This window comes from Panicum virgatum, chromosome 6N (genome assembly GCF_016808335.1).
Source record: "Panicum virgatum strain AP13 chromosome 6N, P.virgatum_v5, whole genome shotgun sequence".
Classification (NCBI taxonomy): domain Eukaryota; kingdom Viridiplantae; phylum Streptophyta; class Magnoliopsida; order Poales; family Poaceae; genus Panicum; species Panicum virgatum.
Genome location: NC_053150.1, coordinates 21291919 through 21363500, shown reverse-complemented (window position 1 = coordinate 21363500; position 71582 = coordinate 21291919). Strand labels below are relative to the sequence as shown.

General features: G+C 43.6%; 3 protein-coding genes and 3 long non-coding RNA genes across 7 annotated transcripts; 3 read left to right on the top strand and 3 right to left on the bottom strand.

Annotated features, from left to right (window-relative positions):
- Nucleotides 1-42093: 42093 nt before the first annotated feature.
- On the top strand, nucleotides 42094-44838 carry LOC120679016 (aspartyl protease family protein At5g10770-like). Its single transcript, XM_039960504.1, has 2 exons — nucleotides 42094-42401; nucleotides 43266-44838. The coding sequence occupies exons 1-2, from the start codon at nucleotides 42242-42244 to the stop codon at nucleotides 44591-44593; spliced, it is 1488 nt and encodes a 495-aa protein (XP_039816438.1). The 5' UTR covers nucleotides 42094-42241; the 3' UTR covers nucleotides 44594-44838.
- Nucleotides 44839-44970: 132 nt separating this feature from the next.
- On the bottom strand, nucleotides 44971-50631 carry LOC120679015 (sister chromatid cohesion 1 protein 3-like). The gene is made up of 11 exons (XM_039960503.1): nucleotides 50355-50631; nucleotides 48675-48936; nucleotides 48542-48588; nucleotides 48374-48405; nucleotides 48228-48295; nucleotides 47780-48153; nucleotides 47487-47631; nucleotides 46550-46692; nucleotides 45828-46458; nucleotides 45589-45721; nucleotides 44971-45473 (listed from the first exon to the last, which is right to left on the bottom strand). The coding sequence occupies exons 1-11, from the start codon at nucleotides 50476-50478 to the stop codon at nucleotides 45375-45377; spliced, it is 2058 nt and encodes a 685-aa protein (XP_039816437.1). The 5' UTR covers nucleotides 50479-50631; the 3' UTR covers nucleotides 44971-45374.
- A 6512-nt stretch (nucleotides 50632-57143) lies between these two features.
- On the bottom strand, nucleotides 57144-59128 carry LOC120679417. Its single transcript, XR_005677175.1, has 2 exons — nucleotides 58474-59128; nucleotides 57144-57442 (listed from the first exon to the last, which is right to left on the bottom strand). It is a non-coding gene; the product is annotated as an uncharacterized LOC120679417 (long non-coding RNA).
- Nucleotides 59129-59703: 575 nt separating this feature from the next.
- Nucleotides 59704-60272, bottom strand: LOC120680139. The gene is made up of 3 exons (XR_005677486.1): nucleotides 60216-60272; nucleotides 60041-60133; nucleotides 59704-59955 (listed from the first exon to the last, which is right to left on the bottom strand). It is a non-coding gene; the product is annotated as an uncharacterized LOC120680139 (long non-coding RNA).
- Nucleotides 60273-60343: 71 nt separating this feature from the next.
- LOC120680162 lies at nucleotides 60344-60915 on the top strand. Its single transcript, XR_005677494.1, has 3 exons — nucleotides 60344-60400; nucleotides 60483-60575; nucleotides 60661-60915. It is a non-coding gene; the product is annotated as an uncharacterized LOC120680162 (long non-coding RNA).
- Nucleotides 60916-61421: 506 nt separating this feature from the next.
- LOC120679005 (CMP-sialic acid transporter 2-like) lies at nucleotides 61422-68479 on the top strand. Of its 2 annotated transcripts, none has more exons than XM_039960489.1 (15): nucleotides 61422-61664; nucleotides 62800-62869; nucleotides 62948-63002; nucleotides 63087-63198; nucleotides 63350-63429; nucleotides 63618-63693; nucleotides 63782-63882; nucleotides 64226-64297; nucleotides 64418-64466; nucleotides 64557-64598; nucleotides 64715-64836; nucleotides 64923-64982; nucleotides 65067-65115; nucleotides 67783-67877; nucleotides 67966-68479. In XM_039960489.1, the coding sequence occupies exons 1-15, from the start codon at nucleotides 61638-61640 to the stop codon at nucleotides 68021-68023; spliced, it is 1068 nt and encodes a 355-aa protein (XP_039816423.1). In that variant the 5' UTR covers nucleotides 61422-61637; the 3' UTR covers nucleotides 68024-68479. The 2 variants fall into 2 exon arrangements, with proteins under 2 accessions (XP_039816423.1, XP_039816422.1); XM_039960488.1 differs by having other exon boundaries at nucleotides 61423-61664; nucleotides 62942-63002.
- Nucleotides 68480-71582: the final 3103 nt, after the last annotated feature.

Genomic DNA, 71582 nt, shown 5'->3' with positions numbered 1-71582 from the left:
CGCGTTCATGGTTTCGGAGCAGTTCCAGTAGATTAGTCTTGATGAAAGCACCGGTTTAAGGAAGAAATTCTTTAAGAAAGGAAAATATTAGTGAATTCTTTTCTTGACACGCAATGAGTATATAAGTAGGTTGTGCGTAATTCAAACGAAAAGAAGGCCTCTGACAAAAAGAAATGCAAATGAATTTTATCAAGAAGAAAAGGAAAATGCCATGCAGTAAGTTCACAACACAATTAATCAAAACCAACATATGTAATATATGTAATAAGCAGCATAACAATCATCAGCAAACCAGGTAGGTGTTTTTACCACACCAGACAAGATTACACAAAGGTACCATCATCATAGTGCGACTGTTGGCCCGGGTCATCAGGCAGCTACGACCAACATGCCATATATGTTATCAGGGACAGAAAGGGAGCAGTTCCGACACGTACGCCATGTCCATCTCGATCTCCCCCATTTGTTCCTCCTCGCACGGCAGGCCCTCCATGTTCGCAGCTGAGGGCAACATGCTGTTGCCGCTGCCATCTCCAGCACGGCTGCCGCTCCCGCCGCTGCTTCCAGCATCAGGAGCAACACCAAGCACCTGGGTTATTGCTGCTTCAGCTGAAACATTTGGGGGAGCAGGAATAATGGTAGCAGCAGTAGGCTTGGCGTAGCTGGCCTGGGAGCTCCCGGCTGTGGCTGGGACTGGTTCCTGTTGGAGAAGGTTGGAGAGGGAGTTGACTGTTGACATGACCATGGCTTCTTCAGCTGCGCCTGAGGGCACTATGTCAACGTCATCGAGGAGATCATGGGATATCTTCTCAAGCACCGTTGCTGAGTTGATCTGCTCGAAGGTCTGCTCAGTACTGTTGTTGAAAGCACATTGGTTTGACTCCAGCTCCCTCGGGATTCGGTTCCATGAACCGACAGAGTAGCTTTGGTGGACCAATGAACTGTACGGGCGCTTGGTTGACCCAATGTCCTTGACAAGCATCCTTGCAGCACTTGCTGGCTGGACCACGGTGTACGGCGAGGCGCCCATGTTGGTAGGAAGGCTCTGCCGCTTCCTTTGATTGATCATGTTGTTCATAGTGTCGTCCATGATCCTGTTACCACTGGGGATGTTAAGTTGTGTCTGGCTAGTTGGTATTTGCAAGGAAGGGTCGCTTCTGTTGTACATGTTCCCAAGCCTAGGCTGCTGAAGTCCAGCAGAACTTCCTGTGGTCATAGAAGCACGGCCTGAAAAGGGGAAACCAAGAGTCAGCTAGCTCATCCGGTTGTTTTGCGGTACAAATTGATACATTGGTGTATATCATGACATGGATTTCAGCCATTGAAAAAATTATTGCAAAAGGTAATAACTATGGTGTCTTTCAGGATTATACCATTGTAGTAATAATATGGCTGTGCCTGACCAAGCATTTTCGCCGATATGTCGTTCGAATAATTGAACATGTTCCTTTGCTGCTGAGGACCACCTAAATGAGCACCTGTGACCATAGAGAAACAACCAAGCGGTGGAAATGTCGATTGAAGAGTCATCCGGTTGCTTTGCATTATAATTATTTTATTTCTTACTATTTCGTCATGGATTGAATGATAGCAATAATTATCAATTGTGGAAAGAAACAAAGAAAAGTCAAATTTATAAAGAAGTGCAGCTTTGAACTGGGTTCAATATGGGTGAGAGCATTTCTAGTTATGTATAATTTGTTCCTTCGATCACAGAGTGAAACGAACATGGCACCATTTATGCCATTTCGAGTGATTTTGGTGATCGAATGACAACACAACACTTGGACTAATATGATTGTTAAGATAATCATTCTCAGGCGTTTAGGTTCAAGTGATGACAAAGACAAGAGAAGATAGGCGTAGCAAGGCCTGAAAGCTCTTCGGATCAGGAGCACCGGAAGAACCGATGCCTAAGCAGCGGTGCATCCGACGCTTGTCGGAAGAACCGATGCTATGATATTTGGTGCAGAAGGGAATCGAAGCCAAGTCAGCCTATAGGCACCGGTTGAACCGACGGTCCAAGAAAGGGCATCGGTGCATTGGGCGTACTGTGTACCAGAGACGATGTCAAGTGCCCAGGAGAAGTTTCTTCAGCACCGGTTCAACCGACGGTGCATCGGAGTATTGCGTCGGTGTAATGACGTCAGCGCCCAGGAGAAGATTCTTAATCACCGGATGAACCGGTGATGCATCGGTTCAACCGGTGGTCACTGTAGCAGTAGGCAGAAGTTCAACGGCTACTTCGTGTCTTAGAGTGACCGGATGAACCGACGCTACCCCTGCCAAAGGCATCGGTTCTTCCGGTGATACGCAGATTTTCTGCTGACCGTTGGAGCAACGGCTACAAGACTTGGTGGCCTATATATACGCCTCACCCCGGCCATTTGAAGATTGCTGGAGTTGCTGGACATCCCACACACACCCAAGAACATCTCCAAGCCATACAAAAGCATCAAGATCATATCCTTAGCCCTTAGCACACTTTGAGAGTGTTGTGTAAAGGATTAGCTCTTAGTGAGTAATATTGCAAGGCTTCGAGCCTTTGTGCTGTGGTTCATTAGCGAACCAAAACAAGAGCTTGGTGCGCCGGCACCTTGGAGCGTGAAGCTCGCCGACAACGTCATCGACCCTCCGACTTGGTGTGGAGCGGCGACGACATTTTTGTGCGAGGGACGTGGAGACCCCCATCCTTTGTGGAGAAGCTCCTTAGTGGAACCCGGGGCCAAGGTGACCGTGATTGTGTTCACGGAAGAGACTTGGTGGCCGAGTAGCAATACTCTTAGTGAGTACTACAACAACGTGGATGTAGGTGTGCCTTTGTGGCTAACCGAACCACGGGATAAACACCCGCGTCAAGAGTTTGCTATCTCCTATCTCGCTCATTAAGCTTCCGCATTTCATACTAGCAATTTGTGTGCCTTTACTTTCATAGAATAGTTTCTTTATAGGAAAGGCTATAGGTTGCTAAACTCTTTTGGAATAGGGGTTTCACACTAGAACAACCTAGTTGCACATCTAGATAGCATGTTTTAGTTTAAGTTTTGTGCAAACTAGTTGGAGCCATAGGTCAAAGTTTTTATTAGTTCCTAATTCACCCCCTCCCCCTCTTAGGCTAGACCACCCGATAACTTTCACAGAGGCATGGCTAGGGACATAACATGAGAAACCAGGAGTCCCTCACTGGCTCATCAAGTTGGTTTCTGTTATAAATCGATAACTTGGTGTATTTTTCATATACTTTACTTTTTGGAAGATAATTTCAAACGTGATCCTAGCGTTGTTCTTGGTCTTACCGCTGGAGAAGTTGAGATGTGCCTGGGGAGGCGTTTGCAAGGATGTGTTTCTCCAGCTGAACATGTTCCTGTGCTGTTGGAGACCACCTGAAGGAGTACATGTAACTGCAGACGTTCCGCCACGATCTAGAAATGGAAAAAGAATGGTCATTGGTTATTGATATAGGTTTGAAAGACAAAATCAGTGCCATCCATAGTCCTACCACTGGAAATGTTTAGTTGAGGACCCATTTGCAAGGCTGAGTTGCTCCAGTTGAACATGTCCCTGTTCTGTTGGAGGCCACCTGAAGGAGCACCTGTGAACATATAGGAACGGCCAAGATATGGAAATAGAAATTAAAGAGTCATCAAGTTGCTTGGCAGTATAAATAAAAGTTATGCTGTATTCGTCATGGATTCCAAATATTAGAAGCTTTATCAATAGTAGAAATAAACTACAAAGGGAGAAATTTTAGTAAAGTCAAGCAATGAGTGTGGCAATTTGACTTGGCCAGCAAGTCCTCAAACAAATAAAATCTGTAGTTTGCAAGAGCATTTATCATCTACAGAATTGCAATGGACTGTAAAGAGTCGGAAACTATGTTCTGGGTTGGATCTCAGGACTAAACTTTAGACCTGAACTTTAGTTCATTAGGTGTTCCAAATAGGAAACTAAATGCTGGACAAAACTTTAGTCATAAATCAACTAATTATTAATCCACAGTCGTCCAAACCCACCTAATTTTGATTAAAAGTAGCTAAAAGGAGTCAACCATCCATGAAAGTATGAAACAACCAGAGTATCCCTCCACCCTATCAATTCACTTATATGCAAAGATGAAAGACAAAATAGACTTTCTTTGTCACCTATCTATCTTTTAGTCACCTAATGTTTAGTTCTGACCAAACATTAATCCTATATCATCGAAATAGGGCATAAGATGGATCTAATAACAGTAGACGTACAAATATAATTATCATCTATACCAATTAAGATTTGACTAAGTTCATTTTAGCACGTGGGTAGGGTTTCAGTACTCTAACTTGCACCCATGATGTGTCCAAAGATAGAAAATACTCGTTTATTGTATTCAATCAATGGCTTCTTACTAACATGTTCGACATTTATAGTATTCACATGTATGGAAAACCTCAAAATAGATGGTGAACTGATCGAAGTAAAGATAGTACATGACATTTGGAACAATAAAATTCATGCTCCAAGAAACATTAAAAAATGCACATTGGCAAGATCACAACCTGGGGATCTGAAGTTTAACATTTTTGTCGATAAGTAATATATAAGTTCTGAAGTTTACCTAAGCTTGGGGTTAACATAAGCATGTCATCCCGGGATCCATCAAGATTTCTCCCAACAACATTTGTTCCAATTGACATGGGAACCAGCTCACTGAATTGCTGTCCAAACTGTTGACAATCATAACGGTCATGTAAATCTTGGATGTTGGAACTCTCTGGAATTTCATACTCTGGATACCAGCGCTCAAAATAAGGATTCTGTTGAACAGTTGCGTTTTCCTGGCTCAGTGGATACAGGCGATGGTTACTGGAGAGGGGTGTCTCAATGCGCTTGTTCAATATCTCCAGTGCATACTCCAGAACATTCCTTCTGAAAAAAATAACCTTCACTTTTTTTAAAAAATAAATGTATAGAAATAAAATGTCTAATAAAAAACAGTATATATGCAAGTACACTATTTTCCCTCTCTTGTGTAGCTAATGTAAAGAAAAGTCAAATCACAACAAAATCAAGAAATTGTAATCCTTGCTGATTTCATGCTGAATTTTTTTATGCCCTAAAAGTAAAAGGGAAAAAATTCAATTTCGACCATGCAACTAGCATGATACTCTGATTTTCAACTATGACCTACAAAACTAAACAGGAATGATCGTCCAACTGCGGAGACTGGATAAATTTGCTCTAGAAAATTATTAAGACTCTGGCTTGGCCTAAAAAATTCAAAACTATTTCATTTTGCATCAGAAAAATATGAAACTGTACCAATTTTTTTAAAAAAAAATATAACTTATGTGTTGGTGCACTACTTGAAGTTATAAAATGAATTATTTATAAATAACAAACCAACCCAAAGGCCAAATTGGCCCTATTTTAATAGGTGGATGGCTCGCGGTGTCCGGTTCTGTCCCATTGTAAAGGGAGACAGTTTCCAGCCATAAGCAAAACCAACATGTAAACAGCAATACCACTTTGAGCAGCAGAAAAGAGGAAAGAAAACTCTTTGTCAAGTACTACATACTGCTTCTTCTATAATGATAAATGATAAAGATCATCCAGTGTGCAATTCCTCCTCGATTTTTGTTGAAAAAGGAAACAAAGGAGTAAAGGAAAACACCAAATAGAGTTGATTTTAGGGATAAAAACAAGATCTTGCCTGCAGCGATGGCGATCCGGACCGGAGCATATTTGACGACAACGATGACACCTTAAACACCTCCTTGCCGCCATCATTCTTCCCCACATGGTTCCATGCCCTTGGGGGTTTCTTTCTCCATCCGCATGCATTCTTGGGTCAAGCACCAGGACGGAATTCAACCTAGCCTTTCCTGGCTAGTCTATTGCTTTTTGTAAGGTTTTGATGGGGAGTCAAAGGGTGGTATAACATGAAGAGGGTATGGGTGTAAAAGTCTGGCATCCGGGCGTCTTATAGGGTTCATGGCTGTAGCATAGCTGGACTGATTTTTCCACTTCTTGTGGTCGTCTCTGGATTTCCGGTACCTACTATATATTGTGAATGAAGATATTTATAGATATGTAATGCAGTTGGGTAGTAATTAATTAATAATCAAATGACTACAATGTGAAATTGGTAGTGGTTGAATAAATACTCAAGCGAAGAATGAAACGCCAGAACAGAAAGCAAATTGGTCAAACTAGCGGTTTAGAGTCCAACTATTGGTTCACTGGCTGAACTAGTGTTTTTTTTATTTATCAATATAATATCTACAAACATACCATCCAAAATTACAGATGAATATATCATGAAAACCGTCTAATTTACAAGTAATGAGTAAAAGTGCATCCCGGACCCACTTCTCATTAACATGGTTGATCGAGGAGAAAAGTAAGGGCTTTCGCCCACTATTCGAAACCTAGGGCTCCCTAGTGTTATTAGAAACCCTAGACAATCAACCCACCACCCAGTCCAACCCAACCAGCTTCTGGGCACTCGCGTTGTGCACAGGCTAGACGCCCAACACGTGTGCCCCCTCTGCGTCTGTACGGCCTAGCGTGCGCTTTCCACCTTGCATGAATTTCATACTTCGTAGAAAGCTTTTGTTATCATCATAGAAACATGCTAGTATATAGTTTCATCAAAATGATTGCTCCATGTTCTTAAAGTCATTGTGTAAAGTCATGAACAAACAATCATAGATATGCAATAAATTGTGTATTATTTCGTTGTTTACAGTTTAGGGTTTCAGGTTTCTGAGCTTTTGCAAAGTTTAAGGTTTTGGGGTTTCCCATGGTGAGGATTTAGGTTTTAGGGGTTAGAGTTTGAGGGTTTTTAGGCTTTTGCTAGTTTTAGGGTTTAGGGTTTACGAGGGTTTTCATGGTTACGTATTGCAGGGTTTAAGGTTTTGGCGTGTTGGGTTCGTATTACTTTTCATATCAGTAGTATAGAAACTATAGTCAATCAACACAGGAACAAAAAGATGTTTGGATTTATTGATGAGTTGTTTCTATGATATTGTACTTAGAAATCTATACATATGTCCTAATGGGTGTCGCTGAAAAATATTGTTACCCGTACATTGTTGACGATCGTTAGGTACCATTTCTGACCGTCAACTAGACTCATTAATAACGAAAAACTATACACCTTACTCGCATATTTATATCACTAATCTAGTTCCACAGTTTTTTTGGAGTTTATATGATTTCAGAGGAGCAAGAGCAAAATAAGAAGAAAACACGACGAAGACACCACGCAACTCCGCAGAAGATCGCAACCGGTGTCACACCCTTACAAGGAGGGCCCACATGTCAGAGCAAATGGGGGCGCCAAGGAAGATGCACTAGTGGATAAGGACGAGGATCCACATGTCAGCATACAAAGGATAGGATCAAACGGCTGACAGGTGGGGCCGGCCGACCCCTAGGGTCGGTCGCACCTAGCCGTCATCCCGTCCAGGTGCACTTCGGGGAGGAGTAGCTGCCACGTCTCCTGATTGCTTTCCATGTATGCATATGGCGGGAACCGACCTCCAAGACTATAAATAGCCCTCCCCAACCCCCCTCACAACATACACACACACACACACCATTTCACACCCTCTCTCTCTCTAGGCTCTCTCTTGATCTTAGTGTAGGGTAGTGGAGCTAGGCTAGTTTTCCTTTAGCGAATCAAGTCGTCCTCGGAGTCGTTGAGCGATCCTCGACTCTCAGTATGGCTTTGTATTCTTTCTGTCAGTACTCTATTCATAATATAGAGCTTGATCATGGTTGTTATGCTATCTTGATAGTTTATCAATCCATGCTCCTGTTTATCATAAGTTGTGTGATGAATATGGTTAGCCCAGATGATTCAGGTTTGGGTAACGGTTCGTTGTGCTTTCGGGCTTTCTCTAATGTTTTGCTTTGTGGCAGAACCACCTGAATTATCCCGGCTCAAGTGCGCTGGCCATCACCATAAAGGCAACACCGACACAAACGCACTTCAAACGGAACAATTCTTGGTCTGTCGGGTAACGTCCCGATACAACCACCGGTTCTCGGATCGAACAAGCATACGCCACACGAAGGCGAGTCCAGAGATATTGCAACCACATATTTTACAACACAAGCATAGTAGTTATTACAAACCAGTTCAAAGCAATATTACAGGTCCAAACTTAGTAAAACAGTTATACAAGCCATAAGTTTCATGTTCAGAGTTTAAAGCAGCGGAAAGAAAACACGACGGCTACCACACGTCGCAAAAGTATACCAACCTAGCCCAAGCAAGGTATCACTCGTTAGGGTCATTGCCGGCTGAAGACGGATCCCATTCTATAGACCAGCCAGGAGGCAAAGAGCAGGGCCAAGATAGACTAGCGATCTGGTCCTCAAAACTCATACCTGAAAAAGGTTTCAACAGCAAGGCTGAGTATTCTAATACTCAGCAAGACTTAATCGTCAACGGGTATACATAGCCCACCTAACTAGACTATGCAGGGTCCTGTGAGGCTCTGGTTTTCCTTTTGCTGAAAAGCAATAAAGAGTAGGTCCTTACTTTCAAATTTTAGCTTCCAAGATTCTAGTTGATTAACCATTCTATGTAAGCAACTACTATTTAACCTGGTAGAACTTTAAGCAAACATCAAAATTGATCATAATAATGTTGCTCTTATTACTCTGTGTGGCAAAGAGATCAAGCAATCCCAAACCGTGAGAAGTGGACGATTCGAATCGAAATTTGTTAACCTGGCCAGGCAGACCTAACACACACGTTTGGAACACCGTCGGGTCGTTCCCAAACAACCGTTTACCTTTCTTTCCGGCTTGTGGATAGGGTCACTCTCCCCGACTACAGGGCACCAACCTCGTCCCTACAGCCGCGGTGTTGCGCAATATAAAAAATAAAACCTATCTCTAAGAGAGAGTAAAAGGTATATCCACTCCCCGGTCCAATCGGCTACTAGGCTTACCGCGTACCATATTTACGGCATGCGGCTAGTACGTTCAAAAACTTAACCAACACTACCACACACCATGACCTTAGCAAGTTCATCAACATAGACGGGGTCTCACATAAGGTCATGATATCGAACACGACCTCGTCCGTCATCCTTATATTGATAGCAGAAAGTAAACAAGCAATTCCTATAAAGCTCGCGAGTGACAGGCAATCACTCGACTTTTATCGGTCCTATAAGCTTAGCAATTATTCGAACTCAGGTCTAGTGTTCAGTACATAGGTTCCTAGGATCATGCATCTAGGGTTTCAATTCAAATCCTAAGAACTGTAAATGCACAAGTAAGTAATAACGATAAATGGTAATAATTTGAAATATAGGTTATGTCCGGGGCTTGCCGTCTCGGTAGTCGCTAGCTAAGACAGCCTTGGGCTCCGTACTTTGGTCTGGGCCTTCAGTCAGTACGGCGGCGTGCACTTGGGCTTCCTGATCACCTCCTTCAGACTCCGAGATCAGCTCGTACATCCCGTCAGCTAACACCGTAGTATCTATATGTGATGCAAGAACAGTATTATAAACATACACACGATGTGGTGAAGCTGCAGTTAACATTAAGCAAACAAAATCAACACACACATGGGCTCATTTATGGAGTAGATACTAACATTTCTAACTACACAAGGCATCATGATCAACAGCACAAAAGAATCTCACTACTTCATAAAACAAGTTGTAGTGGTTCCTATAGCATGCAAGTCATGGCTTGCTAATAATTAAACAACTCAGCACACATTCATTAGTAAAATCAAAAAAAATTACATCAAATAGAACATAAACAGAGTAATCTATCCTGCATATTTCGTACCAAATCATGCATCCATTTATTCATAATAAAACATTTATTCAGACAACACCTAGATCATGATTGAATTCTTCAGAACAAACTTCAATACTTATGAAGCTAAAAAATTTTCAGAACATACTTAATATTCTTATGAACACCTCATAAATATTTCAGAATTTATATAGGCATAAAACTGAAGTAATAAATTAGACAAAAATAAACCACATAGGGTAAAACTAATTAATACAGAAAGTTATATAAAGATTCTAGATCCTAAATTTTACACACATTAATACACGATCAACAGAGTGTTCTACAAAAATTATCAGAATTTTCTAAGCAGGGAAACTATTTATCATGATTAAACATCACTTAACAAGCATTAAATCATAGCTATAGCTACACATGATAACTGACCACGAAATTTTTATAGTAACCCTGGAATCAAATGATTACTCTACCATAAAAATTTTACAGCATAACATTGCTTCAAACATCAGTTATGGAAAAGATAATAACAACTAGTATTTAAGCACTAGTAACACAAATCTATTTTTACAGCAAAAACTCTCAACTAACACCCAACATATTATGATTCTAATACATAGAGATACTCTCAAGCATTCCAAAACATCTAGGTTTGCATTTTTCTGATTTTTCTATGAATTTCTATGGAATTTCAAAGTTTGCAACTAAAATAACAAAAAGGTCCCTAGTGTCACTATTCACTTGAGTCTAGGTCTAAGCAGATAACCCCCTGGGTTTCTTAAAATTCTAACAACTAAGTCCTTGGTCGCAGGGGAGAACAGAGGAAGGATGGCCGGCCTTTACCGGTGGCTAGGCTCGCCGGCGGCGAAGGAGAGGTTGGGGGAAATGGAGAGGAGACCGAGCCGCACCCTCTGGTGCTCGTGGTGCGACAGGAGATGGTCGGAGGAGGGCGGTCCACGGCAGACAGGGTTGCGGCGGCGGAGGGAATCGACGGCGGGGGTGCTCAGTCGACGAGAAGTTGCCCGTGAGCTGCGCGGGAGTGAGGCGGAGCGAGTGGTCAGGTCGGCGCGGGCGGAGCGGCCTTGGAGGAGTGGGTCGACGGTGAGCTTGAGGCTCGCCGGCGTTCGGGTGAGCGGCGGAGGTGTTCCGGGGTCTGGGGTCGGTGAAATGGTGAAAGGGTGAGGGGAACGGGTCGAGGGGGTTCTTGTAGTGCCGATGCACACAAGAGATAGGGCTCTGGGGCTCTGTAGCGAGCTCGCCACCGCGACGGCGAGGTGGCGGCCGCGGAGCTCGACCAGGACGGCGTGGCAAGGGGAGGGAGCTCCAGCGCGCGGGGAGGTGGGTCCAGGGGTTCGTGGGGGCGCCACGTGAGGCGGCAGCGAAGCAGGAGGTGGCCGGGACAGGTCCCGAGCGGCGGGCGGCGCGACGCTGACTGCCGGCGGTCAGAAGAAGCAGGGGAGTAGGCTGGAGGAAGGAGAAAGTGGACTTGTTTGTGAAATCAAAAAATTCTAGGGACCCCACTGTAAAACAACAATAACTTTTAAACTAGGGCTCAAATGAAAAAGTGTCCAACATGAAAGTTGTTCAAATTTTCAAGATCTACAACTTTGATGTTGTGCAAAAATTGATTTGACCAAAGGTTAGAGAGTTATTTTGAAAACATAGGAAAGATTTTGAATTTAATGGACTTTTGTCTTTTCCAATGCAAATTCAGTTTAATTTCAAACTAAAAAGCAAAATTTTCTGCCAAGCAATGATTACACTGAATTTTACAAATAAACCCTCCACAAAAGCAATATTTACTCTCCCTATTCAAATTAAGTTATAGAAAAGACCTTACATTAAATCATAATTACACATTTGACCTTATAATTTTGCAATAAGGTTCTTGATCAAGTAAAATGAGCACATGATGCATAAAATAAATGCAATTATATTGTGCAGACACCTAGGGTGTCACATGCTTGTCCATCCGAAGGGTGAGAGTCCTGGGGGCACTGGAGTATTGACCTCGTACATGGGCGTGGTGCTCGGGTATGCGGGATCCCTCGGATATGACCGTGCTCCACGGTGTGAAAGGGGTACACGGCATGAGGTGACAGCCATGTCCATCCGGCATAACAATAGTTGTTGTGTTTAGCAAAGTCTCGGACATTCGGGTTCGGTGTAAGAGTTCATGCAAAGAGGTAACGGGACTGGACGTTCTCCAGTGCAGGACCTTCTCCCCGCTATCCCATTTTCCTAGCATATGCAGTCTTAACCATGTTCTAACATAACCTTTGCTTTGAATAGATACACTAGGACACCTAACCTAGCCTAAGCTCCATCTAACTTAACATAGGATATTTTAGTTCGTTCTTTTGTTCTTTCTTTCTTTCTTCCTTGGGTGCTGGATGTGTGATTGTGTCGCATTACCCTGATTTATCTTTTATATCATGGCTTACCCCTGCTAGAGTTTTGCCTATTGCTTGAGGAATAATGTCATGATTAATGTTAAGTACAGTACCTTTGCCACTACCATCCTTTGCGAAAATATAAATAACAATACCAGCCCTTACTGTTGTAAGGATCACTGGGGTGTCCGACCCTAGAGGGGGAGGGGGTGAATAGGGTCGCTAATCGTTTTTCTATCCTAGGGCTCAATCTAATTGCATAAGATAAACCTAACACGTCCTACACATGCTAGTTATGACTAAGGTTTATCTATGCTACCCTCTACTTACCCCAAAAGACTTGCCACCTATAGCCAATCCTAATTAAACTAACTAGGAAAGTAAAGGTAAGCAAGAAAGAGTAAATGCGGAAACGTAATGCGGTAAGTAAAGCGGTAAGGGAGAGGATATGCAAACTCCCGTGAAGACACCAAGACACACGATTTAACGTGGTTCGGTTAGGACACCAAAGTCCCTCCCTACGTCCACGGCCACTTGCTCACAAAGAACAAGTGTGATGCCGAGTCTCTTCGCTTGATCACCGTCTTGCCACGCCTCCAAGGCTCCCGACAAGCAAAGGCTAAGTGACGCCAAGTCACAAAGATGAGGTCACCGCCACCGTCTATCTCGAAGCGTCACCACGGCACCGTCTTCACTATCTTGGAGCTTTAACACCAAGTAGGGGCCTCCTTCCCCGCACAAAGTGTCGTTGCCACTCCACACCAAGTCGGAGGGTCACACGACGAGTACACAAGTTGCTTGCCGCAGCAAGACTTTCTCTCAAGCTAGTTCTCTCAAGAACTAAGCCTAAACAAGCACTAAGCACTCTCACAAGTGTGCTTAAGCCTATATGATGTACAATGAAGCTCTATGGTGGTTGGAGATGATCTTTAGCTCTAGTATACTTCTTTGAACTCCAGCACACTCAAATGGTGCGGCCTTGGGGGTATATATAGGCAGCACAAGCAAATATAGCCGTTGGAGAAAAGCTGCTAGAAATGTGCTTAACACCGGTTAATCCGATGCTCCCCAAATCGCCATCGTCGGTTTAACCGGTGATACTAAACTGCCCACTGAAAACTAGCCGTTACGTGTACGGGCAATCAACCGACGCAATCGACCGGTGTATGTAATGTTAGCGTCGGTTTAACCGGTGAGTGCAACTGTCCTCTGATCCTTGAAAAACAAACTCTCTGGACAACTGCACCGACGCCATTAACCGGTGCATCATCGGTTCATCCGATGTATGCATTTTCCTTGGTCTGCTTCTGCCATTGCACCGACGTATTCAAACTTCCTATCGTCGGTTCATCCGGTGCCAAACCCTAGCCCGCAGGCCATCTCTGTCATTGCACCGATGAGTACATTTTGCCTTACGTCGGTTCATCCGGTGATACTAAAACTCCCAGACGTGCTCAAGTCAATGCACCGACGTGTGTAATTTGCTTGGCGTCGGTTCAACCGGTGACTTGATTTCTTTTAGGTTTCAGGGCGCTGCCCTGAGACCCGCGAGGGGCGGCTCCCCCTCGACCCCCGTCCGCTAACCGGGTAGCGGAACCCCCGTAGGGGCGGCCCTTCGGGCCTAGCTTCGCCTCTCTTCTCTTTGTCATCACTTGAACCTAAAAGCCTGAGTATATCATCTAAGCAAACACATTAGTTCAAGTGTTGCGTGTGTCATCAATCGCCAAAACATTATATTGAAATATGGCATGAGAGGCCATTTTCGCTACAACTGTCCGGGTGAAATGCTACAATGGTATATCCGTGCGCTTGCGGATCCCATCTGTAATCGTATAGACTATACCACGAGAGTGGCAGTCCTTAGTGCAGTTGCTAGGGATGGGCTTAACACCCCCGTTCCTAGTGATTACGCTAAGGAAAGTCAACACATGTTTCTGGCTCTATTACCGGGAACTAACCCTTCCTGGTGGCGACGTTAAGAAATTCCAATATACATGTGAAACTATCTTTCTTTTCCATGACACAGTTGTTGGCTCAAAGATGTGCCCTACATTGAAAATGCACGATGTGCCCTAAACAATGAGCATGATATTACCTTAGTAGATGCATATGTGGAGGTAGTGGTAAAGGCAATGTCCTTGAGCTTAGTGTAGGTGCCATGTTGGTCGACTTCAACGCTTGCATGTACCGCTTGTAGATCCCCTCTTCATCATGTTGTTTATTGCACTCCTCTAGCATCTGGCAAACATCTTTAGGAAGTTGATCGATCATCAGCTTGATGATGTTCCTAGTATTGCCCTCAGGTAGATCCTCACCTGCCATTGCAGACGATGTAGCCTTCTTCTTCCCCAATGGAGACACCAAAAAGTGTGTTGGCACAACGATGTGCCCAACATTGAACACACATAGTGTGCCCTCAACAATGAATGTGATGCGCATGGCACGTCATCGAAGAACTTGAATCTAAAGAATGTCGCATTGTTGATTGAAGTTAATTAAGAGACTATTGCCTTCTAGTTGCAGTTCTAACCGACAAGCAAGCACAATATGCATCTCATCCAAAGCAATCTTTAAATTACCACCTCCCATCTACCTCCACTCCAGAGTATTGACCGCCCTACTAGGTAATAGGTCCTATCACGATCCTACCATTTTCCTCGGAGGTTCCAAGTGCACAACCTTAAGCTCGTCTCTAACTATCACAGAAAATCGACATGCTGCATCTAATCACCACAATAAGATAAAGCATATTAAATAGTCTAATCTAGGTGTCAACCAAGGATACAAATATCCATGATAGTGGAAAGCATAAAAGAAGGCATCGAGTCGCTAATAGGTCAAAGGATATGAAGAAACATTGCTCATATAAAAAGATGCATTACATCATCACCTCTGAGTACATACCATCAATGATTTGTTACTGGCTCCTAAACTCTACCATGGCATAACCATATCATGCAGGGAGGCTACAACAGCTAACTAACTAAGGTCTATCCTAAGCCATCTCATAGTCAACTCCAAAGGCTTCCAACAGCCCTCAACTTGCTATGGTGTTTGTCACTATACTTCATCGTGTTCGGGTGGATGGATATTGATGCCTGATCATGGAAGGAGGTATTTATAGCCTAGAGGTGCCATGGGAAGAAAGGCCTAGGCGGATCAGCCTGGAGGTTTCCTTCCTCCAATGCCAAAACTTCTCGTATGAAAGTTGTAGATCTTTTCGAGCTGATCAGTTTAGATGCCAAAATTCATCCCAATAAGAGGTTGAACATAGGAGATATGGCCAATACAAGATTTTCTGGTCCCGTAGGCCTTTGACCTTCTAATCTTGAGCTTCCTTTGACACGCCAGGTACGGGCCTTGCTGAGATTCTATCAGAGAGCTTGATGGACTCCAACAACACCTTCGCCTTGGGCTACGCCATCCTTCGAGAGCATGCAGTATGTTGCAAACGAAGATGGCAGCCTTGTCCTTGTCAACTTGACAACACCTGCTCCGGCCTGGAAGGGCGTCATGGAAGGTATTAGTCTGCTTATAGATCACCTCAAGTGCATGGGCCACAACTTGGCGCTGCCTCACCATGATTCACTATCCATGCACGATAATCATCTCCAACCTAGATTGGCTTAGAGAAACCTGTTTCAGCGGCGAATCCAGTTCCGGAGGGCATTGGTTTTGCACTGGGGAAGTACTTGGCCATGAAAGCCACACCATCATTCAAACTTATTTCAAGGGGCTGGTCACATTATCACCCGCACCCCTAGAAATCATTTTCGTGAGAGGGTGATACCATCACCGGCTCTTAGAACTCCCATCTGCAAGGATGGTTCTCCCATGGCCACCCTTGGAAACACTTATTTTTCAGGCTCGGGTGATGTTATCATCCGCCTCCTAGAAATCATGGCCATTTCCATGAACGGTTCACACTATGGTCCATCTCCAGAAATTCATTTCTAGGCGCTAATGAGAATCTATATTACCCTAGGGTTTTTCCAATAGCAGGGGAACTTTTGGTCCGCCCTAAACAAAGGAGGCACTTCTACAAATTATTTTGTAGTAGTTAAATGGCAAACCCGTTTTTCAAGATCCCAGTACCCGCAAGGAAGGAAGAAGATGGACTCCTACTAAGATTCGTATATAATCCTACTAAAACTCATACCTATAATCCTACCTTGTAAGAGGGCAGGAGTACATAGATCGGCAGAACCACCTCAACCCTAAACCAGGTAAAACAACACCCAAGCACAGGGCGCGATATACAACACTCAAACAGGAAGTGTTAGAAATCTAGGCAATTTTCGGTATATTTTAATTCCAAAATTAGATGTATAAACTAGCAATATTTCTATGACTTTAAGGAGTAAAATAAAACATGTGAACATGTTTATACTTATCACACATATAAGCATAAACAATATAAATAACCAAAGTTTTAGGGAGTACCCTAAAGCGGGGCCGTTGCCGGAGGCATTGGCTGCGCTGTTACCAACTGGAGTAGACATCTACTCGGTTGGCCTCAGTCGAAGTAGTCGAAATAAATCGGTGCAGGAAGATGTTCGCAGTGCAGTCCCACGAACGGTCACCAAGATGTAGTCGACGTAGTCGTTCGGCCACCAGAATGTAGTCGACGTAGTTGTTCGGCTCGTCCACCAGGAAGTAGTCGTACAATCGGGCAAAGCCTTAGTATTTTTGAGCAGTCACGCTAAAGCGTTACCCAAAAACCTGATTGCCCGCCTATCCCGTGCAGGATCTCAAGGCGAGCAAGGTTTCGGAGGCCTGCTCACGCTAATTCTGTGCGCGCAGAGATTAGCGTTGGGGAACTCAGTTGTTGCAACTGGAGAGGGAGAAGAGAGGAGCCGAGTTGCCTCAGTGCTCTGGTGCAGGATGGATGAGGGGCATGGCACTCCTTATATAGTGACTCAGGTGCTCAGGTTCGTTGAACCTGGACACCATCAGAGTCATTTAGGTGATGCAGTTATGGCCATTAATTACAGATTTAATTGCACGTTTAATCGCACGATTAATTGCTGTCAACGGCAAAATAGCCATCACATCACACCGCGCCACGCCACGCCGCGCCGCACCGCACCGCACCGCCCGTCCGGCCGGCCGCACCGCGCCGCGCCGCGCCGCGCCTCGGCCTCGGCCTCGGCCTCGGCCTCTGCCTCGGCCACGGCCACGGCCACGGCCACGGCCACGGCCCGGCCCGGCCCGGCTCGGCGAGGCGAGCGAGCGCGCGCGCGCGTGTGGTTCACCGTCCTCCTCTTACCGGCTTCACAAGTGGTGTACAAGAAGTCCACCTTTTAAGTCGGTTGAGATCCTCCTCAATTCCCGGTACGGAATTAAACATTGATTCCCTAGCATTAATAGTGGGCTTTAAATTCTTTTATTGCTTTAGAATAAATGGGCCAAGCCCATTACTCCAACAATCCCCACCAAGAAATTCAAGCCACACTAGAAATACCCTCATTCTCTCTTTGATATACCAGTATTCGACAGAGACTGTTAAGTTGAACTTCCATCTAGGACAAAGGCTACACTTATTCACAACTGTGCAATGGACTATGCCTTGAATTGCCAGTTTTGTGCAAACAAGTTTGACCAGAGCCCTACACTGGTACTAGGCTGCAAAAGCATCCCCGCGGTTTGGAGCTTATAAGTCATACTCCAGGCCCTTCATGAGTTTCTAGAGAATACCCAATTCTCATAGACCATGACCAGTGGTCAAACTCATATAGGTGTGTTCCTTTCAGATGTTCTGTAGGACAACATCTTTTGTTTCAAGAAAACAACTCATTTGTTTAAAAGAAACCACCTGGCACACATTAAGGTATAGACCAACCTGCCATACAGATTAGAAGAGAAATGCACCTTATACACGGAATGAGCCCTTTTCACAAAGGTTCTCTTCTCACAGTCAGACTTTAGTTTTGTTTCACCATCCTAATTCACGGGATCTCCGATCACATAGGACAGGTTTCCACTATAGAATGACTCACGTGGGTCTCAAGCCCAATTCCATAGATGCATTGTCTATCACATTTCGTGAAAGACCCTTTGTAAACTGATCTGCCAGATTTTTAGCCGTCTGAACATAGTCCAGGGCTATAACTCCGGAGTTTCTCAATTTTCTGACAGATTTCAACCGCCTTTTCACATGTCTAGATGACTTCATGTTATCCTTTGAACTATTCACCTTGACAATTACCGTTTGATTGTCACAGTTCATTAGGATTGCCGGTAACGGTTTTTCAACTATCGGCAAGTCCATAAGGAGCTCACGAAGCCACTCAGCCTCAACAGTGGCGGTATCTAATGCTGTGAGTTCTGCTTCCATAGTTGACCTCGTTAAGATGGTCTGCTTGCAAGACTTCCAGGAAACAGCTCCACCACCAAGTGTAAACACATATCCACTTGTGGCCTTTATCTCATCAGCATCAGAAATCCAATTTGAATCACTATACCCTTCTAGTACCCTTGGGTACCCGGTGTAGTGAATTCCATAGTTTATTGTCCCCTTCAGATAGCGCATTACTCTTTCAAGACCCTTCCAATGATCATCTCCCGGGTTTGAAACAAACCGGCTCAGTTTGCTTACAGCAAACGAGATATCAGGTCTTGTAGCGCTCGCTAAATACATTAATGAACCAATGATCTGAGAATATCTCAGCTGATCTCGCATTATCCTTTTGTTCTTTCTAAGAATTAAACTGGCATCATATGGTGTTGAGACAGGTTTATAGTCACTATAACCAAAGCGACTTAACACCTTCTCCACATAGTGAGACTGTATAAGAATCACCCCACCATTGATCTCTTTTACCAGCTTTATATTAAGGATAACATCAGCTTCTCCCAGATCCTTCATCTCAAAATTTTGAGATAAAAACTCTTTGACTTCCTTAATCACATTAAGGCTAGTGCCAAAGATCAGTATGTCATCCACATACAAGCACAAAATCACTCCTTCAGCCCCACCATAGCGATAGTACACACATCTGTCAGCTTCGTTCACAACAAAGCCGGCAGAGGTCAAAGTTCTATCAAACTTTTCATGCCACTGCTTAGGCGCTTGCTTGAGACCATATAAAGATTTTAACAACTTACAAACCATTCCTTCTTGACCCTTTGATACAAACCCATCCGGCTGATCCATATAGATCTCCTCTTCTAACTCTCCATTGAGGAAAGCCGTCTTAACGTCCATCTGATGAACGAGAAGACCATAAGAGGCTGCCAAGGAAAGTAACACTCGAATTGTGGTCAATCGGGCAACTGGTGAATAAGTGTCAAAGAAATCTTCTCCTTCTTTTTGTGTATAACCCTTGGCCACAAGCCTAGCCTTGTACTTTTCAATAGTACCATCTGGCCTAAGCTTTTTCTTGAACACCCACTTGCATCCAACCGGTTTACATCCATAAGGACGTTCAACGACCTCCCAGGTTCCATTAGACATAATAGAATCCATCTCACTCCTTACTGCTTCCTTCCAATAGTCAGCATCAGGAGATGAATATGCCTCTTCAATGATTCTGGGTGTATCATCTATGAGGTATACAATGAAATCATCACCAAAAGACTTTACAGTCCTTTGTCTCTTGCTCTTTCTCGGAGCATCATTGTTATCCTCCTCAGGATTTTCTACAAGTGTATGTTCATTGTGTTCTATCGGCTCAGCAGAGCCATCATCCTTGATGAACTCTTGCCTAGATGAACTTGTTTCATCTCTCATGGGAAAAATGTTTTCAAAAAATGTAGCATCTCTGGACTCCATTATAGTACCAACATGCATGTCAGGTACTCCAGATTTCACTATTAAAAATCTATATCCAACACTGTGAATAGCATAACCTAGAAAGATACAATCCACAGTTTTAGGTCCAAGCTTACGTTTCTTGGTTATTGGCACACTCACTTTTGCCAAACAACCCCATGTACGTAAGTATGACAGTGTTGGCCTTTTCTTCTCCCATTCCTCGAAAGGAGTTATCTCTTTATTCTTTGTAGGAACACGGTTTAGGACATGACATGCAGTCAATATAGCCTCACCCCACCATTCCTTGGAAAGTCCCGCTGTATCTAACATGGCGTTAACCAAATCCGTTAGAGTGCGGTTCTTTCTTTCGGCAACCCCATTTGACTGAGGTGAATAGGGAGGCGTCCTCTCATGAATAATACCATGTTCCTCGCAGAATAAAGTGAATAAATTTGAGAAATACTCGCCACCACGATCTGACCTAACTCTTTTGATCTTTCTCTCAAGTTGGTTTTCTACTTCAGCTTTATAGATTTTAAAGTAGTGTAAAGCTTCATCTTTTGACTTCAACAAATAGATGTAACAAAATCTAGTACTATCATCAATCAAAGTCATGAAATATTTTTTACCACCTTTTGTCAACACTCCATTCATTTCGCACAAATCGGAATGAATTAATTCTAAGGGTGCCAAGCTCCTTGCCTCCGCGGTCTTATGAGGCTTACGAGTTTGTTTTGATTCAACACATACATGACACTTAGAATTTTTGACAAAAGTGAACTTTGGAATTAAGCTCAAATTAGCTAAGCGCATCATACAACCAAAATTAACGTGACAAAGCCTCGAATGCCAAACATTTGTTTCATCAACGTTAATAACATTGTATGCAATTTTATTACAAACATCTGACAAAGAAAGACGGAACAAACCTCCGCTTTCATAACCTTTTCCAACAAAAGTACCAAACTTAGACAAGATACATTTATTGGACTCAAAGACTAATTTGAAACCATCTCTACACAGTAGAGAGCCGCTGACTAAATTCTTCTTGATGGTGGGGACATGCTGCACGTTCTTCAGCTGCACGGTCTTCCCCGAAGTAAACTTCAGATTTACCGTACCAACACCAAGAACACGCGCATGTGATCCGTTCCCCATCAGCAAGGAGGAAGTCCCGCCGGTCTGGTAAGAAGAGAACAAAGAAGCATCAGCACAAACATGAATATTAGCACCAGTATCAACCCACCACTCGGGTGAACCAAAGACTGAAAGAACAGTAGGTAATAAATTACCGTACCCCGAAGTTCCTCCAGGCTCGCTAATAACCATGTTGGCGGAGTTGTTGCCTTTGCGGTTCGGACACTTTGCAGCAAAGTGATCCGTACTAGCGCACACATAGCAAGCTCCCGTCTTCTTCTTCTTAAAAGTGGTTGTCTTCTTAGTCTTTGGTTGGTTCTGCGGTGGCTTTTTCTTGTTCTTGTTGGAGTTGTTCTTCTGAACAAGATTGGCACTTGAAGCACCAACAACTCCTTTCCCACGTATGTCCTTTGCTCTCGCCTTCTCCTCAACATCAAGAGTCCCTATGAGTCCATCTATTGTGAACTCCTGTCTCTTATGTTTTAGAGAAGTAGCAAAGTCCCTCCAAGAAGGTGGCAGCTTAGAGATTATACCTCCAGCCACAAACTTATTGGGTAACACACATGGGGACTCTTTGCTGCAATTTTTGAGATCTTTTGCCAGAGTATGTATTTCATGAGCCTGTTCCACTACAGAACGGTCTTCGACCATCCTGTACTCAAGGAACTGCTCCATGATATACAACTCACTCCCGGCGTCAGATACTCCATATTGAGCCTCAAGAGCATCCCACAAAGCTTTGCCAGTTGGCAGCCGGATATAAGAATCCACCAGGTTATCACCGAGAACACTAATGATCAAGCCTCGAAAGAGGATATCAGCCTCATCGAACGCACTCCCTTCCTCTGGAGAGAATTGTTCAGGCTTACCCTCTTTCACATGGATCACTCTCGATAGTGTTAACCACAGTATAAGCCGCTCTTGCCAACGTTTGTAATTTGAACCATCAAAAGGTGATGGTTTGATTGATGCAGCAAAGCTAGATACCGAAAGCCTATTAACACAATCAGGTTTTTGGAATGTTAGAAATCTAGGCAATTTTCGGTATATTTTAATTCCAAAATTAGATGTATAAACTAGCAATATTTCTATGACTTTAAGGAGTAAAATAAAACATGTGAACATGTTTATACTTATCACACATATAAGCATAAACAATATAAATAACCAAAGTTTTAGGGAGTACCCTAAAGCGGGGCCGTTGCCGGAGGCATTGGCTGCGCTGTTACCAACTGGAGTAGACATCTACTCGGTTGGCCTCAGTCGAAGTAGTCGAAATAAATCGGTGCAGGAAGATGTTCGCAGTGCAGTCCCACGAACGGTCACCAAGATGTAGTCGACGTAGTCGTTCGGCCACCAGAATGTAGTCGACGTAGTTGTTCGGCTCGTCCACCAGGAAGTAGTCGTACAATCGGGCAAAGCCTTAGTATTTTTGAGCAGTCACGCTAAAGCGTTACCCAAAAACCTGATTGCCCGCCTATCCCGTGCAGGATCTCAAGGCGAGCAAGGTTTCGGAGGCCTGCTCACGCTAATTCTGTGCGCGCAGAGATTAGCGTTGGGGAACTCAGTTGTTGCAACTGGAGAGGGAGAAGAGAGGAGCCGAGTTGCCTCAGTGCTCTGGTGCAGGATGGATGAGGGGCATGGCACTCCTTATATAGTGACTCAGGTGCTCAGGTTCGTTGAACCTGGACACCATCAGAGTCATTTAGGTGATGCGGTTATGGCCATTAATTACAGATTTAATTGCACGTTTAATCGCACGATTAATTGCTGTCAACGGCAAAATAGCCATCACATCACACCGCGCCGCGGTGATGCGGTTATGGCCATTAATTACAGATTTAATTGCATGTTTAATCGCACGATTAATTGCTGTCAACGGCAAAATAGCCATCACATCGCGCCGCGCCGCGCCGCGCCGCGCCGCGCGCCCGTCCGGCCCGGCCCGGCCCGGCCCGGCCCGGCCCGGCGAGGCGAGCGAGCGCGCGCGCGCGTGTGGTTCACCGTCCTCCTCTTACCGGCTTCACAAGTGGTGTACAAGAAGTCCACCTTTTAAGTCGGTTGAGATCCTCCTCAATTCCCGGTACGGAATTAAACATTGATTCCCTAGCATTAATAGTGGGCTTTAAATTCTTTTATTGCTTTAGAATAAATGGGCCAAGCCCATTACTCCAACAGGAAGTAGGGTATAATGCTACTCTGATGGCCTGAACCTATCCAAGTCCGTATCTTGTGTCTTCAATTTTACCATCAAGCTCCAGGTCTGACGATCCCCCACCGATCAATCTACTACCTCAGGTTATCTCTCAATAGGTTGACAGATAAGAACATTGATAGCTGGCGCGCAGGTAGGGATGTTTGTCGAGATCATCGAGCGAGCTTGAAGGACCTATTCATCAAGATCAATCCACTCGATGCGATGTGTAGCCACTCTGTGCGTATGAATCAACAGATCAATTTGTCAAGTTCAAGACTAGATCTTTGAGCGAACAAATACATCGAGTTTCGGCTACATCGACTCGCCACTGGCTACCTTGGCTAGTTGTCTTGACTAGAAACTAGTGTGGGATGGAAGCCGCATGCTAGACAACTACTCCCTCCATCCCAAAAGACAAGTCACTTCAGAACTTTTAGGACAAATTAACAAAGTGGTAAAATGACCTTACTTCCCCAATTTATTAGCCATATTTCCGCCCAATTGGTACTTTCATGCGCATGCACATACTAAATAGGGCAAGATGACTTGTTTTTAGGGATAAAATTTGAATCCTAGAATGACTTGTTTTTTGGAATAAAGGGAGCAGTTGAAATCGAGCTAAGCCACTTATTATTTTCTCCAACTTGTTCTCCACAAGATTGGTCACATGCCGAATTGGCTGCGCCATGATCAACTACTTTTGGGGTCTGCAGACTAACTCTCACAGCTTGGTGCATGGAGTTCGTAGGGTGCCACCCATGCGCATGTACACCAAGTTTTGTAGGGTGCCACCCATGTGCTTGGACACTTGAGTTTCGTAGGGGTCCACCCACGCGCTTGGTACACATAGTTATGTCGGGCTCACAGTGGCTACACCCTACGGACATACCACTGCAACACGCGCTCTCACCGATTACTTTGCGCGCAACCTATGCTTTCACCGTCTACTTTATCTGCAACGTGTATTCTCTTTGTTGCAATGCTGACTTCTTATTTCTACATTCGTTATCTTCTCTTAACTGTGTCTAATCTACTCATGTAGCACATGCGTTAATCTTTGAAACCTCGGCTCTTCTGTCACGCCTAAGGGCTCTACGTGTACACTGAACAAAGGTCAATTACACGCTATGAGCAATGGGTAAAATAGGACCAGGTGCTTAAACGGAACATGCGGACTACTTGGGAGATTTACATGGCCTAAACAAGAGCTCGACAAAACATGTTTATTTTTACACCGAATAATTTTTGGTATCTTCGCATTATGCTACATAATATGCTGGCATTATCTTTTTCAGATGATGCAAGCATTATGTGGCATAATGCTAAGACTCAAGATTATATTGACCCTTAGCCTGATTTTTTTATTCAATTTAAGGCTCGGGCCGGGGCTACTCAATATGGAGTACAACTTTCACTGCCCTCCATATCACGTTCCAAATATGAAGATTACAAAATCAAGACGATCATGACCTTGAGCACATCATAGCCTCATGGTAGCTTTGAAGAACTTCAAAAATTCAGCCACACAAGGACTCGAGCACCAAAACTACTCGGCGAGGATCTAAAAAGTACTTGAGAGCTGCTGCACTTGACTATGAGGCGCTCCGGGACTTGTCAAGGATAGATACCCTAGTACCCGCAAGAAAGGAAGAAGATGGACTCCTACTAAGATTCCTCTGTAATTCTTTTTAGATAAAGGAATTGTCAAATTCCGGCCTCTACAAAAGTGAAGGTGTATCTAGCTAATTATTACAAACATTTATCGCAACAGAATAGGGAAAGGATTACAAGCCAAGCCTATTGCTAAACATCCATCCATTTGTTGCAAAAAAATCCATCCCCACCGTCTCTAGCATGCGGCAAGCAGTGGCAATGGCCTCCCTGTCCTCCTCCTTGTGAAGAATCGCCCAGGTTCTTGTAAGATAGGTGGCCCTGAAAAAGGATCTGCAAGGATGTTTGGTTTTTAATTTTTTGGAAGACAATATCATTTCTGGAACGCCAAATCGCCCAACACAAAGCTGCAATTCCTCTGTAATTCTAGAGCTCCACTGTAATGCTAATAGGACTCCTACCATCTTCACCCCGTTGGATTAGAATGAATTCATGTTGCCAAAACAGTTTCTATAAATGTCAACGTGTAGCTGGGTAATTGTGCGGTGAGCTATTTTGCTAGCTATTCCAACTAAACTAGGGTGACAGGAAAGGGGATATATCAGGTGCAAACCAATCCCTTCGTGCAAACTGTGCAAACTTCAATCGAGACCACCGGATCAACATCGAAGAAGCATGGGGGATTGGATAAATTTATAATTAACCGCCCGCCTCTAATCACACTTTTGCAAATCCCCCTCCCACTCCCGTATGCACCCCCTTGGATGTTGATCCGATGGCCTAGATTGATGTTTGCATGATTTGCACAAAGAGGTTGGTTTGCACCTAATATGTTCCTCTCGGAAAAATGGGCAAAATTATGGCATATAACAAAGTTCACAATTTAAGTGCATTATTTTGAAACGGAACAATTTAAGTACATTAACTAACCAAGTACGAAACACAGCAGCACAAACCAGTTTGGTGTTTCCATCCTACCACAAACAAGCTCACGCACAGGTACCGAAAATCAGAGTCCCAAAACTGCTTGTTACAGGAGTTCCCACAACCACCACCACCACGACTGACATGCTCCGAAGGCACGCCTGCCATGAGTCGACTACAGCAGGCTGCGGTCAACTACCGCCTCCAGCACCGCTGCTTCCCACATCTGGAGCCATGCCGAGCAACTGATGGGTTGCCGCTTCAGCTGGAACGTTAACAGGAGCAGCAATGGCTGCGGCAGCGGCAGCGGCAGTGGCAGCACCAGAATGGGCGTTGCTTGCCTGGGAGCTCCCGGTTGTGGCTGGGGCTGTGTCTTGCTGGAGCAGAATGGAGAGGGAGCTGACTGTTGACATGACCATTGCTTCTTCGGCTGCGCCTGTGGGCTCCATGTCGATGTCGGCGAGCAGATCATGGGATATCCTCTCAAGCACCATTGCGTCACTTGTTGGCGGACTGACCTGCTGCCCGAAGGTCTGGGTTGTAGTGTCCGGCTGACCCATGATGGTAAGAAGGTTGGAGAGAGGGACGATGTTGAGTTGTGTCTGGCGAGGTGGCGTTTGCAAGGATGAGCTGCTACTGTTGAACATGTTCCTATTCTGTTGAAGGTCACCAGAAATAGTTCCTGTGATCACAGAGTCAGCATTTGATATGGATTTTAGTTTTCGGAAGAATAATAGCAAAAGATAACTGTGGCGTCGTTCATGATCCTACCTCTGTAAAAAATTTGTTGTGCCTGGTGAAGCGTTTGCAAATATGTGTCGCTCCAATTGAATATGTTCATGTGCTGTTCGACGCCACCTGAGGAACACCTGTGACCATGGAGGAACACGCTTTAAGTGGCAATTATAAAAGGGTCATCAGGTGGCTTTGCAGAGTAATTTAATGTAATTTTACTATACTTATTAGTAACGGGTTTACCGATAGAAAGAATTATCGACTACGGAAATAAACAAACAAAAGACAAATTTAATTTGTAATTGGTGATCAGATTGCAATTCGACTAGGCCCGGCAAATCTTAACACAAATAACTTGGGTTCAATGCTGGTGAGAGCATTTAAAGTTGAGTTTAAAGTTTCAATTAAGTCACTTAGAAAGCAAGTTGGATCTACAGCAGGGTAAAAAATAAATGCCCAACTATACAGATTAAGATTTGAATATGTTCATTTTAGCAGGTGGGGGAAATAGTCGTAGAGGTGCGCCTAAAAATGGCAGATAGTTGCTCTCTTCTATCAATCCTTTCCTTCGCAGTTACATATTTATAACATTCACATGTTTGAAAAAATCGCCAAACTAATAGAGTTTAACCAACATTTGACTAATATTTGAGCTCCAGGAAACAATAAAATTTTCTCACTTTAGCAGGGAGTACAAATTAAATGTAGTTATTAAAGTTTAAACTTTTGTTATTGATAAGTAGTATAAATGCTGAAGTTCTCATGTTTACCTGAGCATGAGGTGAGTCTAGGCATGCCATCTTGGGATCCATTCTGGTTTTCCCCTACAGCATTTGTTTCAGTTGACATGGAATCCGGCTCCATGGACTCTTGTCCCCCAAACTGTTGATAATCGTAACTGCGATATAAATCATGTGTATTAGAACCCTCTTGTATCCAAGGTTCCCCTTACCGGTGGGAACCGGTCCGGTTTGACCGGTTACCGGTCAAACCGGTCAGGTCCGGTTCCGGTTCCGGTTTGGGCCGGTACCAAACCGGCCCAAATTCAAAATTCAAATTTGAATTCAAAAAAATCCTAAAAATACTTCAAGGTGCGACGAATCTAATGGTGTCAAATTTTCTCAAAAATTCGTTCGTTTAACATACTTTTCGGGCATTTAAAGTTAAAACAGAAAAGAAAAGGAAAAAAATGAGACGGCCCATTAAGGCCCACTTGGTAAACCTGTCAAATCGGCCGGTAAACCGATCTAACCGGCCGGTTTACCGGTTACACATGCGATTTTAAATTTGGATTTGAATTCAAACCGGTCAAACCGGCCGGTAAACCGGTCAAACCGACCGGTAAACCGGTCTAACCGGTCGGTATACCGGTACGAACCGGTTGAACTGAGTTTTTTGAATTCAAATTTGAATTTGACCGGTTTCTACCGGTAACCGGTGCAACCGGTCCGGTAAACCGGAACCGGAGCCCGGCGGTTACCGGAGACCGGTCGGTTAGGTGAACCCTGCTTGTATCTCAATCTCTGAACACTATTGTTAAAAGGGAAGGATTCTGTAAGACGCATTGGCAAGATTGAGTTGCACCTGTTGAACATGTTGCCGTGGTGTTGGAGGCTACCTGAAGGGGCTCCTGTGACCACAGAGGATTGACCACCTGCTGGAAATAGAAATTAAAAAGCCATCAGGTTGCTTTACAGTATAATTTGATTTAGTTTCTTACTGTTATTTACTCATGGAACTGGAACAATCTCTAGAAATTATCGGAAGAAAGAAAAATTGTAAAATCAAAATTGTCAATTCTATTGTACAGAAATAAAGTGTTGCTTAGCTCTGGTGCTTAATTTGGTGGCAAGGTTACAGTTTGTTCAGGATAAATCCCAAAACTTGTAAATTGGGTTTGAATTTAGTAATTATGGCATCCATAGTTGCTTGTAAATTTGAATTGACTGACTGGATAGAAAACTGGAAAGCTTCATAGAACAGATAGTAATATGGTTAGAAATAAAAGGATCATCTAACAATTAAGATGTGAACTAGTTCATTTGAGAATTTGGTGGAGTCCATGCCCTTTCAACTTCTCAATGATGAATATACAAGATTTACAATATCCGCAGATTCAGAAAACCTCAAATTGATGGAATTTTACGTGATAAAGAGAGTATAATACGTTTTGAATACTATTTATCCATATTGAGAATGACTCAGAAAATGGCTCGTGATGATTTTGGCAGAGATTACAAATTGTGGTATGAACTCTGAAGTAACATTCCGGGAATCACAAGCAGTGCAAAAAACTTCTAAAGTTCACCTGAGCTTGAATTGAGTATAGACATGACATTCTGGAATCTATTACGATTTCTTCCAACAATGTTTGTTCCAACTGGCATGGGAACCTGCCCCCCAAACCGTTTATAAGCATAATGGTGGTATAAGTCTTGGGTATTGGAATTGTCTGAAGCTTGAGACTCTGAATGCCACTGCTCAAAATAAGGATTACGCTGAGCAATAGTATTTTCCTGGCTCAGTGAATATAGACGAATGTTACTGGAAAGAAGTTTCGCAATGTGCTTGTTCAATATCCCTGGAGCACACTGCAGAACATGCTTTCTGAAATAAAATTAAATCACTTTTTTAATCAATAAAAATGTACAGAAACAGATAATAATATAATTAATTAAAATACAGCAACTTAGTAAATGGTATGGATGCAAACTCCCCTATCTATAAGACCTTTTCCCTTTGTGTCTACAACTGGCCCTAAGAAACTTTTTTTGCTTACACTACTCATAGCACATGTTACCTCATCGTCACACTTACAAAATACTTTAGACATCAAATCTCAAATCTCAATATTCTAGAAGTTTCTAATTCATTTTTCATGAAATATAAATATAACTAATGGCTATTAGTTTTATGTATTATTCTATTTATTGTTCGGTTCTTCTTTTTCATTTTTGTTTAGCACCTATATATTTAAAATTACGCCATGTTAGATACATCTTAAAACAATAACGTAGAAAACTTTATGGCATCCTTGATGAATGGTGAACTAATAGTCTGATACCCTGCCACTAGTATAGAGCACCACGATCTTTAACATTTATCTCGGCTCCTTTTGGACCCAGGACTAATCTAGCCATTAGTCTTGAGTCCTGGTTAGGGAGCACGGGAGAGCTTTAATCCTGGTTGAAGCCACTAACTGGATTAAAAAATCAATCTTATAATTAATGTGGATCTTTTAGTTCAGGCTGAAGGCTCCAACCGAGACTAAAGACCTCCAATTGGAACTAAAAGGCCCTTCATTGGTTAGTTTGGAAGAAACGTATCCCATCTAAAGTCACATTTGTTGTGGAGGTGGAATGGTAAGGAAGTTACACGCGAGACAAGAGGTCTTGGGTTGAAAATCCGGGACCAAAGGTAGTTTCTGTACTATTGTGCAATGCTGTCGTGTTTTCTTACTGAGACTGAAGATCCTTTAGTTGCAGAAAACTCAATAAGGAATTTGTCTAACAAAATGCATTCTCCACATACAATACAACGATATCGTTTTTAACTAATTTCTACATAACGTTGTGTCTATCTCATAGGTCATAGCTACCTGTCTATGCTTGCTTGCCCACCAGTAAAGTCTGTTGTTTCTAGCCATGTTGTACTCTTTCTCGGCTGTTGGTTGGCTTCTCTAGAAAACCTTGTCCGCCGAGATAACTAATAAGATCAAGCATATATAGTTAGAACAAAAGTAAAATATTGTATTATCCACCAAACGTATTTTGGATAAAACTACTGGCTCACTCAATAGTCATACCATAATCTCAAGGGTCTCTAGTCGACCTTCTGGACACGTTAACTTCAAGGCAGATATATTCGTAGAATCTATCTCAATCTTCCTCTTCAGGCCTTCATCTAGAATCTCCCAGACTAGTTTGCTGTTCAGTTTGCAGTTTCCATAATAAAACTTTGCTACAAGATCACCATCATATCTCGATATCCACTGCCAATACAAATGATTTGTATATAAAATATAGAATATGATAACCTATATATAAGGAGGAAACTAGGTATATATGGCTCACTCTCGTTTCATTAATAATTCATGTAGTAGGTTCCTTGTCTCACAACTATTTTTGAAATTTAGATATACAAGTTATTTTTCTAAGGCAAATAGGCGTTCGTGTCCCTCAACTTTGCTCTGCGTGTCAAATTCATCCCTCAACTTTCAAATAACCCAACCTAGTCCCTCAAATTTCTGTTATTGATCAAACTCCATGCCCTAATATGCCCTAATATGAATAATGCAAAATATCCTTTTTTGCCCTTGACTTCTTCCTACCCTCCTCAATTTCCACTAACATGTCATTGCATAATTTACTTGGATCTGTAATTCCCCTATCAATGGAACAATTTAGGCCATGGATTTTTAGAACTTGAATTCTATTATTTAAATTAGACAATCTGATTTTAAATTCTACAACTTTGAGTAGGGTAGTTTGGGTTATCGTTTCTAAGAATTTTTTTATAAAACTGCAAAAAGAATAGTAGGTCGGATTCTTATACCCATGATCAAGACGACATGAACATCAATGTAAAGGTATGAACCCTAATCGATGTTACTATAAAAGAATAGGCGACAAGAATATCAATGTCCAAGTTCATTCCTTGAAACTGAGGAAAGTGAGGGGAAGAAGGAGCCAAGGGTAAAAAAAGGGCCTTTAGTATTAGTTTCATGCCAATATGGAGAGCTACATCAGCACAATCACAAATTTGACCCAGAAACAAAAGCTGAGGGACTAAAAATTAGCAAATCTGATAGTTTAGGGATGAACTTGACCCATGGGCAAAGTTGAGAGACCGATTATGCCTTTTTTCTAAGGACTATTCTGAACTATATATAATGACAGAACATGTGTACTGTAGAACGTTCTAAGAAAATAGCAGTACTAGGAACAGTATATCCAACAAGTACGAAGGTGGAGAAAGTAACCTGCCAAGTCCCAATTCTTAGAGTGTGGGCATGGAATTTTGAGGGCTTTAGTGATGTTGTTGTAAGACCGTTTGTTGGAAACACCGATGGAAGCCTCAGCTGTTGTCTCTCTTCCTTCTCCTCTGGCATCTTTGACAAACTCATTCTGGATCATTTTAAACAAATTATCTTTATTCAATGTTAAGCCTAATGGGCTGCGATCGGACCCGAAAAGCTCGGTGGCCATATCTGCACTTTCATTGTGTTCCTGGGGTGAAGGCAAGCAAAAGAAAACTGTTATCACAAAGAGATACAAACCTTGTTGTGCGAAAACATTTGTATGAGATAGGCATGGTTGTCTATTTGTATTTCATATCTTTTAGGTAATAACATTAACACATGTATGTAGATAAAGTATATTCACATTGATCAATAATAAACAGATAAGTATTTATTCATGTTACATTCTTCAACACATATTTATATAAAGAGTTAGAAATGATTTAGATTTTGACATGCTCGACAAAAGTCCAAAACAGTATAACAAAAACCAGAAAGCTATGTCTATATATGTTGGTGATGAAGAAGGTAGGTGGTGTCAGGTGTATGATCTGCTTCTAGTGAATGAGTATTGCTTGGGCGCAACGATGCATGACCAGAAAGTCAAATCCAATCGAGGTTATTTTATCAATAGGTTTTTGTATGTTGGAATGAGTTGTGGGCCCACAATCATGTCAATGATAGAAGAGGGAATAATGGATTTTTACACTATTAATAGGTGATTTGTAACTGAGTGCCATCATTTTTAAGAGTAGTCAATTTGCTCTAAAAATAAGGTGGCGGTTACTAGTTGATGTTTTGCTACTTCTTAATCATCACATTAATTATTTGGATGCCATGTATTTATGACTTCACAAGTATCATGCATGGATTCAGTTTCCAAAATGCAACATGGGACTAGGGGGATGTTTGATTACTCGAGGATTATAATAAGACCCACCCAATAAATCCCAAATAAGTTTCATTCCTTCCAAACACCTAGACTTGGAGATGAGGCTTATTATAAGCATCTCTGTAAGCCCATAAGCCCTTTTAAGGGGTGCTTATTAGGCTTATTTCTTGTAAGATCCACCAGGAAAACAACACTTTTCAACCCCTACCTGTCCACAACCCTATTGAGGCTTATTATAAGGATATTAATGAGGGGCACAAAGATCATTAGCTACTATAGATGTCAATTATAAGTCCATACAACCAAACACCTATTTGTGCTTATTATAAGCCTCTCCATGTGAGAGGCTTGTGGGCATATAATAAGCCTCAAGTAACTAAATAGGCCCTAGTTCTCTAACAAATTTGAAAAACATGTTTCATTTTGGCATAGTGGTTACTCATAAATGGATTCTAAAATCAATTACCAAAAAGAGGACTGTACTAATTGCATTGCTTAATTTCACATCATAAATTTTTAGAACAGTGTGAAAGTACATGGTGTAGCTGCAAAAGTTACAGGTAAAATTTTCCATCTCACGTTTTCTATTCATGCAATAAAATAGAGCCTAATTGCGAAAGGAAATACTATGGAAAAAGGTAAATACAAAGGTTACAAAGTTGCTTGATACAGGCCATGATAGAAAGTACATGATACATAGTTAACATGTACAAGCTCAAACTTTCAAAATTAAAAAGAAACCTCGATCACAATAAAACTAGGAAATCGAAAAATAATCCTTGCTACTAGTTTCCTACATCATTCTAGTCTTATATTCAACGCCCCAAATATCCAAAACAAACACTCTCGATCCATAAATACAAAAAAAAAACATTTGGCGAACGTGCCTGAGCACCATGAAAACAACATGAAAATAGCCACACTACTGATGACCACCAGAAAAGAGGAAACAGAAAGGGCGAAGGAAAACGCTACACTAAAGTTCAGTTTTCGGATAGGAACAGGACCTTACCTGCAGGCTTGGCGATGCAGGCTGGAGCACGTTTGATAACCATGAAACCTCGACCACCTCCTCATTGTCGTCGACATTTCCCACATGGCTCCATGCCTTTTCTGGTCTCTTTCTCCATTCCTCCGACTGCATTCTCAGCCCCAGGAAAGAATATTATCTTGTCTAATCTTTTCTAGCTGGACTATTTTTGCTTCATTCAAGGCTTCGATATGATGAGGCAGGGCAGTGCTAAGTGAAGGGAGTTTGGGAATGGAAATAAGGCATGCGGGCGTTTTATAGGAGCCATATGGCACAGAGAACATGTGCCACATGACGTGGAACCGCTAGACTGGGACTCTGGGAGTTTCAACTTCCCGTGGCCCTCTCAGGGGTGGTTTTGGCATAACACAAAGATGTGGTTCCAATGCTGGACTTCGTCATCTAGTTTACAGATTATGGAATGAGATATTCTAAAGAAAGTTCCACATTTTGCACCCAACATGGAAAGAGATATTCTAAAGAAAGTTCCACATTTTGCACCCAACGAAACCAGTTTTCACTTTTTTTAGATAAAGGAATATCTCAATATTCCAGCCTCTACATCCCAGTATGAAATATTCAGCCATTATTAAAAAAAAGAACCATGTATGGTTCAAAAGCGATGATTTTAGTAAACAGCTTATAAACAAAATCTATTACTAAACCGACAAAACTATCACCCATATTTTGCGAAGATCTCCATAGCCATGGACTCCAAAGCTCGACAAACCTCTGATATAATATTCTTGTCCTCCCCCTTCTTAAGCAAAGTCCATAATTTTATCTAGTGTGTTGCTGTGAAAAGGGTCTGCAAACAAGGTTGTGGGTTTATTTTATCAAAGACATCAGCGCTCAGCCACATGGCCCATCAAATAGCACTATTAGATTCTTTTCCTTCCACCTAATCCCTTGTAACCATATCTTAGTTAGAATTACCCATGGGTGAAGGAACCATAGAGACACTTTTATTTTTAAGGAGAGTTTTAATTTCCACAATATTTTTTTAGCTGGAATGGCCCTCGCATTTCAGATCTCTCTATAAATTGACTGAACAGAGAAGAGTTCATTTTTTTTGCAAGAACCATATGAACATGTCTTATTAGGTTTTTGTGCATCCATGTGATTATATTTTCTTTTATTGTCTGTTGTTCAATTGAATTTAAATTTGTTTGAAATTGTTGTGTCTGCTTTAGCACAAAACCCCTCCCCTTTCTCTCTTTCACTTTTTCTCTTTCAGCCCATCAGACCTCTTCCTCCCCCCTTTCTTTTCCCTACGGCCTGCTTCATTTTTGGCACGAGCAGCCAAACCCCCTTTTTCCTCTCTCTCGGCCCACTCCTCCCTTCATATTTATTTTCCCGTGCATCCCACTAATCCCACGGCCAAAAGTCGCTCCCCAACCTGTTCCCTACCCGCCTGGCCCACTTGCTCACTCTCCCCGCTCGCCCTCTCCTACTCACTAGTCGATCGGATCATGCCGTCGGATCCTTCCTAGACCTTGGGTCTGGCTAGGACTCAACCGAGTCCAAGCGAGGCACGCCACCCCATGTCTTAGCACGCATGCCTAGGACTACCACCACACCCATCCTCTAGCCCTATCTAAAGGCGCCCGCACTCCTCATCACCCTCACCAAAAAACTAGCAGTGTTGCCGCCAACCAAACCCTAGTGCCTACATCTGCAATCCCGAGCTCAATCGCTCTTGTCCAAACTGCCTCCTGCCACCTCTTCGATGCAAGTAAGTGGTTGTTGGAATTTCCCCGCATGGTAAGGACACCCCCCCCCCCTCCCCCCCCCCCCCCCAAAACCAGTCATTTCCCTCTCTTTTTCCTGTTCAGCCATATTGACGGCTCTTAAGTACAAATTTTAGGCCGTCAAATCCTATATAAATGCGTAAAAGATGAACATCAACCTAGTGGTAGGGGTTTTAAACTAACCATTTTCACACATGTTGGTAAATATTTGGATGTAGATGTAATAAAGGAGAAAACACACCTCAAGAGCAAGGGAATACACTCCTCAATCCAAGGCAAAAGTCGTCGACCAATCAGAGAGCACCATTCAACTTCACATGGATCCATGGGCCCACTAGAACATGTTACCGACCTAGGACAGTGTGGAATCTGGCATAACCAACCTTAGGGCCCACCTAGCAGTCTCCCAGCCAAAGATGAACCCGGTCGGAGCCAAAACCCGGTCGGCCGACCAAGTATTGGCGCCACCGACCTTCTCCTTTGATGTGGCGCCTCCTCATTGGTCCTCAACATTGGTTCCAAGTGACTCCACCCCAAACTCTCAGCAGAATATCCCATGGCACTCATCTATAAATATGAGAGGGGGCTCCAAATGAGAACACACCACCAAGTGAAGAACACCTCTCAAGTAGAGATTTAGAGCTCTCATTGCAAGCTAGGTGTAGCCTAGCTAGTGCCTTAGAGTAGGGAGAGAGTGAGAGGGTAGTTCGGGAGAAGTGTCGGGGTGTCGGCACTCTTCTCCCACCTTGTACCTCTACAAATGCTACTACATTCTTCAGGTTTAAGTAAGCATTCATGGTTCCCATCCCTAGTATTTTACTTGGTATAATATATGCTAGTAGTACTTGTAGTTGAGTAAGATCAGTTCTCTTACTCGCGGATTCATCGCTTCGTATTTATACTGAGTGTTGTTATTTGCTATGGGACGGTATATGTAGTTAGACTGGAGTAGTAATTAATAGTGTAGACGTGGTGTGTAGGCTAGAGGTTATCCTTTATTTTCCTAATATCCTATGATTTGTTAGAGGTAGGTCGTAGGTAGTGATAGTCCCATTGGTCATTTCTAATCATCCACGTTCAGATATAGCGTAGAGCTGTTGGCTGGAGTCGCCTGGCAGACTAGATGTAAGCCAGTGCCCGAAGCGAGAATTGTGCCCGAGAGCTCAACCTTTAAATCATCTCTAGTGATGTCTTAAGAATCCTCTCTACCCTTACCACATATCTTGGTGTGTCATGAGATCGAGTAGAATAGAAGTTAGTGCACATACATTCCGTTGGATTTGATATTCTTGAAATACTCTGAGGTGAAAGATACAATGGTATACGTGTGCTTGCGGATTCATTCTCTAATCGTTAAAATGCCTAATAGGCCACGCCTAATTGATTGCCGGAGCAAGCAAGGTTGCTCTGAGCTTCTCCTTGTCATCAACTGACACCTTTCTCAGTTGTAGTGCCTACCAAACCTAGCTAGATAGGTTCGCCGAACTCCTTAGCTAGCCCTAGGAGCAAACCACACTCGAGATTTAGCCTCATAGCCCAATTCCAAGCTGGCTCCGGACATCCTTTGCCATTCACGACCACCAGCCATCACACTCTCGCGGCCGCTCCACCCCGCAGCCATTTCTGACGGTTCCATCTAGGTCGGGTGGACCGGATCCAATCTAACCCATGTCAAACCCATCCCCTAGCAGTCAACTTCGGTGCTTTTGTAAAAGAGCTCTTGTCTTTTATCTGAATCAAACCGCAGTCCTAGTTAGTAAAAAATAATTAGATTTAGGCCCTTTTCTTCATGTTTTAACCATCGACTTTGTAGAAATAGAACTGTAATCCCTTAGTTGTCTTTTCACGTGCTACCCATCAATATCCCTTGATTTCTTTAGACCCGACCCCTAGTAGTTTAGTTTCTTCACAAATAAGCTCCTAAAACCTTAATTTAGCACTAACTTCTTCATTTTAACTTTCGTTTAGTTGGTTCTTGTGCTCACACGATCCTTGTGAAGAATACAATGGTTTTTATAACTTTTTTTTGCTCTTTTTATACTTTTTAGTGTGTTGTTTCTTATTTATTGTTTTTGTCTGCTTGTATGTTCATGTGTGAAGTGATAGAAGGTCTACCATTCGAGGTTGTAGCGAAAATGGCCTCTCATGCCATATTTCAATATAATGTTTTGGCGATTGATGACACACACAACACTTGGACTAATATGATTGTTAAGATGACTATTCTCAGGCTTTTAGGTTCAAGTGATGACAAAGAGAAGAGAGGCGTAGCAAGGCCCGAAGGTCTGTGGGCTAGGGTTTTACACCGGATGAACCGACGCTACGGAAATTATATACGTCGGTGCATTGGCAGATGAAGACCGAGGAAATTACTACACCGGTTGAACCGACGATGCATCGGTCAATTGCATCGGTTCAGTTGTCCAGGAGAGGTGGTTTTTGGAGGAACATGAAGAAGTTACAATCACCGGTTAAACCGACGCTAATTTTACATACACCGGTTGATTGCATCGGTTAAACCGGCGATACACCGGTTAATTGCTAACGGCTAGTTTTTCAAGTGGCAGTTTACATACACCGGTTAAACCGATGATGGCTTTTGGGGTACGTCGGATTAACCGGCGTTAAGCACATTTCGGGCAGCTTTTCTCCAATGGCTATATTTGCTTGTGCTGCCTATATATACCCCCAAGGCCGGGTCATTTGAGAGTGCTGGAGTTCAAGAAAGTATACAAGAGCTAAAGATCATCTCCAACCACAATAGAGCTTCATTGTACATCATATAGGCTTAAGCACACTTGTGAGAGTGCTTAGTGCTTGTTTAGGCTTAGTTCTTGAGAGAACTAGCTTGAGAGAAAGCCTTGCTGCGGCAAGCACCTTGTGTACTCGTCGTGTGACCCTCCGACTTGGTGTGGAGTGGCAACTGACACTTTGTGCGGGGAAGGAGGCCCCTACTTGGTGTTAAAGCTCCAAGATAGTGAAGACGGTGCCGTGGTGATGCTTCGAGATAGACGGTGGCGGTGACCTCGTCTTTGTGACTTGGCGTCACTTAGCCTTTGCTTGTCGGGAGCCTTGGAGGCGTGGCAAGACGGTGATCAAGCGAAGAGACTCGACATCACACTTGTTCTTTGTGAGCAAGTGGCCGTGGACGTAGGGAGGGACTTTGGTGTCCTAACCGAACCACGTTAAATCGTGTGTCTTGGTGTCTTCACGGGAGTTTGCATATCCTCTCCCTTACCGCTTTATTTACCGCATTACGTTTCCGCATTTACTCTTTCTTGCTTACCTTTACTTTCCTAGTTAGTTTGATTAGGATTGGCTATAGGTGGCAAGTCTTTTGGGGTAAGTAGAGGGTAGCATAGATAAACCTTAGTCATAACTAGCATGTGTAGGACGTGTTAGGTTTATCTTATGCAATTAGATTGAGCCATAGGATAGAAAAGCGATTAGCGACCCTATTCACCCCCTCCCCCTCTAGGGTCGGACACCCTGGTGATCCTTACAGAGGTTCTGCAAGAGCAAGGCTTTAAAGACTCTAAGCAGGAGGAGGAGTTTGAGAAAGGCAAGTGTCCTTGATCATATTATTGGTCCTGTTAATCACTTTATGCGTGCATGTTCATTGGTCCCGAATTAAGAATATGGCTAGTCTTTTTGATAATTCCTTGTTATTCTCTGGTTGCTCATACACTAGAGCTATGGATGGTTACTCTTAATCAAATGATGCATCTATTTAATTCGTGTTCATGCTTATATTGGTTAATTACAAGATCATCTGTTTAAATTGGTACATGGAGATCCATAAAAGAAAATAGTACAACCACAATAATATATTGCTATCTTGAATAATTAATTAGAAACCTTAATTTATGATGATCTTAACGAAAGAGCAAGAGGGGAGTGCGTTGATGGGGTATAGCTCGGTCCTCTTTGGAGTAGTATTTGCTAGGGATATGGTAATGACCATTATGGACTGAAATCTTAGCGGATTTTCACAAACTCGGCCTCATATTGAATCCCTATAACTCGCCGGCTTTGCGAACACTACTACAAAAAAGATTTATAGGGGCGGGTAAAATGTATTTTTATGAACGGGGTGTTATATCCGCCCCTAATTTTTATGGCTAAAAATGCTATTTTTAGGGGCGGGTAACACAACCACCCCTAAAATGATTTTTAGGGGTAGGTGTGCCCTTAGAAATCGATTTTTGGGGCGGGTCATAGCGTGACCCGCCCCTAGAAATCGATTTTTAGGTGTGGGTCATGTCATGGCCCGCCCCTACAAATTCATGTCCAGAAAATAAAATAAAATAAAAAATAAAAAAACGTAAACAGCAAAATAAAAAAGAAAAAATATTCTAAGCAACCAGCCACCACTGCAAGCCCTGTAGTGTCGCGGTACGAGAAAAAGCAAAAACAGCAAAACAGAAAAGAAAAAATATTCCAAGCAACCATCCACCACCGCAAGCCCTGTAGTGTCGCGGTATGATTTTTCTGACGAAATATGGACACTTGCATCACCAGGGATTCAAACCGCCGACCTCAAAACTTGTGCGCTCCTTACTTACCATCACACCACGCAGCCTTTGTGACTCAAAGGGGTATGATATTCTTTTATATTAACTTTGAAGTTGATTTGTAGGGGCGGGTGACGCTACGACCTGTTCCTAAAAATATTTTTTTAAGTTTATTCTGAAAAATTGTTCAATTCATTAAAAATAGAAAACACTTTTAAAAATGTGAAATTTTTACTAGAAATTTATTGCGACCTGTATAATTTAGAAAAAATACCAAAATCTAATTTAAGTGTTCATATTAGTTCAAGGTGTGAAACCACAATGAATAGCTCACACTAACTTATCTCATACAACTCAAGACTCACTTTGTGGTTTCCACGCTCATAATCACTTTATACTATGAAATGTACTTTTAGTATTCCTTTTCTAGTTCTACAGATCAAAATAGGCTTATGGTAAACCACTTCTTTTGACATGTTTTGCTATTTTTTTATTTGAATGAACTTATGAAATAAATTTAAAAATAATTTGTAGGGGCATGTGAGGGGGTGACCCTCCCCTACAAATGGTATTTTTAGGGGCGGGTGAGTGGGTGACCTACCCCTAAAAATGCATTTTGAGGGGCGGGGCGGGTGCTACAGTAACTCCGCTCCATTTCTATCAACGGATCAAATTTTGGCATGCCCCTAAAAAACCCGAGGCGTATAAGAGAGTATATAGTCATAGCCATATGTAAGGCATAACTAGTAAAGGATCTTGTAATCCTAAATAGTTTTAAATGAATAATATATAAACTATAAAATTTTAGACATTACCACTACAACTTTAATATTTGACTACTCTATATCCAAGATTCTTTGAAAACAAATCAAAACTTGTATATTTTGAAACTACAAAACTTATAATAATTTTTTGGACAATTAAATGACCTCAAATGAAAAAGTTATCAACTACAAAATTTTAGATCTCATCAAGTTGTACAATTTTTGTATAAAGGTTGTCTTCATCCGAGATCATATGAAAAAGTTATGGATTTGTTTGTGTGAGACCATTTATAGAGGCAGGTCATGTCATCACTTGCTCATAAAAATAATGTCCATTTCAAGCCCCCCTAAAACTCGATTTTCAGGGGCGGGTGATGGCATCGTCCGCCCCTAAAAATGGTGGCTATTTCAAGATCGGGTATGATGTTATCACCAACCCCTAGAAATGTATTTTTTGGAGCGGATCAACTACTACAGTAGCTCCGCTCTTTTTGTAGAATCGGGTTATATTTTGACCCACCTCTGGAAAAAAATGAGGTGGTCCTACAAATGTTTTTTTTGTAATGGTGGCAATCTCAGATAATTGACATGCAAGACATACGTTGTGATACCCACTGCAACCCTGCCAAATCTTAAATTAAGATTCCAGTTGTTTGTGGGGAAATAAAACACATAAATTATTTTAGGAGGAAAACTGAACCACGTTACATAGTTTACGTAGTTTAGGGGGTGAACTGAACCAAGAAATAGTTAAGGGGTTATCCGGACTTTGGTCTTACTTGATGCAAGTAACTTGGATTTCTTCCTCCCTTTTTTTCCAATTTTCAATGTTAACAAGAAAAGGTTCCAGCGAAACAAACTAGTATTCCAAGCATATAATAAATAATTCTTCGTGACATAAGCATGGGGGAAAATAGGGTGTGGATTAAACTTGTCATCTTAATAATGCATCACAGGCTACTTTCGGGCTATCTGATGTGAGTGTAGCTCTGTAGGAAGATTAACTTCTACATAGTATTGAGTGTGGATCCCGTAATCCCGTCTAGGTTCCTTTTTTCTCTTGCAAAATCAATTTGCAGAACAGGGGAAACAGTAAGTGGTGTAGCACGTGGAAGCTTTGGATCCATGTCCCTCTGAGCTGCTTCGCCTTCCGAGCTGTTACAGCAAATAGTATATCATCCTGTCCTAGCTGCCATCTTCCAGCCGACGTCCCCCTCCCGAAGTCCCAAATCTCAGCGGCGCCACATGTAGCAGCAGCAACAGTTAGCTAACAGTGTGGACCACTGCCCTCGTCGCCCCCGGCCGGGGCCATGTTCGGCGACGGCTCATCGGTCACGGGAGCAGGTGCGGACGCGTGCCGCCTCCCATCGGGCATCGCGCCCGCCCAGCTACCCTCCTCGCCGCAACCAAACAAGGAGCCACCTCCCCGACGGTCGCCTCTGCCGGCTCTCTCTCTCCGCCCGTGATCGCAGATAGTCCGCCGCGCTACAGCGGGTTGCAGTGGACTCGTGCGCCCTCGTGCGCGCATGCTCGCCCGGACTCGTCCAAGCCCGGCGCTGACAGGCAGTGACCTCCACCTCTATATATCCATCCCTGATCCCTCTCACATTCACATTCTCTTGTCTCTTGCATACCCCAGCTTCCCGCTTGGTCGCTTCCTCCGTCCCCGGCCGCCTCTTGCCGGCTGGCTTGTCAGATCTACCATCTATCCGCCCGGCCGGCCCTAGGCCACGGCGCGCGCCTGCGGCGACGATGGCGGCCGCTCACGGCCGTGTTCTTCTTCGCGTCGTCGCGCTTCTCCTTCTCGCCGCCGCGGCCGCCGGGAACAGCACAGTGGTCTCCCTGCGTGAGTTGGATGGACGGGACGCCGCGAGGGAGGCACGGAACAGCCGCTACGCTGCTGACATGCAAGGTAATTCTGAATTTGTAGATCAATAAAAAAAACTCGCATGCATGCATGAATTCGGACCTCGGCGGCTCAGCTTGTGGATCATCGCATGTGTAAACTGCAAAAGAAGAAGATCGGCTTTGCTTGCTCTTTGCTAAAGCGTAGTTCTAACTGTCCTGGAGGATGCAGGCTTGATGAAAACTTAGCTACTGAAGAAGTAAATTGTAATACTGCATTATTCAGAGTCCGCTTCTGCATTGTAACTTTAAAATAGTATAACCTGTCCATGTATGTTTAGACAAATTCTTATATATGTAAATTCTGAAAGCGGGATTGGAGTCCAAATCGTCAGTGTCTTGTGCTAATTTCAAACAATTGTTAAAAATGAATATAGAACATGCATTTTGATGGTAGTTACATATCTTGTTCCTCCATGAAAATATCCAGATTCCAGAATTTTTGACACATCTTGTTCCTCCATGAAAATATCCAGAATTTTGATGCTGATTCTAGACTTTCAGTCAACATGATGCATGGTGCATTGGCTAGAGTTGTAGTCTTGTAGAATTTGTGTTTACTGGAAAAAAAATTGCGGGAAAATTTTTTTGTTACTGGCGTAGTGGGGTCACGTGTGTACTTGGCGTCCTTCCGTGGTTAACTTGCATTGCCAGTTTGCCACATTGTACCTTAGTCCTTACCAAGAGTATTAAGTGAAAAATATGAACTACTGTACTATTGAGCCCACCATACTTTTAATCTATGTTGGAATATAAAATCATCCAAAATTCAAAATTTGATGTATTTTGCGAATCTTGAATTTCCTTGGAGTTCATGGGTGCATCGCCAAAAACCTACAGTACTGGATCTCACCTGCAGTTCTGTAATCAGGGGAGCGCAAGAAATCAGGGGCAGCCGCGACCACCGTGCTACAGCTGAAGCACCACTCGTTCACCGCCACCCCCGACGAGCCCGCCGCACGCGACCGATACCTCCGCCGCCTCCTCGCCGCCGACGAAGCGCGTGCCAACTCACTGCAGCTCCACAACAACAACAGGGCGGCAGCGTCCACGACGCAGTCCCGCTCCGCCGAGGTCCCGCTGACCTCCGGCATAAGCTTCCAGACGCTCAACTACGTCACCACCCTCGGGCTCGGCGGCAGCTCCGGCTCCGCCGCCACCAACCTCACCGTCATCGTGGACACGGGCAGCGACCTCACGTGGGTGCAGTGCAAGCCCTGCTCCGTGTGCTACGCGCAGCGCGACCCGCTCTTCGACCCCGCCGGCTCCGCCACCTACGCCGCCGTCCGGTGCAACGCGTCGGCGTGCGCGGCCTCCCTCAAGGCCGCCACGGGCACGCCGGGCTCCTGCGCCACCACCGGCGCGAGCAACGAGAAGTGCTACTACGCGCTGGCCTACGGCGACGGGTCGTTCAGCCGCGGCGTGCTCGCCACGGACACGCTCGCGCTCGGCGGCGCCAGGCTCGACGGCTTCGTGTTCGGGTGCGGGCTCAGCAACCGCGGCCTCTTCGGCGGCACGGCGGGGCTTATGGGCCTCGGCCGCACTGAGCTGTCGCTGGTCTCGCAGACCGCGTCCCGGTACGGCGGCGTGTTCTCCTACTGCCTGCCGGCGACCACCTCCGGCGACGCCTCGGGGTCCCTCTCCCTCGGCGGCGACGCATCGTCCTACCGCAACACGACGCCCGTGGCGTACACCCGCATGATCGCCGACCCGGCGCAGCCGCCGTTCTACTTCCTGAACGTGACCGGCGCGGCCGTCGGCGGGACCCCGGTGTCCGCAGCCGGACTCGGCGCCAGCAACGTGCTCATCGACTCCGGCACGGTGATCACGCGGCTGGCGCCGTCGGTGTACCGCGCCGTGCGCGCCGAGTTCACGCGCCAGTTCGGCGCGGCGGGCTACCAGGCGGCGCCGGGCTTCTCGATCCTGGACACGTGCTACGACCTGACGGGGCACGACGAGGTGAAGGTGCCTCTGCTGACGCTGCGGCTGGAGGGCGGCGCGGACGTGACCGTGGACGCCACCGGGATGCTGTTCGTGGTGAGGAAGGACGGGTCGCAGGTGTGCCTGGCCATGGCGAGCCTGTCGTACGAGGACCAGACGCCCATCATCGGCAACTACCAGCAGAAGAACAAGAGGGTGGTGTATGACACGGCCGGCTCCAGGCTGGGCTTCGCCGACGAGGACTGCAGCTATGTATAGAGCTAAACGGGGAGGCCCACACCACTCCACATGATGTTCAGAGATGAGGAGTGAAATATCTTATTTCTCCTTGCCTCCTTTTAGTGTTGTAAACTATGTTCTTCGCCAATCTTGTTCATTCACCATGTAATCTCCATAGCTGCAAGGATGATGGTTATATACTCGGTGGCCTAGTCCAACTAGCATAGAACTGTTGAGGCTAACGGTCACCATTTCAATCCGATTAACTGCATGATTGGAGGTCAGGTTGTTAGTGTGGCCTATCAAATGAGTGTAGTTTGGTGAGATTCCACAGTTTAAATCCACGCAACCAGATGGCTCTGACAATAATCTATCATAACATAGTGCACTATCATGAAAACTTAATAGAACAAAAGTTAAAGGAACAGACTTTCAATGAAGAACAAGAAACATGTGTACGATATCACAACTATTTAGTATTTACACACTGGTATTCGCTAAGCTAAATTAGTCCCTAGCCACCAAACATTTCAGACGGGATTAACAGAATAACAGATACTACCATATCCTTCAGAAGCTATTACTAAAGTGCCTTATCTCCATTCTACCCCTTCATCACTTCGTTTCCAGCTGACAGAGCACATGCTGACCAAACACTGAACCTTGTAAGTTGGCTTTTGATACCAGAACATTAAAACATCATGAAACATCCTCTGCAGCCTCACCCGAAAATGTTACTGAGGTAAACATTGCAAATCCTACTATGTTCTCCCAAATCAAACTAGAGATTCTTTCTCTATAACGACTCTAAATAACTTCATCAGAGTTTGGCTGTAGAGAGTGAGGGTTTAACTGAAATTTCAATATCTCCGTATGGTTCCTCCTGATGGACATCAATGTAGTCATAACTCTTTAGAACCTAAAATAATAGTCAAAATAAAATCCCAATCAGCACTAGGGAGAAACTACCAAGCTGTAAAAGTAAATATAGTAATTGCATATCGAATAAGACCAGCTGCAGTTCTAAATGTTACCGTTGTCTCAAAGAACATCCTTGCAGCTTGCTTTCTTGCTTTTCCTTCCAAGATTCTGTTCAAACTAAATTTTCCAGGCTGCTCATCGGATGAGGGTGAAGGCACCTGATCCTTGAAGAACATTGCAACAGCCCTGCAGTGCCATAGTGAAACAGTCTCAACTTCCACTCAAATAAGAAGGGTACAACCAGCTCAAACATATACCACTACCGGCCTCAAAAAAAATCATATACCGCTACCTTGTTCTAGTAGACATGCTTCCTAATCCAGTGGTTCCAGTACCCACACTAGATACCCCTCCAGGAGTACTCATGAGACCAGGGATCTCTGGTTGATCATCATCATCTTCATTGATTGGAAAAAGGAATGGCATATGATCCGAATCACGAGTACTTTGTCCGGGTAATGAATAGTTCCCACCAGATGATGGTATTTCAGAAACACCAGTTCCACCAGATGATGGTATTTCAGAAACACCCGTTCCTCCAAGCCAAGACGATGCAGTTCCACCAGGAGTTTTGTAAGGAGTGTCATTTCCTCTTATTGGAGATGGCATACCCGTTGGTGAGAATCGGGGCAACTCAGGCAACATGTCATCATCAGATGCTGCACCTGCTGCTCCTGGTGATTTTGGGAATGGCAAAGGTTCATGTTGTGCATCTGCATTTCCTGGAGAGTTTGTGGTGAGCTGATGGTCAGACAGTAAATCCGCTGTTCCAGGAAAATTAGGGCTGAGCTGCAGTTCAGGTGGTGCACCCAGACCATCATTTGCTACACCAGCCGCGGGTTCACTAGATGCACACTCAGCATCAAGGCCACTCACACGGGGGAAATTTCTCTCATAGGCTTCGTGAAGATTAGTGCACATCCCTGAAAAAAATGAAAAAAATAAATATCCAGGGTATGAACGGTTTCGTAAGATTGAAGAAACTATTTACCTCCAAGAAATCAAAGAGCATACCATGAAGCACAGGTTCAAGCAAGAAGCTGTCCTTTCTGTTAGTCCTGCTGAATCTCCACATATCAAGGGCTGTTTGGGGTAGCTTTCTCCTCTTGCAGATCAACTCATCTAGTCCAGCACCATAAATTTGCTCCCTCATGTAGCTGCGTGAGAGAAGATGAAATTGCTATAAGTACCAAAGAGTACCTCAATCAAATAATATCATACTAGAATCTATCACTGCCAAATGCAGCATTTTGGTGTTAAAGGTCTATGGATAAATTATTTTGTAACAGAATGGTTCCTAAAGCATTTACTCATTAACCCCAATTTCTAAAGGAACTTGTGCAACCAAATGGCAATGAAGGGTATTGAGTTGTGAATAAGCTTTTTAAGAAATTGCTGATGGAGGCAGTGTAGAATATTCCCCAGTATGATACAGTGATACACCATGTTTATGCAATAGAACCAAGCAGAGCCAATGCACTTGAACGTGTAACTACATGTTTGGAAACACTATACAATACACCTTGGACATTATTTTGCGCATCCAAACTAGTTTATGAAGGTGTAGAATAGTGCCACCAGCTATACGATCCATAGACCAGGAAACAACGTAAAAATATAACTTAGTTTCATAAAGCATATAAATGGCACTGTAAAATAGAAGCCTGGTCACTTTTAGTTCCTTGACTTGGGCTAGACTATAGGGACTCAGCCCCTGCATTAGGAAGACTCATATTGGATATTAGCATGCTGACATCAAAGAATATTGGTACATCTTTTGACAAACGAACACAGTAATATATGAAAATACGAACTGTAAGAAGCAATTGCTTCATCTAAAAATACAGACAAGAAAATTAAATCATTATTCCAAGTTATTCCACACTGAAATTTGCTCAAGTTAACATGTAAGCATCTGTCATGCCAAAGTTGAGGGTCAATCAAAACTTACTCATTGGAGAGAGCAATTTCGTTATCAAATTTCATCCTTCTCTTCCTCTTTCTCTTGTTAACTTGTGCTTTGGGCCTTCTATTATCATCCTTCTCTTGTACTGGAGGTGGAGATGGCTCAAGCCGAAATTCAGGTAGCTGGGTGTCTAAAATCAGAAAAGCAAAAGGAAAGTTGGATTAGGAGGTGTTTCATCAATTAGGAAATTTCAATAGGTATTAAAATATAATACAAGTGAAGTTGAATAAAGAAACAAATACTTCAGATACATAATGTATAAGGAGACAAATGCTAACCAAAATTTAGCAGTGAATCATCTGCAAATGCATCATATGTGTTTGGTGTCCATAAATTGGCAGTGGATCTCTCAGGTGCTTGTCGACCAGCAGAAGATGTTTCATCAATAACCGGAGGGGTGATAACCTTGTTTTGCACAAAAGGTGAAGGATCACTGTTCAAATCCATGGGGTCATCATTTCCAAGTATTGGCTCTGTTAACATCAGGCCAGGAGACTCATGTGCACGCATTGTTTCCGGTGGATCTAGTGCTTCATCTGTCTGATTTATTACATTGGAATCTACTGGCAAATTGCCTGGGGGAGGACCTATGGGAATTTCTTCATTACGATTGTTATCGACTCCAAAACCATCATCAAATGGAGGGAATGTCCTGGACATAATTGCAAAAGCGACATGAATGCACAAGTAAGAAAGAAAGAGAGAAAATATATAAAAGACACGTACTCATCCTCCATTGGTGTAGGCCCCATGTGTAATGATGGACCAGGAGCTGATGGCTCTACTCTAGCATCCTGCACAATTGCAGAAGTAAAATTTTAATGATTGTAAGAGAGAAACAAACAGAAAGAAAAAAGGCCGCAGAGTAATACCTCATCAAGTTCTATTATCACATATTCTCCTTCTGCAACACCAATGAGATAGTTAAATGAAGAAATTGTGGTTCGAAATTGTTTAGTTAATAGAACTTAGGAAGGTGCGCCCCTGCTTATTGCTTCAAAAAAGAGCAAACAGTGTTTACTATAGTGAACATTCCTTACCAGACAATGTAATTTGATCACGAGTTTTCTGATGACTATCTGGTGTCCTGCAGAAAGTCGAACAAAAAAAAATATTACATGTATTCGCATTTCATGATGCAAAGCAATGATGTGAAGAACAGAAAGTGCTTACTCGATCACACAAATTGCATCGTCCAAGTTCAAGTCATCAAGATTTAATGTTGGTGGCAGTGTGATGGACTCAAATGGAGCACGGTCTGCATCAACTGGAAGGTCGACTTGGACAGAAGCAAATGCAGTTCTGACTGTAGTTAACATTCGATTACAATCTTGAAACAGGTAGTTCACCTTCCATGAATAAATGCGAACAAGACCTAGAAGAAGATGCCCTGATAATCTTAGAGCAATCGGAACCTCAGGGAACATTATACTCTCTGAAAAGACAAAAGGAATTCACTATAAGACTAAGGCAAACACAGGGAAGTAACAACAAAGATTCTTGAATGTAGGACAGAATCAAGAAAGTACATATCAATAGAAAACATGATATGGGAAAAGAAAACTTTCCCAACGAAATTATAGCAATCTCAGGGGTGAAGCTACGTATGAAGTAGTGGGCACCCACGAAAAAACAATCAATTTTCCATCACTTATGCACCCTCCAAATTTGAAGCCATGCATCCACAAGCAAGCTCAGAGCAACGTAATGCTAATGGTGCACCCCCTCATCTTAGGAAGCTACACCCCTGATAGCAATAGATGGACATTATAGCATAAACCCAAAAAGAACAAACTAAAATGAAAGCTTCTAACTTGCAAGTGACCTGACCACAGAAAAAATGACTAAGTCACTTCCAACCTTCCCCATGCCCAGCCACAATCATTAGGGATGTAAATGGTACGGATATTTCCCGACTGTATTCGAATTAGATCCGATTTGGAAGGGTTTTTATCCGTCCATATCCGATTCCGGATATTCAATATCCATATCCGTATCCGGATACTAAAAGTTACATTTTTATGATGTCAATATCCATTACAATCTTATCCGGCAAAAACTAACACTATCCGTATTCGAACAAAAATATGAAAACAAATATGATATGAGTATATCCGATCGTATTCGATCCATTTACATCCCTGCCAATCATTGCCTCACAAATCACAAGGACTTTGCTACTTGACTTTAGTTCAACGAGTGCAAAGAAGGTTACTCCTCAAGGCAAACACGAACAACTTCAGAAACTACATTGCTTCACAGGAAATTTTTCCAGAAATATAGACGAGACAACAGACATTTCAATCTTCTAAATAATCTACAGGTACATGCCTGGATCAAAAAATCGTATCTTTGGCCATAAATAAGCCACATCATCTGTGCAAACGGCCTATGCTAAACAATTCAATAAGGTATGCCCCAATTCCCGAAGACAAGACCAAATCGCTCAGCACTGAAGTACCAAACAATATTTCTTTTGCATTTCTGCAGACACCATGTGACAAGAACCGTTCTTTACCCGAATTTTCTGATCAGTTACCGAAATGCTGGCAACAATATTTTCCTTAACTTGGGGAATGCCGGTTGGGGACCAAATCCTCGCACAATTTACCCATCGCATCCCATGATTCCATCGCAAAACCAAACCTTTCCAGCTGAGACCCCAATCGCCCCCGCATTTTCCCCGAAAAACACAAAGAACGCCGGACTGCTAGCCTCCACAAGATGCTACAAAGAATCCCTCACCAAGGAAACAATCGGGGGAGGAAAAGGATCATGTTTTCTTCTACCGGCTAACGAGAGAAGGAAAAAAAGAACTCTTCTTTGAGCGAGGAAGGGGTGAGGCTGACGGACCTGCGTAGGAGGGAATGTCGATGCCGTCAATCTGCGGCTTCTTGATCTTGCGCTCGAGGTGGGCGGCGATCCACACCGTGCCCAGCGGGCTCTTCCGCGCGAGGATCGTGTGTGAGTAGAACATCCTTGCGGAGCCCCCTCCGGCTCGCCCCGAGACGCTGGGGCTCAGGTAGCGGCGGCGGCGGCAGCGCACGGGAGGGAGAAGACACGGGATGGGTTGCGGATTTCTTTTGGGGGAAATGGTTTTTGGTGGGGAAGGGCGGATTTCCAAAGGACGAGGAGGCGGGAGGGCGCCACATTGAAGACCTCTTTTGGCGCGCAGTTTTCGGGCGTTGTGGGCTTGTGGCGGGATGGTCGACAAAGGACCATTGACAGGTGGGCCCAGAAGCTTGTGGCGGGATGGTTGAGGAAGGACCATAGTTGGATGATTCGAAGGCAGGAAGGATTTCGAAATATTTTTTTTTCCTGAAATAAAACTTTAGAATATTATCAGCATGCTAGCTTTAGCTGGCTGCGGCTCCAACAGGGCAAATAAAATTTACTGTAGCTGTTACTTGTTGCAGCCATAGCCGTAGCGCAATAAAGTTGAAGCAACCGAACTGTCGCTCCGTCCACAAATGAATGCAACTCTTATTTTTTCAGAAGTCAAGTAATTTTAAATTTAATTAAAATTTATACAAAACAATATTGACATTTATAGTACAAAATAAGTATAATTAAATTTACCATGGAACATATTTTTATACAAAATTTATTTAAAGATATCTGTTCGTAATTTATTGTACAATTTGGTTAAATTTAAAAATTTTAACCTCTCGATAAGTGAGACTAGTATTTTTTTGACAAAGGGAGTACATTATAAAGATACCTAGAAATATGGCGCACCTTTTGGGCGCCCATAGGGCTTGTAAGCTGATAATGCAAGAAGAATAAACAATAAAAGAGTGCTTATGTTTGGTAAATGTGTTGTCTATATTAGTTCATCAAGAATCTGGTGGTAGTTGTGACGGACCAGGTTTTTAAATAGCCAATTAAGGGTAGTTAGCACCAAATCATACATCATTAAATAGAAAACCTTGAATATGCATTGTGTGTATGTGTATTTATGTGTATATGAATTTTTGCACATAAAATGACAGGTCAAATGAATCATAGAATTCGAGGTTTTTAAATACTCTTTCAAATTTTAAACAAATATGCTTTGAAAAAAATTTCTAAAATATAGCTCAAACGAATTTTTGCCCAAAACCAAAGTTATAGGTTTCAAAAAGGTGAACAACTTTTGTATTCAAAGTTTTTCGAGATGCCACACAAAAATGGGAAAAAATTTTGAATTTCGAAGCATATAGTACCTTTTCAAATGTACTCAAGTTTCAAATTTTATCTTTCAAACGAAGCCTCAAATGAACTTTTGCCCAAAATGAAAGTTGTAGATCTCGAAATTTTAAGAAAGTTTGGTATTCAAAAGTTTTACATTTGAGGCCATGTAGAAGGAGAAAAACTGAATTTACAAACTGCACTTTGGAACTTTGAGTTATTTACGAGTTTGCCCTCACTCCATCTCTCTCCTCCCTCTCTGTGTTTCACCGTGACGTCGTGCCGACGCCGTTCGCCGCCGGCCACGTGTCGTGCCCTCACCGCGTCCAGTCCCTGGCTCCTCCCGTAGCTTCACGGCCTCTCCACGTGGCACTCCCTCCCTGCGCGCACGCCGAGGACGGCCGTCGACGCGCCACGGCGACGACATGCCGAGCCGTGTCGTGCATCAATTGCTCAGCCCGCTAGCGCCCTTGCCTGGCTCTCCTCCCTTCCATTTGCTTCGCAAACGAGTCTCCTCCCTCCCCCTCTACTCTCCTCCCTGCTCCAAGCGCCAAGCCGAGCTCCCCACGGCGTCCAGAGCCGCCCGCTGCCGCCATTAGCGCCGCCTCTCGCCGGTCTTCCGCGGAACCCCCTCCTTCACCCCTCCTCGGCCTAAACCGACCACACCAACAGCTCCCTCGTGTCGCGGTGAAGCTCCCCGACCACTCCTCGCCCTCTCTCCCTCGCCGGAGCGGCGCCGCCGCGGTCCAGACCGCCGTCGTCCGCCCCTCTCCGTGGAGCCACCGCTGCAGGCCACCATCTCGAGCCCCAAGACCTTCTAGAAGTAGTCCTCGGTCCCCTCTCGCTTTTCCCCAGTGGGGCCCCCACCACCAGAGCCTCTCTTCGCCGGGAAAAGCCGCGCCCTCCCTCCTATGTTCCTCACCCGACCAGGGACCCACGCTGAGAAGAAAACAGAAATCCAGGGGTCCAAGTGTCAAAACGACAGGAACTATAGAATTCAAAAGCTGCGAATTTTGAATATACCTAGAAAATCATAGAAAAATAAGTAAAATACAAATAAAAATGTTTTGGAATCCTTGCAACAAGACCTACAACTTTTGTTACATCCACTTTTGCATTTGACCAATAGTTTTATCTCTATATTAAATATTAGTTTTATCCACATTTGTATGTATCTCAAGTTATATCCATTATATTTAGTTTATTTTTGGACAGTGTGCTATACCCTAGATGAATAGCTTACTGTAAAAATTTGAGTACATTTTGACAAATCTAGCTATATGTTTCATTAGATCTTGGTTTATGCCTTTGTTAAATAGAATTAAATTCATAGGGTTCTATACTAATTTTATTGAGCTAAAATTTTTACAACAGCCTTACATTTGTTTCTAGATGCTATAGAAAAATTTTGGGAACTTTTAGTAATGTATAACTAGTCCTTTTGATTTATTCATGAATAAATTTTGTAAATCAAAAACCCTAGTTTCCTTCATTAGAAAAATCTCATATTTTTACTAGAGCTTGGTTTTCAGAACATGATCATTCCTGTAAAATTTTAGCCACTGAAACTAAGTAGTTTACTCTGTAGATTTGTAGTTAGATAAATGCCTAGAAAAAGAATCTTAATTCTCATGCTTGCTGTGTAGCTCTTTTAATCCTGAAAACTTTACCACAATCTCATCTTAAGGAATTTAACCTACTGGTCAAATTTCATTACCAGCATTTACATTTCCTAGCCCGGAGAATTATTTTTGTGTAGAAATGCTTTTTCTGTACTAATATAAAAGAAAAACAAAACACCCAGCTCTTTTATGAGTTAGTATAGATAAAATTTCTACTCTATAAATGACTGCCCAGGAGATGTTAATTAAGAAGTTCACATCCAAACTCACATCATGTTGGACTACAACTTTATCGTGAAGGAAAAATAATAACATTTACATTGTTGAGCAACTCGAAACTGTGCATTCATACATATGTATTGTTGCATTTCATTTAGGTATGATAGATGAATCACGTGAAGGACGCGACGTTGGATTCGAGCCAGAAGACGGTGAATGGTGGACACATCTAGAAGATGGACGGATGGATCCCAATGTACACGACCGAAGGAAGATGTTCGCCGAGCAGTTGTTCTCTAACTAACACTGACTTAGTGTTAATTCCAGACAAGCCCTGGAGCATGTCCTATCTATTTTAACATTTATGCAACTTATTATTATTCCTATCTACTTGTGCATTTAAGTTTATAGTAGTTGCTTGAAACCTTAGTTGCATGATCTTAGGTACATATGCTTGAACACTAGTATGTGTAGGTCGCTAGTTGGCTAGGCTAATGGTTCGGTAGAAGTCGAGTGATTTCCTGTCACTCGCGAGAATTATAGGAGTTGAATGTTTACTACATACTGCAACTATAAGGCTCACGGGCGGGGCTGTGGTACTTGTGATGCCCCGTCTGTTTAGTGAAAATGGATAAGGCCGCAGTATGTGGTAGTGGTGGTTAACCTTTTGAACGTACTAACCACATGCCGAGAAATATGGTAATCGGTAAGCTTAAGTACATGATCGGCCCGGCGAGTGGACTTTACTTTCACCCTCTTTGAACTGGGTTCACATGCGGCCACATGCGAGTACAAGAAGGCGCACGCCGGGCGTGGATTCTTGTAGTCGAGGTGGGTGACCCTGATCCACAACCCGGAAAGAAAGGGGAAAAGTCGTGTGGGGGACTTGGTTCCCATACGTGTGTGTTAGGTCTGCCTGGCCAGGTTAACAAATTCGATTCGAATCGTCCGCTTCTCACGATTTGGGACTGCTTAACCCTTTTGCCACATAGAGTAAGAATTAAAAAATGATGATGATGAATATGGTTGGTTGCATGATGAAAGATAATTGTTTCCCACCATGTATGCTATTGGATAGATGCTCACATAGAATGGTTAATTGAACTAGAATTTGAAAGCTAAAACCTGAAATTAAGGATCTACTCTTTACTGCTTTTCGGCAAAACAAACCCCTCCAGCCAGAAGCCTTGCATGTCTAGATTAAGGGCTAAGTATGCCCTTAGTCGGGTAAGCCTTACTGAGTATTAGTATACTCAGTCTTGCTTGTGGCTTTGTTTTTCAGGTGGTACAGCTGAGGATGTGATTGATGTCATGTACGGGCTTCATCATGACGTCTTCTATCGTCGCTAGACTATTGTGTATTTTTTTTGCTGCACTTAAACTCTGTTGTACTTTTGTAAACTCAAACTCGGTTTGTAATATTAATCATCAGTTTTCATACTCTGTACTATAAAATTTGTGGAACGTTATATTCTCTGGACTGCTTTGTCGATCCTGTTTCAAGTGGTTTAATCGGGATTTTACCCGACAGCACTGCCGGATTACTCCGTTTTAAGTGCGTGTTAACCCTGATTGTCGTTTTGATGATGGTTAGCGCACTTAAGCCGGATTAATTTAGACGGGACTGCCACAATAGTCTATCTCTATTCCTCTTGCTTATCCTCTATTGGCTAACCATGGTCCTATTTGGATGCATGGGTTATTTTTTATCCATCCCTCAAAGCTCAAATAACGTTATAGGGAGCCAAACAGGTGGGTTATTCTGTGGCTATTTGAAAATAACCCACACCCCAAAAATATCCCTACCAAGAGGTGTTATTTGGGTTATTTTGAGTGGTGTCTACTGCAGCTAGAGAGAGATAATGAGCTCCAATGATTGAGAAAGTGCATTAAATGCCCTAGAGATAATGAGCTCCAATGATTGAGAAAGTGCATTAAATGCCAAATAACCCTTGGATCCAAACAGCTCAAGAGTTATTTTGGTGGAGAGCTATTTCTATGGGCTAAAGAATAGTCTAAAAAATAACCTTGGATTACTTGTCCAAACAGGGCCTATGTTTTTTTTTGAGATAGCTGGTAATGCACATGGAATGGAAATTAAATTCATGTTTTATCCTTTAAACCAGATTGGTTCGCATCTTCTCCATTCCCCAGAACCAAATTGGTTCGCATTTTTTCCATTCTCCAGCATGCTTGCCTTCTCCTTCTCCTCCTCGAACAGCATCCGTTTTGCATTTTTCTACTTCTTTCCCAATTGTCACTGGCTTACACGGACTTGTCACCTCTACCTCCTCCCTTCTGTCCTTCTGAGTATTTGCCCCATTCCCATCCTCCGACCTCCTCCATGACGGCGCATCACTACCCGAACATCTGTCTCTACCTCCACCCTAGCTTCCCCTACTTCCATTCCCCCCTACACGCCACGGCGCCACAGATCGGCCACCCTGAAACGATCACTGCTTCCTTCTTCCCCTCTCCTTTTTCCCCAGGATGAAACGCAAACTCCTGCTATACTGCTGAGCCTCGTGTTGATTCAGCCTTGTCTCACATACCTTGTCCGTGTGCCCTATGATGCCACATGTGTAGAAGTCAGGGAGGAACTCATACACCAACGGACACCATACTGGTTTGTCATCCTTTCCAACAAAGAGCATCACTCCCCTCATCAAAGGTTTCCGTATATCCAGTCGTACCTTGATCCTCAGGAACTGCCCAACACCAGTTGTTCTATTCATCTCGCCCAATGGCATTTTCATAGCCCGCACCCAGATCTGAATATAGGAGAAATCCATCTCCTCCAGCAACTTAGATTCATCATATTTCGCCATGACCACGAGGTCCTTACCAAACATCCAAGGCCCATCATCTAGGGGTCGCCTCTTCCCCGACGCCTGCAAGAACGTGAAAAGGAAATAGTTGCCGCCAAGATCTTTGCAGGTAAACCCTCTGATTGGACACCAAATCTTGCCTAGCGCTTGAGCCAAACCCTCCGCGCCACTGGCTTCTTGGCCAGAACCTTGCTGATCGCCGTGGACCCACCGAGTTAGCCCTAGATGTCCACCCCCACCGATCCTGATGCCCTTTTTCTCCGCCTCCAACAGACGCATGCACTGCATCATCCCCTCCATCGACTCCATCCTGACGTCGCACCAGCCTCGCTAACCGCCGCCTTGGACTACGATCGGCGGTGAGAGAACTTCCAAAACCCTAGGTTAGCAGATCTTGGCTCGGCTCCGAAACGGAGGATTTGACGTGGACACAACCGGTGATTTAGGACGTGGACTCACGATCCTAGGAAGGGAATCCAGATCAGGAACAGAGGGAGAGGAAGAAACGAGAACTACTGAAGCCTAGTCACCACCCACCTCGAGTCGCCCAGTCGCCGAGGACCCGACATTAATGTGGCACTCTCGATAACTGTGTGATGATACTTCCCACTGAGACGGCCTTCGGGCATGTACAACATTGCAGACGGTTGCTGTCTTTTTGTCACAAACAGACAGCTGAACAGACAGATTATACAATGAGTTGTCTATTTAACTGTCTGTAGGGTGATTAATTCATCCATTGACACACAAACTCATGGTGATCCAATGCATAATTGATCTTTGTAGCCATTTTGTTGCATACATGAGAGAATGCATAATATATTCAAATAATTTGTATGACTCTTAAAATAAGCATGTATAATATATCAATTCAGTTCACACAACATTAAAATAGATCAATTCAGTTCACACAACATGAAAATCTATCATATCAGATGGCACATCAATAGCCATTGGTTCAAAATGCATCACAATAACCGCAACATATATATTGATGAGGCACTTTCAGACTTGTTTTTCAGCCTTGATTGACATGCACAGCTTCTTCCTTTCACACTTGAATTCTAGACTTCACACCATCTTCTCGAGAGCAACACATCAACTTGCATTATAACAGATCAACATATCAGCCAGAATTTCAGAAATGACACTTGTTGACAGAAGTATAACAGAGCAGCCTACACTTGTTGACACTTGTTGACGGAATGTGCGGTCTTACAATTGATTATATGCATTCTATTGTAATACATATAGTTTAATGTATCATTTTGTTGCACTAAATTTCATCAGTGAACATGTTCCATCCACCATTAAGCATTGACAATTTTGGCACCAAAACATGAATTCAGTTGCTACATAACTGGACTTAAAACTGACATTGAAACAAGGCCATGCCTCAGTCCAAATGTCACTAGTCTCAGAACTGAATGAATAACATTTTACCTTGTATCCAAGTACTTGGATAAATGTCAGGCATTACAATAGCATTTTCTCTCATACCCTTTTCAAAATAGATGGGAAAATGGCAAGAACAAATTCTACCTAGACGGCTGATGGGACAAATTCTACCTAAATGGCTATGAAGTGCCCTTTCATGTTAAGTAAAGGGGGCAATGTACAAGGAGAAGAAATAATCTGTGCTAATTCATATGAAGTGGTCTTTCTGCAGAAAAGGTCTTCACAAAAAAGCTCATTTAGTGTCAAATATACTTATGACAAGAACAGATAGCATCATAGCAAGAACACATGAGGGTAACTACACAATCATCCCAGCCCCACCCAAAAAGAAGTTAAAGTGGTAGAGGCCCTAGTGATCTGCTCATATTAATATTTAGTTTAGTAATGCTACGACCCTTGACGTTTTATGGAGAGAAAAATGTCAACAGATGTACTACTTCCTCGGCATCAGGTCTCATTTGTATTTTATAACATCATCAGATTATAGCAAACCAATACTAATCATTTGGTAACCATAATCAGTTCCCAGAAAAAAACAATAGTGATGGATTTTTAACAACAATAGTGATGCAATGCTTTTACTGTATAACCAGAAAGATCACCATGCCTTTGTCCAGTGGTTCCTCTGAGCAATTTTGACCCAAATTAAGAGCAAGATTGAGTTAGAATCAATACCATGTTGCAGGATCTGAAGATAGCATCCATGGTTGAGACAAAGGGCTGCTGCCGAACAAGCAGCTGGCACCATTGAAGAAGCAATTTCTGTCAGCCAATGAAATCGGAGGAGTACATGCTGAAGATGCGCTTGCTTCGTTCTGCTCCAGCGCATGGCCGGCGCGGCCGGAACTCATCTGCTTCGGCGCCGCCGCAGCTCCCCCGTGGCCTTCCGCTTCTGCTCCGGTGTCGCCGCCGCAGCTTCCCCCGTGGCCTTTCGCTTCTGCAACGCCACCTTGGCCCTCCGCTCCCCTTGCGCCTCTGCCTTAAGCAGCTCCCGCGCCGCCGCCGACGACAGCTTCTGGTCCTGCTGCATGGTGTGGCCACCGCCGCAGCTGCCGCTAGCTTCTCTTCCTGCAGCTAGGGTTAGTCGACGGGGATTTGGGGGATATTTCAGTGGCGCTTCGAGGGGGATTTGGCGCGAGATTTGCCGCGCAGGAAGCGAAAATCATCTGCGCGCATCGGATCCGCGTCGCCGACGACGAACGGGAACGGATCATACAACGGGGGCGCGGACTCGTCGATTGGCTTTGGAGCACGCACCGGTGCGGCTAGTCGAACGAGACGACGGCTTCGCTCGTTTTCTTCATTTAATGAGCGTTGGGAGGGTGTTTTTGCAAAAAGAATCTACATGTCGACGGATGCTGGCTAACCGTTGTATTAGCCCTTAGACAATGACAGCAATGACATATTGACCCCACGGAGAAATTTCGATATTTAACCCTAACTTCGCAGGCCTCACGTGTTCTAACACTACGTTCGCAAACCTTTCGAAATTTGACATCGTGCCTGCGAAGTGCTTCGAAACAGGGGTTTTTCACCTATTTTCTATTTTCCCTCTATTTCCATTAATCTTTCCCTTTCCCAGCCATCCTAAAAAGACCTATCTACCCTTTGCCTTATACACTTGAATCGATCAGGAGGGATCGAAGCCATCATTCTCCGTACTTCAGACTACAGATCTTACAGCCTTGTTTTTTCAAGTGGACTGATGTTGTTTTCCCCCAAAAAAATTTTGACAGCATATGGCCATAATTTTTTGATTTAGGGATGACAAGTTGCATGATATATATATATATATATATATATATATATATATAAAACATACAAATAACACATAAACATTGCAATATATGTAGCATTAGGGGCCTCCTAAATAGCACATAAACACATGGTCACAACATCATCCAGTTCCACAAAAGCAGCCATGAAACATAGTATTGGGGTTCATGGTTTCCCAACAAAACAGCAAGACAAGTTTAGCTAAACATAACAGTTTTGCATGAAGAACATCATTTTTTTGCCTTCCTTGGAGTGATCTTCTTCTTCACAGCTAATTGCTTCCTCCGAAGGGGGGTGACTGCAGTAGTAGGAGTGGGCGCAGTAGTAGTAGGAGAGGTCGTAGCAGTAGTGGCTTCACCTTCCATGGTTAATGCCAGCTGCCTGAAAACAGTAGAGAATTTGCAATGTAGAGATGACAACTCATAGACATGAAATTTTAATCTTATTAATTTGTTAAATATCTGACCTTCGAGTCATAGGACCAGGACTTGTGGTGATAGTAGTTCTCTGTATGTTGGCACAAGGACTTGTTTGGACTTCCAAGCTTAAAGCAGTTTGGCTACAAAAATCAGGTAACGTGAAGCTATGAAAAAAGTAGAAACAGTAGGGATAAGTCAAGAAAAAATTCAGATATGTATCACCTCCTTGTGACAGGACCATGACTGTTGGTCATAGAAAAAATATGTCCACCAGCTTGCGGTTCAGCAGCATTACTTGTCCACCATGCTGCTGATCCTGCACAAGCAGCGACAAGTAATGCTGCTGAACCGCAAGCTGGTGGACATATTTTTTCTATGACCAACAGTCATGGTCCTGTCACAAGGAGGTGATACATATCTGAATTTTTTCTTGACTTATCCCTACTGTTTCTACTTTTTTCATAGCTTCACGTTACCTGATTTTTGTAGCCAAACTGCTTTAAGCTTGGAAGTCCAAACAAGTCCTTGTGCCAACATACAGAGAACTACTATCACCACAAGTCCTGGTCCTATGACTCGAAGGTCAGATATTTAACAAATTAATAAGATTAAAATTTCATGTCTATGAGTTGTCATCTCTACATTGCAAATTCTCTACTGTTTTCAGGCAGCTGGCATTAACCATGGAAGGTGAAGCCACTACTGCTACGACCTCTCCTACTACTACTGCGCCCACTCCTACTACTGCAGTCACCCCCCTTCGGAGGAAGCAATTAGCTGTGAAGAAGAAGATCACTCCAAGGAAGGCAAAAAAATGATGTTCTTCATGCAAAACTGTTATGTTTAGCTAAACTTGTCTTGCTGTTTTGTTGGGAAACCATGAACCCCAATACTATGTTTCATGGCTGCTTTTGTGGAACTGGATGATGTTGTGACCATGTGTTTATGTGCTATTTAGGAGGCCCCTAATGCTACATATATTGCAATGTTTATGTGTTATTTGTATGTTATATATATATATATATATATATCATGCAACTTGTCATCCCTAAATCAAAAAATTATGGCCATATGCTGTCAAAATTTTTTTGGGGGAAAACAACATCAGTCCACTTGAAAAAACAAGGCTGTAAGATCTGTAGTCTGAAGTACGGAGAATGATGGCTTCGATCCCTCCTGATCGATTCAAGTGTATAAGGCAAAGGGTAGATAGGTCTTTTTAGGATGGCTGGGAAAGGGAAAGATTAATGGAAATAGAGGGAAAATGGAAAATAGGTGAAAAACCCTGTTTCGAAACACTTCGCAGGCACAATGTCAAATTTCGAAAGGCTTGCGAACGTAGTGTTAGAACACGTGAGGCCTGCGAAGTTAGGGTTAAATATCGAAATTTCTCGACCCCACGAGCTGACAGCGGAGAGGATCACTGAGCCCAGGAAAATTACAGATTTGCCACGCACATACGATGCTTCCACCGCTCACCGGATCACCGCCGTGCTGCTCCACACCAGTGACACCACACTACGCGCTTCTCGGCTCCCGTGCCCCCAGGGCCCACCCGCCGGGCCTCCTCACCCGCCGCGAGCGGCGGCGCTCTACCCCCAAACCTTACGCGATTCCGCGGCGGAGCGGGGCGGAGAGGCGGCAATGGAGTACAGGAGGGTGAAGGATCAGGTAAATCCCATGTCTAGATTAGCAACCGCAAAGGGTCTCAAACCTCGAGAGTAATTTATCAGATTCAATGCGCACCTCCTATTTAGGTCTTCTGTAGCTTCTTCGATTAGGAGAATCTCTCCCCCTTGCCCCCCTTCCCCTTAAGGATTTTTCCTCGACTCTTTTTGCAGTATTGGCTTCTCCTAGGGTTCGTAATCTACTGGGAATCGGTCCCTGGGCGGTAGATTTCTGTAACTGTCGTTGTTTGTAGGTGTTTGCTGAGTAGGGTTGCTAATCCAATGGCCATGGTGAATGTGCGTGAGATTGACATGCTTGCAAATAATGTCTGGGGGAAGTCTCATCTTCCATATGCTGATAATTGCTATTGGCGATGCTGACGATTAGACTGTATCGTTCTCTCAGATTGGCATGCGTTCTGCTCGTTCTGGTATGACTTTAGAATACATGATTGCATTTCCAGCGACCCCAGTATGTGATATTGGTTAGTTTGGAGACGATTTGAACTGCAGAGGCAAGCAATTGTGTTTGCACTGTCTAATAGCTTGCTAGAATAATGTTCTGGGCCTAGAGTGAAGTTACAAGTCCGTTTCGGTACTTCCCAGAGTAACTAACTTCAGCTTTATGTTTACTGCATAGCTGAGTAGGGAGGGAAAAAATAGTTCACTACCTGATAACGGGCTGGCTGCTTGCAAAGTCAAAACTATCGGAACGCAGTCCAAACCTAAAAACATAGTGACTCAGTGTCAGCTCATTCAATGTTCTAGGTTCGATCACTGATGATGTCGATGACTGCTCAAACTTGGAATTGTATCCTTTTCCTTCTGTTTTTGGAGCACTGCAGTGTACATATAGCACAGTTAACTACTTCAATTGTAAGTTGAAGACACAACTGATGGTTCACAAAATGGTGTATCTGTTACTAAACACTAACAGGATGAACTAGACTGGATTTGAATGTGCAATTCACGATATGTAGGGTTTCCACTGGAATTGACCAATTTTGATCCAGTTCTTATCTCCCTTAAGTAACTATATGAAAAGAAAATGAGCACTAACTAGCTTGGCTGTTGCTTTGATTTGTTTTTATTCACGATGCCAACCCTTTATTTCATCTCTATGTCTTCTGTTCCTGAAGGAGAGTTATGATGATTTATCTCAGAAGGATGTAGAAAGTCTTAGTGGGAGGTCACTATCCAGTGCAAACGGTAAGTTAGTCATACATTCTAAACACTCTTTTATTATTTGTACAGTGTAGAACTTATTGTTGATTCTTTCAGCTACAGCTACTGGTCTCAGCTCTGTAGGTGGTGCAAAAGGCAAGTCTAGTTGGAAGCTAAAGTAAGTGCTGATTCCCTCAACCTCACTTTACAATCACTTACTTCCTTCAATATTATTTTACCTTGTATTTTTACGTTGTGATAGGTCTGTTGTTACTCTTGCATTGACGCTGCTAACAAGTTCTCAGGCAATATTAATTGTGTGGTCAAAAAGAGCTGGAAAGTATGAATATAGTGTCACAACAGCTAATTTTTCGGTGAGAAAATTATGTCTTAAGATGTATATTATATGTGTTGAGATTGCCTATCTATTTGCATGAACCAATGTGCCCACTGAAATGTCAGGTTTTCTCCTTTTGTTCTTTCTATACAATCTTATGTTAGTAATTTTTGTCTGCATATGTCAAGGTCGAGGCTTTAAAATGCCTTCTATCACTAGCTGCTCTTTCTAGGACATGGAACCGCCATGGTGTTGCTGATGATAATAGGTGAGGGCTGCATTTCTGCAACTGTGTTACTCATACTCAATTTCTGCATTTCATGAGTGTATAATTATGTAGTTTTACATTAGGCTGGAGTATATCGTTATGTCTGATTTACCAGTTCAAGTCAATTAACATGACGTGGTCTTACGTTCCAAAGAAATTTACAACTTATGATTTTATTATTTTTTCAGGTTAACTACATCTTTTGATGAAGTCAGTGTATATCCGATTCCAGCTATTCTTTACATGGTGAAGAACTTATTGCAGGTACGTGTGGTACTTCTGTGATACAGTCAATTTCATTTCATGATGTTTAGCATGATGACATACCCATCCTTTTGCTGTTATCTGCCAGTACTATATCTTTGCTTATGTGGACGCACCAGCTTACCAGATCTTGAAGAACCTGAATATCATCAGCACTGGTGTCTTGTACCGCATCATTTTGAAGAAAAAGTTAGTATCCTCCGAGCAGCTGCAAATTATCGTTAGATTGTGCTTCCTGTAGGCAGGGAGCCCTAAAAAGCACGATTGCAGTTTGTTTTGTTGATTCCATTATGGTTTGGCTTGGATTAGAGGCAGAATTAGAATTTCAAATCTTTAGGCCTATGGCAGATACCAGAGTTGAGAGAAAAGAAATATCGCTCTGTGTTATTGGCTTTCTAGCTGATCACAACTTTTGTTTTCTTTACCTCCTTCCTGGAACTTCTCACAATCTTTGCTTCACCAGTACTTTTTCCCTATCTTCAGTCTTTCACTGTGTGCATATGTATATTCAGTGTCTTCCCTGTCCTTTCAGATTAAGTGAAATCCAGTGGGCAGCATTTATTCTTCTATGTGCTGGTTGCACGACAGCTCAACTTAATCCTTCGTAAGCACTAAGCAATATTCCACTTCAATTCCCTCCCTACCTTACATTGTCTAGTCATCATTTGGTCATTTAATGAAATATAGTTTTGACTAGTTGAAATGTTTTTTGTCCTTTTTTTAGATCTGACCATGTGCTTCAAACTCCTATTCAAGGTTGGATGATGGCGATTGTGAGTTGTAAAAGAAGATATATTCACTTTCATTTAGATTACTGTTGGAAGTATTTCCCTCGCCTTGCTGAATTGGTCATTCTCTTGCAGGTGATGGCTCTTTTAAGTGGTTTTGCTGGGGTATATATAGAAGTATGCCTTGTTGCTCTTTGTTTCTCTTCTTGTAAATATCTGACATTCTGACTGTAAGTGAATTCATTTGGTGTAAAACATTAGGAAAGGTTTTTATTTATCTTTGGACATGGCAGGCTATCATTAAAAAACGGCCATCAAGAAACATTAACGTGCAGAACTTTTGGCTATACATTTTTGGGGTGATCTTCAATCTAGTTGCAATTTGTGTTCAGGATTATGATGCCGTCATGAATAAGTTAGTGCTTATGGAAACTACTAAACTCTTATGTTGCCTTTACTAGAATTCATGTATTTAACTTTGACTTATGCTATCTGACACAGAGGCTTTTTCCATGGGTATTCATTCATCACAGTTTTGATGATTCTGAACCATGCACTGAGGTACAAACAATGAAACAACTAACAGTTTTAACTTCATTTTGTCACCTAATCAAGTAGCTTACACTGGTTTCATTTGCCATGTAGTGGAATTGCTGTTTCAATGGTGATGAAATATGCTGATAACATAGTCAAGGTATGTGCCACTTGTGTTTATTCCTGAACATCACTTATGATGCTACTGAAGTTGATTAACTCGATTCATGTGCAGCCCACTAGGGCCTGACTACTGTTTATATATGGCATTATAGCCCATACACAGCTACCGTTGCAGCTACCGTTGCAACATGTGAGTGTGGCAGGGACATTAGTTAGTATTAGGTCAATTAGCAGGGGTTAATAGGAAGTTAGAGCTGTGGAGACGCACGTTAGAGTCGAAAGGGTGACTTCGTAGGACCAAGACTGAGTACATGATGTGCGATTTCAGCGCATCTAGGCATGAGGGTGGTGACATTAGTCTCGATGGGCAAGTGGTGGCCCAGAAGGACACTTTTCGGTATTTAGGTTTGATGCTACAAAGGGATGGCGACATTGATGAAGATGTTAGGCATAGAATCCCAGCTGGCTGGTTGAAATGGCGTCAAGCTTCTGGTATCCTCTGTGACAGGAGGGTGCCACAAAAGCTAAAAAGTAAGTTCTATAGGACAACGATTCGCCCGGCGATGTTATACGGTGCTGAATGTTGGCTTACAAAAAGGCGACATGTCCAGCAACTGAGTGTAGCAGAGATGCGGATGTTGCGGTGGTCCTGCGGGCACACAAGGAGGGATACAGTCCGAAACGAAGTTATTCGGGAAAGGGTAGGGGTGGCACCAATTGAGGAGAAATTTACCCAACATCAGTTGAGATGGTTTGGATATGTCTAACGGAGGCCTCCGGAGGCGCCGGTGTGTAGTGGGGTGCTAAAGCGTGTCGATAAGGTAAAGAGGGGTAGAGGTAGACCTAAACTGACTTGGGACGAGTCGGTTAAGAGAGACCTTAAAGATTGGGATATCTCTGAGGAGGTAGCTTTGGATAGGAGCACTTGAAGACTAGCTATCAACGTGCCTGAACCGTGACATTTGTATCTTTTGGGTTTCATCTCTAGCCTACCCCAACTTGCTTGGGACAAAAGGCTATATTGTTGTTGTTGTTGTTGCTGCTATCACTAAGGTTTCCTTTTAGATAGTTCATATGAGTTAGGCTCTAGCCCCTCTATCTGAGGTCACTGTCATCATTTGTCATGGGTGTCGTGTCCAAGCCGCCGGAGCAGTAGGGCTAGACCCTGCCCTCTAGCGTGTCTCTACCCTAATGATCCAATACCCATGACATCATTTTAATTAAGCAAGTAGAAAGATGAAAATAAGTCTCCAGTCTAAGGATTCAAACACCCTGCTAACTCCCTATGTTTCAGTTTTCATCATCCATCTAGTTCTTTGTTCTGTGTTTGCCCTGTTATTGTCAAAGGGTAACAAGTTGAGGGTTGGATAAGGGCATTTCAAGGAAGTTACTTGTAGCAGGCTAGCAGCAAACTACTTTGATACTCAATACATTGTTGATGCATATCTTTTATTGTTTTGCTGTTTTTTTAAACTTGCAAGTTTCTGTTTGTTCTTTTGGGTAGCAAGACAACTACCCTGACTCTACCAAGTGCTTTATCATTAGCTTAAACAGTAAAATTTATAGCACTTGAACAATGTTTTAAATTGCGGGCTATACAACTTAGCGGAGGTCCGGTCCGGACGCTATAACCGCTATAGTGGCACTGTAGCGCCGCTATCCTTTCCACTGCATCTGCATCCGTGGCCACAAGCTCCCTTCCCTCATCTCATCTGCGCTCTGCCTTCCCTCCTCGATCCATTCACCCCTCTCACATGGGCTCTCTCTTCCATCCTCAATCTGCTGCAAAGCCTGAAGCCTGCACCCGTGGCCACAAGCTCCCTTCCCTTGTCTCGCATGCGCTCCAGGGACAATGCGGGGACATCGAATAGCGAGGCAGGTGCGTTGGGGCAGTGCTGTGGACTGCATCTGCTGCGGGAAGAATTGGGGAACTGCCGGCGCGGGGGCAGGGACGGAGGCCGAAGACGCCGCGGTGGCGGCGGAGATGGAGAAGGGGAGCTGCTGTGCAGGAGCCTCGGCGCGGCCGCCGCCGCGGGTTGAAGAAGTCCTGCGCGGAGGTGGCAGCGAAGTCCGGCATCTCGGCATGGGGGCCACCGAGCTGAGCAGAGCGGGGGCCGCCGGACCGAGCAGCGCGACAAGCATGCTGCAGATGAGCGGCGCCTTGGTGAGATGTCGACGCCGAGCTGTGCCTCGAGCTGGCGCACCATGGAGTCTGCTGGCCCGGTATCCCGCCGCCGCCCTACACGCAGCGGACGATGAGTTACATTTAGCGACGCTAATTACTCCATCCGCTATGACAGTTAGCGCTGCTAATTACTGCAATTGCGCCCGTAGCTCTGTTAGCGATGAAACCATGCATATCGTAGCATGATATTTGCTGGGCCGCTATAGCGGCGCTAAATGACCGCTATAGCCCGCGATTTTAATCAGTGCACTTGAAACTACCTTGCGGGTTGCAAAGGGGGAATTTGTCTCTAGCCTACCCAAGCCTAACAAACCGGGCCTAAAATGTTTTGTTATTGTTGGCATTGTTGTTGTTCGGAGCAGCATAGAGCCATTAGGTGCTTGAGCCTAAAACAGATGTGTCTTTTATGTGGATGTTAAATTACTTTATTTTTGTCTTCTTAGTGCTCTTTTGTTTAACCAAGTTAATCTACTAAAGCAGTATTTGATGTAGTCGATGATATAACTTATGTATTTACAGGTTTATTCGACTTCAGTTGCAATGCTTCTGACAGCAGTTGTATCTGTCTTCTTGTTTAACTTCCATTTGTCCCTCGCATTCTTCCTTGGATCCACGTAAGTGATAATGAGAATGTCATTCCTGCTCGTGTTGATCAGAACATTCAATCTCACGATAGAATATCACAATCTTCTCAACCTGCAGGGTTGTGTCTGTCTCAGTGTACCTGCACTCTGTCGGAAAACTTCAACCACAGAAATAAGCTTAATTTAGTTGCTGGTCGCTGATTGCTCTTCGGCGGACAAGATTTCAGTCAGTCAGTCAGTAATCACTGGATAGCACTGAAAAGATTGCCCCAGATGGAGTTCAGGATTCATTCTTGGTGTGGTGCTTTGAGGCAAAATTTCAGGGAGATGGCAAAAACTCGTGGAAGCTAGAAGGCCTTGCTCTCAGTTCTTCAAAAAAAAAAATGAAGGCCTTACTCTCTATGCATATGCAACCACATTCTTAGGTACAAGGTTAAGAGCCAGAAATGTTTTGTGGTGGGGTTCTAGCTATTAACCAATTGTAGTCTCTCTTCGCTTCTATGTAGACATGTAGTTCGCTAACGGCTAACTGTATTGCACCTACTGTTTTGAAATAGCTGATGGCCTACAGATTTTGTAATGCTCAAATTCCTTTTTTTTTTATTCTAATCTACGTAGCTACCATTCTCGTATTCACCGGAGAGGAGCTTCAATCCTACAAAACACTCTGTTCCAAGGTGTAAGTCGTTTAGTTTTGTCGTGAGTTAAACTTACCTAACTTTGATGAAATTCATAGAAAATCACACAAACATCTACACCGTCAAAATAGTTTTGTTAAATTCACTAATAAAATATAATATTTTTTTTATAAATTTGGTCAAAGTTGGAGTCTTGCTTAACACAAAACTAAAACAACTTATATTTTAGAACGTGATAGCCGAAATTAAGGAATCACATTGGCCGTTCGGCATTATGGTGAAATAGATTTCAGCATTTCACTCGGACGGTGTCTGCTGTTAATTTGTATTCCCTTCGTCCCAAAAAAATGCAATCACCGGTTCTCGAAGAGAAACTGTTTTAAATTTGACCAAATTTGTATAAAAATTACAAAAGTTTATGTCTCCAAATAGATTTAATATAAAAATACATTACATAATTAATCTAACGATGTCTATTTTGTAACATAAACGATAATACTATTTTGTATAAATTTGATCAAAATTTAAATAGTTTGACTTCTAAGGCAGCGAGAGTTTGCATTCTTTTTGGGACAGGAGTAGGGATCACATTTGGTTTGCATTATGGAGAAATCGACTATAGATATTATAGTATTTTCAAAAATCTATGTAAAATAAGTTGGTTAGCCAAAAATAGCAAAATTGTGCTAAAAAGAGAACCAACTCGGTATCCAAACCCCCAAGCTAGCTTTCTTGGCTGAGCGGCGCGACTCGCCATCCACCTCCCGTGCAGCTCCCGTCCTCCACACCGCGCCGGCTCCTACCCGGACTTCCAGCCAGGGGCGGCGCCAGGGGTATGCCCATGTATGCCTAGTCATATCCAAAATTTAGAGAAAAATATCAATATGTATTCATAGATGTATATACTCCTTTCATTGCATAAAAATTGTAGTTTTAGAAAATTTCAAACATATTACTCATTCAAAAAAATAACTTTGTTACCCATAATTACTTCTACCAATTGTGATTGAAAACTGAATTATTTATTTGGTTTTCTAGATCCTTAATGAATGCATACACATTGAAACTAGAAAAATAATATCTACTGAATATTTAATTCGCTCTTCTATGCAATGCTTTCTTGGTATAATGGGTATTACTTTAATTAGATGAATCTCATTACAAACTAAAACTACATTCTTTGTGGGACAAAATTTGGATGCCAAAAACTATACTTATTTTGACACGGAGAGAGTATCATATACAACTTATGGACCCAATTCAACAAAGCCTAGCAAGGAAGCCCCAAATGCAAAAGAATCATTCTCTCCGTCTCTACTCACAGCTCGCCCAGAGCCCCCGTCCCCCCGGCTCCGCGTTCGCCCCAGTGCGCCTCCGGCCCTCGGCTTTGAGCCCTTCGCCTTCGGCCCTTCGCCTATCCCCTGGATCGGCGTTTGGCGGCACTCCGGCGACCGACATCCGGCTCTCTCATCCTGATGACCTCCCCAACTCGGCAACGGCAACTCCGGCAGGGGCAGGCCGCAAGCCCCTCACCGTCCCAGCGCCAGCACCTCAGCATCAGTGCGAAGGAGGCCGCCACCGGTTATTATTCGCACCGTTCAACAGCGCTTGGCTGTAGCTACCGCATGTTGAGGCAGCGCAAAATGGCGGTGGCAGCTGTAACAGCAGCCGAACGGTGCGATTATGGATTTGTTATGCAACTTATCGTCAACTGTATTGCGTATTAGCTTCAAATTTTATTCTATATTCGGCATACCCAGCCGCAAATTTCAGGCTCCGCCACTGCCACCGGTTATTATTCGCACCATTCAACAGCGCTTGGCTGTAGCTACCGCATGTTGAGGCAGCGCAAAATGGCGGTGGCAGCTGTAACAGCAGCCGAACGGTGCGATTATGGATTTGTTATGCAACTTATCGTCAACTATATTGCGTATTAGCTTCAAAATTTTTTCTATATTCGGCATTCCCAGCCGCAAATTTTTTGCTCCGCCATTGCCACCGGTTATTATTCGCACCGTTCAACAGCGCTTGGCTGTAGCTACCGCATGTTGAGGCAGCGCAAAATGGCGGTGGCAGCTGTAACAGCAGCCGAACGATGCGATTATTGATTTGTTATACAATTTATCATCAACTATATTGCGTATTAGCTTCAAATTTTTTTCTATATTCGGCATACCCAGCCGTAAATTTCTGGCTCCGCCGCTGCTTCCAGCGCCTCCTTCGTGCCGTCGATGCATTCCGGTTACGGACAAGCCAAGCGTTGCGCCGGCGGCGAGCTCAGGACGGCGACGGCGACGGCGACGGCAACGCGTTCCAAGCCGCGCCATTGTCGCGTGATCACGTCATTCCCCCACACGCCTTCGTCCACTTTGCGTGGCCGGAGGCTACGCGCCGCGCTGCCGTCAGTTCCGAGCTCCTTGTGCGCACCGCCGGTCACACTGGCCATCCAATGGCCGAACTTGCTTCGCCCGGCCACGCCTAAGCCCCTACCCACGCGCCCAGCTCTCCCTGGCCCCTCCTCCCTCCTTCCCTACCCTTGCGCGCCTATAAAAGCGCTGCACGAGCCCCTGCTTGCGTGTGCTGGGTCCGCCGAGCTCGCCATTGCCGCTGCCACCAAGAGCTTGCCGTCGAGCTCACTGCTCCGTCCCCCCCCCCCTCCACACTCACCAAGCTGCCAAACGCCTCCCCACACCCCTCTACAAAACGCCGGCCCAAGCTCTTCCCTCTTCCACTCCCTTCTTCCTCGCGGCAACAACCGAGACCAACCACCAGGTTCCTCTCCTCCTCCTCCTCCCCCCCCCTCTCGGCCATCCCCACGCCCAACCGAGACCACCACCAGGTTCCTCTCATCCCTCTAGTGCTCCCCTGGCCCCTCGCCGCCGGTGAGCCCCTCGCCCGAATCCAGCCGGCTAGAGGCTCACCGTGAATGATGAATGAAGGACTACGTTGCTTTGAGTGTAAAATTTGTAGGGTGTTTTTTAGCTAAGATTATACCTAGAATGTTGGAGATGCTCAGTCGGACATGTCTGCTGTGAAATTTGTAGTCTTGAAGAAACCATGACCACTAGGAAGATTGGCGCGCTTCGCCGCGCTGGTG

Coding starts and splice junctions, on each gene's coding strand:
- LOC120679016 (XM_039960504.1), top strand. CDS start 42,242: ATGGCGGCCGCTCACGGCCGTGTTCTTCTTCGCGTCGTCGCGCTTCTC. Junction 42,402..43,265: donor CTACGCTGCTGACATGCAAG/GTAATTCTGAAT, acceptor TTCTGTAATCAG/GGGAGCGCAAGAAATCAGGG.
- LOC120679015 (XM_039960503.1), bottom strand. CDS start 50,478: ATGTTCTACTCACACACGATCCTCGCGCGGAAGAGCCCGCTGGGCACG. Junction 48,937..50,354: donor CGACATTCCCTCCTACGCAG/GTCCGTCAGCCT, acceptor TTGTCTTTTCAG/AGAGTATAATGTTCCCTGAG. Junction 46,693..47,486: donor GAAATTGCTCTCTCCAATGA/GTAAGTTTTGAT, acceptor TCTCTCACGCAG/CTACATGAGGGAGCAAATTT.
- LOC120679005 (XM_039960488.1), top strand. CDS start 61,638: ATGGAGTACAGGAGGGTGAAGGATCAG. Junction 63,430..63,617: donor GGTGTTGCTGATGATAATAG/GTGAGGGCTGCA, acceptor TTATTTTTTCAG/GTTAACTACATCTTTTGATG. Junction 64,983..65,066: donor ATTCTGAACCATGCACTGAG/GTACAAACAATG, acceptor TTTGCCATGTAG/TGGAATTGCTGTTTCAATGG.